Source organism: Mustelus asterias, chromosome 17 (genome assembly GCF_964213995.1).
Source record: "Mustelus asterias chromosome 17, sMusAst1.hap1.1, whole genome shotgun sequence".
In the NCBI taxonomy this organism is placed as follows: Eukaryota; Metazoa; Chordata; class Chondrichthyes; order Carcharhiniformes; family Triakidae; genus Mustelus; species Mustelus asterias.
In genome coordinates, this window is record NC_135817.1 from 44,153,764 (window position 1) to 44,225,852 (window position 72,089).

At 42.7% G+C, this 72,089-nt stretch overlaps 1 protein-coding gene across 1 annotated transcript; it reads left to right on the forward strand.

Moving 5' to 3' along the window:
- The first annotated feature begins 31,710 nt into the window (after positions 1 to 31,710).
- On the forward strand, positions 31,711 to 54,433 carry LOC144506059 (cell surface glycoprotein CD200 receptor 1-B-like). Its single transcript, XM_078231876.1, has 5 exons — positions 31,711 to 31,941; positions 37,717 to 38,046; positions 48,596 to 48,877; positions 51,289 to 51,421; positions 54,379 to 54,433. The coding sequence occupies exons 1-5, from the start codon at positions 31,827 to 31,829 to the stop codon at positions 54,431 to 54,433; spliced, it is 915 nt and encodes a 304-aa protein (XP_078088002.1). The 5' UTR covers positions 31,711 to 31,826.
- The last annotated feature ends 17,656 nt before the right edge of the window (positions 54,434 to 72,089 follow it).

The window sequence follows — 72,089 nt, forward strand, 5'->3', positions numbered from 1 at the left end:
GTTACACAAGCATATAAAATGGAAGAGGGTAGCTAAAGTCAACATTGGTGTCTTAGAGGACGAGTCTGGGGAGTTAATAATGGTAAACAGAGAAATGGCTGAGACACTAGAATCAATATTTTGCCTCGGTTTTCACAGTGGAGGACACTAGAACCATCCCAATAGTAACAGGTAATGCAGAGGTTGTTGAAAAGGAGGAATATAAAATAATTCCCATCACTGGGGAAAAAGTACTGAGAAAGCTACAACGATTGGGCGGCATGATGGCACAATGGTTAGCACTGCTGCCTCACAGCGCCAGGGACCTGGGTTCAATTCCGGCCTCAGGTGACTGTCTGTGTGGAGTTTGTACATCCTCCCCATGTCTGCGTGGGTTTCCTCTGGGTGCTCCAGTTTCCTCTCACAGCCCAAATATGTGTGGGTCAAGTTGATTGGCCATGATAAATTGCCCTTAAATGTCAGGGGGATTAGCATGGTAAATATGTGGGGTTATGGGGATAGGACAGGACCTGGGTGGGAATGTTGTCGGTGCAGTCTCGATGGGCCAAATGACCTCCTTCTGCACTGTAGATTCTATGATTAAAAGGCAGACATGTCCTCAGGGCCTGATGACATACATCTTAGGGTCTTAAATGAAATGCCTGTAGAGATAGTGGCTGGTATTTTACGATCACGCTCAGGCGAGGCTCGTAAAATCCTGCCTGAGGCCAACAGAGAATTCCGTTCTGCGAACCGAAATCAGGGTGGGTGTGCCGGTAAAATTCCGGCCAGTGGCTCTGTAAACACATATTAGTATCAGAGAATTTTACCAAAAATGGAACCGAAATCCGATAAGTTGCCAACAAAATTCACCCCCAAACTACATCCCCTCCCCACCCAGGTAAAATTCTGTCTCATGCATCTTAAAAAGCACCAGATGAACACAACTGAATAATACTGAACAAAAAGCTGAAGCAAAACCCACATGGTCTGAATTGCACAAAACACAGACAATTGTGAGTGAACTCTCAATGACCCAGTGTAAATCACTTTAGGTTATAAATTGTGTTTGACTCCAAATTCAACATGATGCCTTATGATACAAGCATACAAAAATTAAGCAACCTTCTTTTTACTGGCAATTGTGCCAACTGCATTGAGAGAGCTTTTACACTTAACTCAACTGCAGTATTTGCAAACAAAACAACATGTGCTATAATTAAAACAGGAAATGTTGGATTTGCAAATTAGTCTGGCAGCATCTGTGGAGAGAGAAATAGAGTTATGTTTCAGTCTGTGATCTTTCTGGTCAAAGTTAAGAAATGTAATAGCTTTTCAGCAAGCGTAAGGGAGGAGAGTGGGAAGAAGAACAAAAGGGACGGTCTCGGGTCGAGGACAGGAGAGATTAAATGGGAAAAGGTTACATGGTGCAAAGCAAAAGGGAGCGCGAATGGAACATGTGCAGAAACAATCTATGCATCTAGATGAGGTGTGAATGGCAGGATTGAAGCTGTCCATATGCATGAGTGCAGATGATGGTGACAAAACCTCCATCTGAAGGTAGATGAAGAGATATGAGCAGTTCAGAGGTCACAACAGGCATCGCAATTATATGTTGTTGAAAAAAAGGCCCATTCCATGTTCCATAGGGCACTTTGGCCATCCCAGAAGAAGTATAATTGGCTTCATGTATTGATCCAGTGTCAGCAAATATATTGGGCGAGATTCTCCAGCCTCCCAGCCGCATGTTTCCCGCTGACAGCATTGCTAGTGGTGGGATTCTCTGGTCCCACAGCTGTCAGTGGGAATTCCCATTGATGTCACCCCACATCGGCAGGAACTCCGCGAGCAGGGATGCGCTGCCAGTGGAACCGGATAATCCCACCTGCGAGACCAGAGAATCTTGCTGGCATGAGCGGCCAGAAAATTCCAGCCATAGTCTGGAGAGCAGCAACGCCAGTGATGAACTTGTGTTGCTCATGGTTGATCTCTGTCATATATACATTGTCTGTTGACAGCAAGTCCTCATGCTGCCAGGACACACAGTCCTGATGTTCCAGCTTCCAAGCCGATGAACCTTCACCTTCTGTTTCATGGGTACCTGGCTGCTTGTTAGGATAGGATGCCTCACACACTGATAGAGGAGGGCAGATGTTGGCTGGTAACCTTACTGGCTGGGGGCTGCATGGCTTAAGGTGGGAGGTGACTAACCATTAGAATGAGATGATCCTTCACCCATTGGAAGCAACCCATAGCATCCTACCCTTATATCAGCAGGTTTACAGCTGCTACTTCCTGTGCTGTTTCCTTCACTGGTAAGAGTAAAGATGAAATGTTCTCTTCATTTGTATTTTTGCTGCACAACCAGGACAGAATTTGGAGACAGACTTTCCCAACATTTACATCCCCTGCGGCCTTTTAAATAAATCCAGAAGAATGGCAGGAACCCTAGAACTGCATACCACTTTGTTGCAAGAGTTCCTGGAAGGTGCTTGCTTAAAGGACCACCAGTGGCCTATAGGACTCTGCTCCAGTCCTTTGACTTTCCTGAGTCAGACCCACACAGCTGGGACCTGGTTGATGGACATCAGGCCTTGTCCACACATATCAGTTGTCTTGCAAGTTATACTTCTGCGGGCCAAGGTTCCTCAGAGATCCTCTTGAACTTGGCCTAGGACCATTGGGTTTCAAATTGCTAAGGAGGCGCTACATGAGGTATTGGTGTTGCAGGGGTGGAATGAGCAAGAGAGACTTCACAGTCAGCTCCCTCTTTGTAGTAAAGCAAAATATTAAAGGAGTTCAGCATCTTTGAATAAATAGCTAGACCTGAATGAATTGCATTCCAGGCTGCTTAAAGAAGCAAGGGGGAAAAGGAGAGGAGACTCTTATCGTCATTTTCTAATCCTCTCTGGCTATAGGAATGGTGCCAGAGGACTGGAAGACCATTGTTTAAAACAGGAGGAAGGGTTAGACCAAATAATTGCAGGCCATTTAGTCTAACTTTGGTGGTGGGCAAATTATTGCAAAAAAGTTCTGAGGGACACCATAAATTATCATTTAGAAAGGCACAGATTAACCAAGGATAGTCAGAATGATTGCGTAAGGATGGTCACATCTAACTGATTTTTTGGAGGAGGTAACAAGGAGGGTTGATGAAACATGTTAGATGCGGTCTACATGGATTTTTAAAAGTTTTTTAAACAAGGTCCTACATGGCAAACTGGGCAGAAAATTAAGAGTTCATGGGGCTAACGAAAAGTGGCAAGTTGGATCAAAAACTGATTCAATAGCAGGAGGTTGTCAGTTGTTTCCAAAGGGGATCAACTGGGCTCAGTACTAGTCCCCTTGCTTTCCGTGGTATACATCAATGATTTAACCTTAAAAGTAGGGGAAATGATTAAGAATTTTGAAGATAACACAGATATTGTTCATGTGGCTGCAGGTGAGGAAGAAAGCTGTAGACTGCAGGAAGATATCAGTGAATCAGGTCAGCAGAAAAATAGCAAACAGAATTCAATCCAGAGTAGTGTGAGGCAATGCATTTGGAGAAAGCAAATAAGGCAAGGAAATTCACAATAAGTGGCAGGATTCTGAAAGGCATAGAATAACAGAAAAGCATAGAACGACAGTGCGGCCTTGGAGTGCTTGTCCATAGATCACTGAAGGGTAACAGGATAGGTAGATAATGTGATTAAGAAGGCAGACAAGAGACTTATTTACTACCCAAGGCATTGAATACAAGAGCAGGGAGGTTATGTTAGAATTGGATGAAACTTTACATTGGCCACAACGAGAGAAATGCATATAGTTCTGCAGTGATGGAGAACTTGAGCTGTGAGGAAAGTCTGGACACAGGTTGTTTTCTTTCAAACATAACAAAAATAGGAAAGATGTATGTCCCTCAGCAGAGTGGTCAATCATCAAGGAGCATAGATCTAAATTAATAGGCAAAAGGATTAATAGGAAGTTAAGGAGAATAGTTTTTGACCCCCCAGAAAGTGGCAAGATTTGGGAATTTACTGACTGAAAGGACGATGGAGGAAGAAATTCATATCAAATTTAAAAAATACTTGCATATGTACTTCAAGTAACATATGGGACATTGGACCAAGAGAACTGTAAAATGGGATTAGACTGGATAGCTCTTTTGTAGCCGACACATGAACAAGGGGTAGGAGTAGGCCATTCATCCCTCGAGCCTGTTCTGCCATTTAGTAAGATCATAGCTGATCTGATAGTAACTCATGCCACAAGATGTTGGTGTCCTTGAACAAATAATTATGGCCAGGCATGTTAATGAACTTCTGAACCCTTGTCCAACAGGTGAACTCTGCTTTTAATTTTTAATCTCTACTTCATACAGGAATCACTATTTTTAGTCGTATAACACCCCCTGTGTGGTTGGATTCCTTCACAAGCCACCTTGAGGCATGATACATTTTTGATTCAGAGGAAGAAATGCCTCTTTACGAAATCAATCCTACATTTCTCTGCAATTAGTGGCCTGCTATTAAACTGGGGAAGAGCACATTTTGGAATGAAAAGAAAAAATGCTGGAAAATCTCAGCAGGTCCGGCAGCATCTGTAAGGAGAGAAAAGAGCTGATGTTTCAAGTCCAGATGACCCTTTGTTGAAGCTAAAAGACATAGAAAGTGGGAGATATTTATACTGTAGGTTGAGGGGAAGAAAGATGAGTCATAGCCACAAAAAAAAAGGGAAAGGCTAAGAGCTACAAATGGCAGTAAGTGAGGCTTGGTAAATACTTCGTCCAACAGTAAGAGAGAAATGGAAAGCAGTGAAGGTGGACTGGGACGGGGAGAGAGACATATGGAAATCCCATCGGAGAGAAGAGCAGTACTTCTTCATGCTAGGCATTCCTGGAAGAGAAATGGCAGTGAGTTAAACACTGGATAAAAGCAAATTACTGCGGATGCTAGAATCGGAAAGCAAAAGAGAAAATGCTGGAAAATCTCAGCTTTTATGCACATTTACTTTTATCCAAATTTTGGAATGTATGGTTTCGGAGTGTGGCTGTCTGAATTTACCCCCTCCTGACTTTCTCCCTCAATTTTGAATGCTGCCAACAGTCAATCGTGATAATTGGGTCACGCTTAACAGCACAAACGGATCAGGCGGAGGTAGATCCAGAATTAAAATTTCTAATAGTTTTCAACACTTACCAACTGATGTATGATGTCAGCTGAGAGCATTAGCAGCAATTATTTTCTTACACATGACAGCTGTTCTAGACAAATCACATTAACATTTTATCCGATAGTTCATTTTCAAAGAGCGATTCACATAGCCAGGTTTTATTTCACGTAATTTTAAAAACTTCAATCATGCTCCATTTCAGCTTACATTTCTCCAGAGCAGATAACTCATTAGTAAATCTCTAAGATTTGACAAACAGATTTGAATGTCACAGCTTGGATCCGGCCAGTGTAGTGCCACCTCTGATGGGATTACAGAGCCTAGCATTGCTTTTATGCACAGTTGGTGTTGCCAGCTGGTTCTATGCAGCTTTGTAGGAGGAGAAGTTTGTTCCCTGTCTAGGCTGGGAGACCTTGAATTGACACTCGCCTCACATCACACTAAATGGCTGATCTGATGCCAAGATTCCAAATTTGCGTTACGCTAGTCCTGGAAATGAATTTGCATGTCACGCAGCAGGAGTCAGCAGGATGGGCCCTGCGCTAAGGCCATTTAAAGGGCCGCTCAACAATTTGCACTTGAGCTATTTTTGACTTACTAAGCTCAGGTAGACAAAAACAGAAAATGCTGGAAAAATCCCAGCAGATCTGACAGCATCCGTGGGGAGAGAATATAGCCAACATTTTAAGTCTAGATGACCCTTCATCAGAGTTGCTGACGGTCATCCAGACTCGAAATGTTGGCTCTATTCTCTCCCCGCAGATGCTGTCAGACCTGCTGAGTTTTCCAGCATTTTGTTTTTGTTTCAGATTCCAGCATCCGCAGTATTTTGCTTTTACCTAAGCTCAGATAGAGTTGGTGGAGGTATTGTGGTGAGATCCTGAAGCTGTTTTGTGGAAACATAGAAGATGTATAGTACTTAAGGTCAGTTCTACAGGGCACCAGTGACACCACATTTGGACAGCACTGATCTCCTTATTTAGGAAGAATGCTTTGGAAGCAGTTCAGGGAAGATTTACTAGAGTAATCCCTGGAATGGACTGGTTGTCCTATAAGGCAAGGTTGGACAGACTGGGTTTGTATTTGCTGGAGTTTAAAAAAACAAGAGGTGACTTGATTGAAACATATAAGAGGTTTTGATGGGATGGATGTGGAAAGGAAGTTTGCTTTTATGGGAGAATCTAGAACGAGGGCTCACTGTTTAAAAATAAGAGATTGTCCATTTAAAACCGAGATGAGGCAATTTTCCTCAGAGGGTCATATCCTCTAACACAGGCAGGAACCTGCCTCAACATCAACTCAGTAAGGCACTGATAAATTATAAGATACCGCAATCTAACAATGGATAACCTCAAGGATGCCCCAAATCACTTGTTAACTGAATCCTGGAAACTGAGTGCAGCAAGGAAGTGACCACAATTTGCATCTCTCAATATCCTCGTTGTTTGAAGAATGTTGACTAAAAAGAAGGATGCCAGTACATGTGCTCAACATGCTTCCTGCTGGTTCAGCTCTTTTACAGTATAAATATTGGAACTACTGTGGTGAACCATAGATGGTTACCACTATGGGTACTGAACAATAGATGGTTATCACTATGGGTACTTGTACATATGTTACTCTTGTTACTGTTGGGGTTAGGGTTGGGGTGTTCCACCTGTTGGCATTGTTCTGTGGTAGACTCCGGTTGGCTCCGCCTTCCTACAGGAGTATAAAGGTCACTGCACTTCCCAGTGACCCTTTAGTCTGGGATTGTATTGTTAAGCAGTATGCTCTATTCTTGTTGCTAATAAAAGCCTTTATTTCCCGGGTACAATCCAGCCTCCCGAGTGAATTAATCGCGCATCAATTTTATTAGCAACAATTTTTGTTTTGAAAAAAAAACAACATGGAGCAGATGTTAAAACCCATCGGCTAACCTTAGATCCGTGTGTCGCTGGAGCGTCGAACACTTTCGACCATTGGTTGAAGTGTTTCCAGGATTATATCGACACCTCAACAGCAATCCAAACCGACGCCGACAGATTGCGGGTCCTCCACGCAAGGGTAAGCGACACTGTGTATGCAACAATCCGTGATTCCCAAGACTACAAAGAGGCCATCGAGTTACTCAAGAATCTGTACCATAAACCGCCAAACGAGATTCATGCTCGTCACCTACTAGCCACACGACGGCGGCAGCCCAGCGAAACGACGGGACAGTACCTGCGTGAACTTCAGCAGCTAGCCAGAGCCTGCAATTGCAAGCCAGTGTCGGCTACTCAATACACTAACGATCTGATCCGAGATGCGTTCGTGGCGGGAATCGGCTCATCCTATATTCGCCTGCGGCTGCTAGAGCAAGGTAACTTGGACCTAGCACTAGCCCATGGAGAGTGCAAGTCATGGTGGTTAAGACTGGAGACAAGCCCCGGATGGTCATAGACTATAGTCAGACCATTAATAGGTACACGCAGCTGGACGCGTACCCTCTCCCGCGCATATCTGACATGGTCAATCAGATTGCGCAGTACCGGGTGTTCTCCATCATCGACTTGAAGTCAGCCTACCACCAGCTCCCCATTCGCCCAGAGGACCGAAAGTACACGGCCTTTGAAGCGGATGGCCGTCTCTACCACTTCTTAAGGGTCCCTTTTGGCATCACTAATGGGGTCTCGGTCTTCCAGCGTGAGATGGACCGAATGGTGGACCAAAACGGGCTACGGGCTACCTTCCCGTACCTGGACAACGTCACTATCTGCGGCCATGACCAGCAGGACCACGGTGCCAACCTCCTGAAGATTTTACGCACTGCGTCTCGCCTGAATCTGACCTACAACAGGGAGAAGCGTGTATTCAGCAAGCACCGCCTAGCAATCCTCGGATACGTGGTGGAAAACGGGGTCATCGGCCCCGATCCAGACCGTATGCGTCCCCTCCTTGAACTTCCCCTACCCACTAGCATCAAAGCACTGAGAAGATGCTTAGGCTTCTTCTCGTATTACGCACAGTGTGTTCCCAATTATGCGGACAAAGCCCGTCCGCTCATAAAATCTACCTCTTTTTCCCTGGCAGCAGAGGCTCGCTTAGCCTTTGAAGGGATAAAAGCTGACATCGCAAAAGCCACGATGCACGCTGTCGATGAGTCCATCCCCTTCCAGGTGGAGAGTGATGCATCTGATTTCGCCCTGGCCGCCACACTTAACCAGGCGGGCAGGCCCGTTGCCTTTTTCTCTCGCACCCTCCAAGGCCCTGAAATTCGGCACTCCTCTGTGGAAAAAGAGGCTCAGGCCATTGTGGAGGTCGTACGGCATTGGCGCCATTATTTGGCTGGAAAATGATTTACCCTGCTCACGGACCAGCGGTCCGTGGCCTTCATGTTCAACAACACGTTAAGGGGTAAAATTAAGAATGATAAAATCTTGAGGTAGAGAATCGAACTCTCCACCTACAACTATGATATCATGTACCGTCTGGGGAAGCTCAATGAGCCCTCAGATGCCCTGTCGCGTGGAACATGTGCCAGTGTGCAGGAGGACCGGCTACAGGCCCTCCACAATGATCTTTGCCATCCAGGGATCACTCGGCTCTTCCATTTTGTAAAGGCCCGGAATCTGCCCTACTCCATAGAGGATGTCAGGTCGATAACTCGAAGCTGCCAGGTATGTGCTGAATGCAAGCCGCACTTCTCCCGACCTGACAGGGCACACCTCATTAAGGCCACTCGCCCTTTTGAACGACTGAGTGTTGATTTCAAGGGCCCCCTTCCTTCGACAGATCAGAATGTGTACTTCCTCAACGTGGTTGACGAGTACTCCCGATTCCCTTTTGCCATTCCCTGTTCTGACATGTCCGCTGCCACGGTCATCAAAGCCCTGCGGAGTCTTTTTACCCTGTTCGGCTACCCCAGTTATATCCACAGTGATAGGGGTTTGTCGTTTATGAGCGACGACTTGAGGCAATACCTGCTCTCTAAAGGAATTGCCTCAGAGACGGTGTGGACCTCCGATATGACTGAACTTGTGAATACATGGACAGTTCGTACTGTTTTATTTTGCCCCACCTGCCTTTGTTTTTAAAGGAGGGGTGAATGTGGTGAACCATAGATAGTTACCACTATGGGTACTGAACCATAGATGGTTATCACTATGGGTACTTGTACATATGTTACTCTTGTTACTGTTGGGGTTAGGGTTGGGGTGTTCCACCTGTTGGCATTGTTCTGTGGTACACTCCGGTTGGCTCCGCCTTCCTATAAGAGTATAAAGGTCACTGCACTTCCTAGTGACCCTTTAGTCTGGGATTGTATTGTTAAGCAGTATGCTCTATTCTTGTTGCTAATAAAAGCCTTTATTTCTCGGGTACGATCCAGCCTCCCGAGTGAATTAATCGCGCATCAACTACACAGTACGATTTTTAGATTTGTTGGATTCACTCCAGCATCTCTCATGATAAAGGTGTGGCATCTGTAGTATAGCGATAATAGGCCTCCCCTTAATTAGGATATTGGTATCTTGCTAGACTCTTTCTACTCGGGGTTTAAGGTAAATACTACTTTAAATATTGATGGATATCTTATTTATCTTTCTGTAACATTATTTTAAATTAAGATTTTGATTCTGTAAAGAAACAAGATTATACCTTATTTTCCTAAAAATCTGAACATTGCAATTGATTTACTATCAAATGCATATTGCATGTACAGTTGCTTAATAAACTTTTATATAATTTATAAAATACATCGACTCATATGGTCTACTGTATCCAAACTCAAGTACCCAACTCCGTAAGTGGAGAGGTATATTAGCGAGGAGAGATGCCACGACTCTTATATTATCTGGTTTGTTATAATCTGGCTAAAACTTGGTATAAAGGCTATCTGAAGGATGTTAGTATTCCCTGGTGGTTCCTTTCTTTCAAGAAGAGTTAGATCAGTTCTTAAGACTGTGATATAAGTGCCTTTGCGGCTTCTTTGCTGCAGCCTTGAGTGAAAGTGATCATCCAAGGAGTACACCTGATCCAGAATAGTCCCAACAAGGGGCTGGGACTATTAAATGGGATTCACTTTAGACTGTGTAGATTTTCAATGGATGGAAATAAATAAAAGTTCCTGATGAATCAGCTGGTAAAGAATGAGCCATGCACATGAATACATGAAAAAAATGGAGAGTAAAGGTCATCCTTAGCAAACCCAACCCCCTCCAGTCAACTTTTCCCAACTCCCTAACCATTTATAGGTATTTACAATAGTTAGAAGAGGTTATCATTTTAACATTTTCTGCGTAACTATCGGTGTAACCCTGGTGCAACCATCCAAAGTTAGTAATTTAAATCACATTTTCAGAGGTTCACACTGCAGGACAATGGTCCAGAGGAAGTTAGCACTTCTACAAACCCTTTCCTGTAAAGTTCCAAGAGGGATTCTCCAGCACATCTTTGGGGTACTCACCAACACCCACCAATCTCCTCCCCCCGCACCCCACCCCCTCCCCCCCCCATCCCACCCATTCCGATGCTGGTGATCTTGGAAGCTACAGCCCAGTGTTAATTTTTATATGTATGATGATGATACCCAGCTATATCTCACCATCACCTGACTCAACATCTTCACCATTAATAAATGATTACTGCTTGCACAACATCCAACACTGGATGAGCAGAAATTTACTTTAATTAAAAATTCAGAAGACCCAAGTCATTGTTTTGAGTGTAATAAAACTCCAAACTCCATTCCCTAGCTTCCGACTCCATTCTTTCCCTTGGCAACTGCCTGAAGCCGAACTCGACTTTTCACAATCATATTTAACTCCAAGGCGAGTATCCATATACATATCTACCCCATCACAAAGACCACCTATTTTCACTTCTCCAGCAACCCACTGTGCCCCTGCCTAGCTCATCTGTAGCTGAAACCCTCACCCATGCCTTTGTTATGTCTAGACTTGACTATTCTGATGCAGCCCTGGCCTATCACTCACATTCTACCCTCCGTAAATTTGGCATTATTCAAATCTCTGCTACCCTTATCCTTACTTGCACCAAGTCCTATTCACCCACTATCCCTGTTCACTGACCTACTTTAACTCCCAGTCAAGCATAATTTTAAAACACTCATCTTCATTTACGTCCTACCTTGTTCTTGTCCCTACTTATCTCTGTAATCCCTACCGGCTCCACAACTCATGGAGTTATTTATGTTGATCAAATCCAGATCTCCTGGGCATTCCCAATTTTAATTGTTTCCCTATTGATGCCTTCAGCTGCCTGAATCTTTAGCTCTGGAATTTCCTCTCTAAGCCTCAACTTCTCTACCTCTCTTTCCTTCTTTACGATGCATCTTAAAACCAACCTCCTGGATCAAGCTTTTAACCATTTGCCCTAATATCACATTATGTATCCTGGTGTCAAAACTTGCTTTCTAATGTTCCTATGAATTGATTAGGATGTTTTATTACACTAAATGTGAGTTGCTGTTGTTTTAAAAAATCATCACTGATTCCTTATAAATCCAAAATATAAACCTATCTATATATCCCGGTGTGATGCTAGAAATGTGACACTAAAATTTAGCACAGGAAATGTGGTAGACAGATGATAGAATAGAATGTGCAAAGTCATGCTATTTTTATTATATTACTAGTAGATTGCCCAGAGTTGATGGCATGATCCATTAATAAAGTTTCTCTTAAAAACTTATATTTATAAAATACAGCTGAACCTGGCTCTGCTTAGGGAATAGGGAAGCAAAGTCATACCGACAATCTGAAGAAAATTGGTGTTGGCAATTGAATAGGTGCAGAACAAAATAGCTACAGAAATCATGGACCTGAACCTTTGTGGTTCAGGGATGGCAGAGTTGGATTGCCACTGATCCACTCCTAGTTACTTACCTTTAAATCCAGCATCTCCTTCCCTTCCAACCTTCTGACTCAAGACAGGCATGAACTAGAGAGGGCAGCGCACTTCTGAGGCCTTCAGTGGAGGTTTGGAGAGCCAGAGATAAGAAAGCCTCGCCCCATTTTTAAAGCACGAGCCATCAGAAAGCAGGGAAATTTAAAGGTCCAGCCACTGTAACAATCCAGAGAGAAAATAGGTTTGTAAGGTAAGTGGTTATGATTGGGCGATGGGTGGGGTGGAGCGTAAGTATCAGTTATTTCTTTTAATGTGTATATTACAGATATTAGATGCACTTAACTCACTTCTAAAATATAAACATAGTTAAGATTTAAAACTGGAAAACTGTATTCAATGGGGAAAATATGTTTGATTGTCTTTTTATACTTAATCTTGAAGTTAATGCTACTGTGTCACTTAAGGAAGTTCAGATAATTTTTCCATAAAGAAGATTTGAAAGTATGAGTTACTTTTAATGCAATTTTGAAGCCTACATTGGGATGGCATTGCACAGTCAGCAACTTACAATAAACCAATCAGGCCAGCCCACTGTTATGTCTCACTGATCTAGCTTCCCAGAGATAATTGTCTGTACCTCCAGGTAGTAAAGCAAATAAATTCATGAATATTGTCTTACAATCCTGCAAGTCTACGTGCATGCAAATATGCATCCCATTCAGCATGACTGGATGAAGATAAGAAGTCAACTTACCATACCAGCTATATTAACTGCCCAACTTAACTCTCATATTCACATTGTCTCCTGGTTTGTTCGCAGGACTATAAGAGATAAGTGGTGGGCAGTTCACGGTGGTACCTCCCATACACCACATTAGAACATGAATCTATGAGCTTCAAATCTCTGATTTATGCTTGGCTACTGCCTGGCGGCCTCACCCACAGTGTGATGAACAGGTAGCTTATGGAATCAGTCCACAGGATGGTGTCAACATTGGATTGTACACCGGGCTCTCCCCGCTCAGTAAATAATCAGCATGTGTATCTAGCTACTTCATAATATTGCACCAACATATGTCTTTGAGCTGGATAACTATTTATTTATCAGTTCTTTCCTGCATTTTTAAATTCATGGCTTTATGCTATTGGTGTTAAATCATAACTCTTGAAAATGGCATTCTATACAATTATATAATCCATAGTAACAACAGCATTGACAAAGAACACATCATGATGTGGTGAGTCAACTGAGCTATTGCCCCACTTGAGGTGAGAGTCCAACAATTCTTGTTAGACCAGGGAATCAAAGGTTGTTAGAGGTAGATGGGAATGTGGAATTCGAAACACAAGCAGATCATCCGTGATCTTATTGAATGGTGGAGCAGGCTTGAGGGACCAAATAGCCTCCTTCTCCTCCTAATGTGTATGCTTGTAATACAAATGTCTGAATAAATCTACTGAAGTAGGAACCTGACTCAGTTATGTGATTTTCTCTGTCGGGACAGAGCAAAGATAATGTGTGATAATTTCACTCCAGCGTTTACAGCTAATATCATTGGCCTTCCTCCTGTCTACACTTCTCTCCCTTTCTCCAGCCGAACCTGCCACTCCCAGCTGGACCTCTCCCTGCGTTAAATAAAGTCCTCTCATTTCTCTTTTCCTATTGCTAGTTTCATCATTTCAGTGCCTATCTTATCTAATTTAGACAATACCATGATGAATAATTTTCTCTGTTCAGTGTTATGTCCAGTACAGGCATGTAGAAATTATAAATTTAAAGTTGTATTGTTTAAAATAGAATCATAGAATCGCTACAGTACAGAAGGAAGCCATTGGACCCATTGAGTCTGTACTGACCACAATCCCACCCAGGCCCTATTCCCATAACCCTGCATATTTACCCTGATAATCCCCCTGACACTAGGGTCAATTTTAGCATGGCCAATCAACCTAACCCGCAATAACTGACAACGCATTGAGACTTTGACAATATCGGCTCCAGACAAGACCTGAAACTCAAGCATATACCGCATTAAAATATATGAACAAACCCAGCCACTTGTGAAACTCAAGTTCTATTGTTCTGTAAATAAGTCAGGATTATGAAACTGACTAATTTGTCTTCCTGTCTGATCATGGACAATAGAGACAGAGAATACGAACCTAATTGATCTCACATTATATTGAGATGGTCCCTCATCTCAAAACACTCAAAGGATTGAAAGGTCACAACACAGGTTGTGTATCGGTATATCTGACTACCTTACTTGGGAAAGGTCTTTGGACTTTTATAAGTCACATGGTTAAGGCAGCCATGCTTGGATCTGTTTTTAAAAGGTTACAGCAGAAATTTCTCAGGCTCGGAGAAATACCATGAGAGATTCCACCCGAAAATCCATCAAACCCACTGCAAGACAATGCAGCCACGGTAAAACAGCCATATCTCCCCCACAACCTCATCAACCTACAAATTCACCTGAGAGTTGATCTCCTGACAATTCAACAAACGTAGCTTACTGTGAATCCTCAGTTTTTACCTGAACTCTACTCTAGCTACAGCATCAGCTCAATGAAGAAACTATAGGCCGACTATGAAATCATCTCAACTTGTAATTGTACATTTTTCCTTATCTGTACCTATTCTTCATATGCACGATGGTATGTGTGATGGTATGTTTCATTGTGATGAAATCTCTGTGATAACAAATAATCTTCTTTATTTTTAAATTCACTAAAGCTTGTTATAGAGTCATAGAGGTTTACAGCATGGAAACAGGCCCTTCGGCCCAATTTGTCCGTGCCGCCCTTTCTTTTTTAAAACCCCTAAGCTAATCCCAATTGCCTGCGTTTGGCCCATATCCCTCTATGCCCATCGTACCCATGTAACTATCTAAATGCTTTTTAAAAGACAAAATTGTACCCACCTCTACTACCAGCTCTGGCAGCTTGTGTGAAAAAATTGCCCCTCTGGACACTTTTGTATCTCGCCCCTCTCACCTTAAACCTATGCCCTCTAGTTTTAGACTCCCCTACCTTTGGGAAAAGATATTGACTATCTAGCTGATCTATGCCCCTCATTATTTTATAGACTTCTATAAGATCACCCCTCAGCCTCCTACGCTTCAGAGAAAAAGTCCCAGTCAATCCATCAAGTTCCGGTAGCATCCTAGTAAATCTTTTCTGCACTCTTTCTAGTTTAATAATAACAATAGGGTGACCAGAATTGCATACAGTATTCCAAGTGTGGCCTTACCAATGTCTTGTACAACTTCAACAAGACGTCCCAACTCCCGTATTCAATGTTCTGACCGATGAAACCAAGCATGCTGAATGCCTTCTTCACCACTCTGTCCACCTGTGACTCCACTTTCAAGGAGCTATGAACATGTACCCCTAGATCTCTTTGTTCTGTAACTCTCCCCAATGCCTTATCATTAACTGAGTAAGTCCTGCCCTGGTTCAATCTGCCAAAATGCATCACCTCGCATTTGTCTAAATTAAACTCCATCTGCCATTCGTCAGCCCACTGGCCCAATTGATCAAGATCCCGTTGCAATTGGAGATAACTTTCTTCACTGTTCACTATGCCACCAATCTTAGTGTCATCTGCAAACTTACTAACCATGCCTCCTGTATTCTCATCCAAATCATTATTATAAATGACAAATAACAGTGGACCCAACACTGATCCCTGAGGCACACCGCTGGTCACAGGCTTCCAGTTTGAAAAACAACTCTCTACAACCACCCTCTGGCTTCTGTCAAGAAGCCAATTTTGTATCCATTTAGATACCTCACCCTGGATCCCGTGAGATTTAACCTTATGCAACAACCTACCATGCAGTACCTTGTCAAAGGCCTTGCTAAAGTCCATGTAGATAACATTAACTGCACTGCCCTCATCTACCTTCTTGGTTACCCCTTCAAAAAACTCAATCAAATTTGTGAGACATAATTTTCCACTCACAAAGCCATGCTGACTGTCCCTAATCAGTCCTTGCGTCTCTAAATGCCTGTAGATCCTGTCTCTCAAAATACCTTCCAATAATTTACCCATCACAGATGTGTGACTCACTGGTCTGTAGTTCCCAGGCTTTTCCCTGCAGCCCTTTTTAAACGAAGGCACAACATTTGTCACTCTCCAATCTTCAGGCACTTCACCCATGACTATCGATGATTCAAATATCTCGGCTAGGGGACCCGCAATTTCCTCCCTAGCTTCCCACAATGTCCTGGGATACACTTCAACAGGTCCCGGGGATTTATCTAACTTGATGCGCTTTAAGACTTCCAGTACCTCCTTCTCTGTAATATGTACACTCTTCAAGACATCATTATTTATTTCCCCAAGTTCCCTAACATCCATGCTTTTCTCAATAGTGAATACTAGTGAGAAATATTAATTTAGGATCTCACCCTATTTAACTAGGGCCTAAACACTCTAAGGATCAGAACACATACCAACCTCACGCTTCGATCATGAACAATAACAACCACAAATTCTGTCTGTGACATCAGTTAACTTTCAAATAGTTTTGATCAGCAATTTAAGTGTCCCAGAAAGTTACCACCAATTGTTACAAGTTGAGGTCTTCCTTCGATTTCAGCGGGTTAGCATTTTCAGTCACTTCTGAAACCAATCTGACTTCCTTTACAATCTGGATGCTGACATATTATCTATATTTACAAAACACAACAGCTTCACTATCATATTTGTCCTATCCTGGGTGCCAGTAGCAGCCCATGGGAAGTTGGTTGATTGTCTAGAATGAGGACATGTTTAACTTAAAGGAAACAATTGCTTACTTTAAGTTTCTTTTGGAGAGATACTTGTCAATCAATACTTTCAAAATGTTAAATCACTATAATATGGATGATGCAGACTTTTGTTTCATTTGGAGCATATTAATATTAATACTAATATCTGCCACAGGTACATAAATCACACATTAGTTTTTTATTAATGCTCGCAAGATTGCAATGGTATTTGGATAATATAAGAAAGCATTTTGTGATAGTGTTAATGAGAATTATTGTCTGGAAATGACTAAAAGCAACTTTCAGAGTTACAGAACGAAAAGGACATTGAACTTACCATGAAAAATATTGTAAAGCAACACAGTACTTGTTAAATTTTAAAGATGAGATTCTGACTGTAAATTTAAAAATTGAGCATGATTCATCATCATGACAATCTCAATTACAAACTCTGGCAATTTTGCTGAGTGGAGTGACAAGAATGCTCATTTAAAATCACAAATTAATTCTTAGCAGAACAAATTCTTCTATTTCAAATAAAAAGGTGCCCCACTCAGCCTTGAAGGTAATAAACAATTTCATAAGGTAATGATGAGGCATGTACCATTGAGAAAAATAAAATTTTTAAAGCTATAATTTACAAATTTAGTTCTTTATGACCTCTTTGGGGACCGATACTAAATAATTTCACACAAAAATGCAACTCTCAGAAACCATCAGATCATAGATACAGTCATAGAGTCATACAGGTTTATAACATAGAAACAGGCCCTTTGGCCCAACTTGTCCATGCCACCCCTTTTTTTTAACCATTAAGCTAATCCCAATTGCCTGCGTTTGGCCCATATCCCTTTATACCAACCGACCGTACCAACCGATTCAAGAACAGCTTCTTCCTTACTGCTGTCAGACTTTTGAATGAATCTACCTTGCATTAAGTTGAACTTTCTCTCCACCCTAGCTATGACTGTAACACTACATTCTGCACTTTCTCATTTCCTTCTCTATGAACGGTATGCTCTGTCTGTATATTGTGCAAGAAACAATAATTTTCACTGTATGTTAATACATGTGACAATAATAAATTAAATCTATAGCCATTTTACCCATGTAACTGTCTAAACACTTTTTAAAATGTTATTTTAAAAGTTATCTTTTTTAAATCCATGTATAATTAATAGCAAGTAAAATTAACATTTGATTGTCTCTGATTGCAATGCTGTACTGCAACATTGTGAGGAGTGCCAAATTGTCCTGCAACTTTATTGATTGATTAGAACTAATCACCCAGTTAAAAACCCAGGCCTGGAGTTTCCACTTTGGACACAATTGGCATTCTGGTGCAATTAAGCCCAAAACTGCACCCATTCTGAAAACTGATTTTCTCAACCAAGTTTAAAACCATTTAGAAAATGAAATATTAAGGCCGGAATTTTCTGAACTCACCTGCAGCTGTGATTCTCCGAACCCGCTGCTGTGAATGGAAATTTGGCTGAGCGCCAAGTTCGCCGTTCTTGCAGGCAGTGGTGGCGGGACAAAAGACACCAGAGAATTCCAGCCTAAATCTCTCATCAACCGGAGCAGTCAGGCAGCATTTTAAAACAGCTTTTTAAAAAAAATGCTTTAAAAATATTCCTCTGATATATTTAAGATGGTTAACTTGGTAAAGTTTAATTAATACAGCTGAAACAGACCTTCCACAAAATACATTTTCAGATAGATTGACACATTCGGGTAACTAATTTTAAGTAATTAAAAATGGTCTTTAAAAAATTCATAATTATTTTCTAATTAAATTGATGTGCTGGAGTCAGTTCCTTAAAATTCGTAACGAAAAGATCCAAAACTTTTCAAATTATAACTATAGCTGTTTTTGTACTCAAAAGATCCAATTTAATTTTTGGAACCTCCTGTAAAAACTAGCTCATTTACAATTAGTGGAAACTCACAATGGCAATTAACCCACCTGGGGTTGTGGTCATTTTTGCAAGTGGGGCTTACAATTCCACCACCCTAGTGAATTCCAGATCATAACAACCCAGTGTATGCAAAGCTTTCTCCTGTTACAATCCCTGTACAGACTGATAACTTCAAAAAAAAATCAAATTCCCAGTTGATGGCTGAAAGGATTACATGCCAAAATTTCATGTTTTAAAATTTTTACTGTAACAAACAAACTAAAGTAACTATTGACCAAAACTATTGTTATAGGAAACTTATACTTTAAACTACAGAATGGAGTTTCCCCTTTTACTTTTAACACAACCAAAAAAACCCACTTCACAGGTAGGCTTTACACTGCCCCTTAAGTAGTCATTCGATTTTCCCAGAAGCAGTCCAAAATGATTCTCAGCTCCTGAGGATTTACTTCAGTTCTTTATCTTTCCCAGTCTTATAGCTTTAATTGTGAGGGCTTTTCCTGGAGGTTCTTTCTCTGTTAAGTTAGGTGAATCTTTCAGCCTAGTATCAAATCTTCTTGAGTTTGATCTCTTCAACCTGACCACGAGATCTCAATGACATTGTTTTCCTGAGGTCTGCCACTACCCTGCTCATTCCTATCCCTGTACCCAAGTTCAGGTCATTTATATATAAAGAAAAGCAGTGGCCTGAATACTGACTCTTGGTGAATCCCATTATATACATCACTCCTGTCAGATAAACAAATATTCACCACTGCTCTTTGCCTCCTATGAGTTAGTCAAATACACACCAAGCTACCATCATCCTTTAAAACAATGTGCTTTTATTTTTCAAATAAGCTTTTATATGGTACTTCATCAAATATCTCTAAAACAATTTATATGTACAACATCTACTGCAGTACCATCGCCAGCCTTCTCTATTACATCAAAAAAACTCAGGCAGCTTAGTCAGACACGTCTTTGACAAATCTGTGTTGTCACTTATTAACCCATACTTCTCCAAATGAGGAATTAGTTTTATTCTGTACAGTAGTCTCTAGGAGCTTTCCCTCAACTGAAGTTAGACTGACTGGTCAGTAGTTGCCAGGTTTATCTCTCTCCTCTTTCTGAGCAGTGGTAAAATTTTCAAACTTCCAATCCTCTGGTACCACCCACATATGCAAAATGGGTTGAAATATTGTGATCAGAGCTTCTGTTATCATTATACAAGCTTCCCTCAGTAACCTAGGATGCATTTCCTATGAACCAGGTAGCTTGTTAACTTTAGTGCTTCTGATTTATTTTCTCCTAACCAATATTTCTACTCCCTCCTCCTCTATTGCAATGTTAATTTCATCCACTTCTCTTTTAAAGTTAAAGTTCAACTTGGTGGTATCCTCTGCTTCAAAAGATTTCCCCTTTTTGTCCCTAATCAAACCCCCAATCATTCATTTAGCTATACTTATACTTTTTACGTTTATGAAAGGTAGGGATATGATCAGCGCAACTTGTGGGCCGAAGGGCCTGTTTGTGCTGTGGCTTTCTATATTTGGACTCCATTCAATATTTTCCAGTACTGTCTCTTTACTAGTCTTATAAGCTTTCTGAATTTGTCTCTATACTTTGTATTCGAGTTGGTTTTCAATTGTATTCTGTATTATTCAGACACTGGTAATAAACCTCCTCTTTCTCTTTTATTTTAACCTATGTTTCCTTTGTCATGTAAGGAACTCTAGATTTCGATGCCCCATCGCTGCTCCTTATGGGATTACGTTTGGTTTAAAAAGATCATAAGATCAGTTTGTATTCAAAGTATCTCCGCCTTGAAGACCTCTACCATCTAGAAGGACAAGGGCAGCAGATGCATGGGATCACCACCACCTGCAAGTTCCAATCCAAGTCACACACCATCCTGACTTTTAGCTATTTCACCACTCCTTCACTGTCACTGTATCAAATCCTAGAATCTTCTTCCTAGCACCATTCTGGGTGTACCTACACCACACAAACTTTCGCAGTTCAAGGTGGCTCATTGTCACCTTCTTAAGGGCAATTGGTATGGTCAACAAATGGTGGGCTAGCCAGCGACACACACACATCCCATGAGCAGATACATTTAAAGAAAGACCTGCCATTTTTCATTGACTGTTTTCCTGGTCAGTCTTTCTAGTCCACCTGTGAGATCCCTTCTCAAATCATTGCAATTGTCTCTCTTCATGAGATTGCAGCAGATGCTTAATAAACAATTGGCTCAATTATATAATTGAAATAAATGTTTCTGTGGGTGTTCTGTTGCCGAAAGAACAGCATCAAGCTGATCAAAGTTTTAAGAAAACTGAATAAATTGTTGTAATTATAGCAAACGTATATCTTTTCTTCATTTAGTACACTGTAAAATGGGATTGCTGCTAACCAATCTGCACTAGTATGTGTGGGTCATCAAAATTGACATGGTTCTAGTGAGACAATCCTGCTTACTTTTAAAATTCACATTCTAGTGGTAATTATCATGAAAGTGAACTCGGGCAAACAGGATGAAAATGCAACCACAATCTGATCTTGTTTTTACAAACTCAAGGGAACCAGCAAAACAGTTTGATTGTATCAAAAGGCAAGATTTTGAGGTTTGAATATTTTGCAGACTGCAGTGGTGTTTGAACAATACCCACGAATAATACACAGGCAGGCTTCCGGTGAGATTTATATTGTAGCTTGCAAGGTCTAATTTCACATTTGCACAGAAGCTGCCTAGTGAAATCTAAAAATAAATTTCAGTTCTTATTCAATATAAATAAGAAGTGTGCATTTTTCCTGGAATATATCATACAACTAATGGGGGGAAAATTGAGTTCAATCAAATAAACCATTAAGTAATTGCAATGCATTAAGGAAACCTTCTTTGTTATTTACAAGTAAAGTGAAAAAGGGGAATGATATTTATCTTCAAATGTAAGACAATTCTAATTTGGCATCTAACCTAATTAATTACCTCAGGATGTTATATACATTCCCCCAGTCATACCATTTCTATCCCATAACATTTAAATAGACTATATCCAATCCAATCAAATCGTCATTTTAAAAACCTCACTCATTTTCCTCTCTCAGAGCATTTTGTTCTAAAATAAACCCCTTAACTCTTGAAATCTATTCTGCTTACTAAGAAGCCTAGAACTATTTAGTTTACATTTCACTGTACCTGGAATCTTAATAGTCTTCATTGTTTGCAGTGGCCAAAAATAATCCAAGCACAGACATAGCAAGAACTTTAAATAGTATAGTGCTCTTTATTTTACTTTTGACTGTACTAGCAAAGAAATAACATATTCTATTTGCTTCCCCCTGTAGTTAACTCATGTTGCTGATGTACCACTCATGAGCTATAAGGTCTGGCATAAGGGCTGTTTTTGAATTGGTTACTTTAATTTGATACTTGCCCTGCAGAGAATAAACAAGAGTTTTCCCACCCTAAATATATGACACTAATTCTTAACATCATATTTGCTCACTTATCTGCAACCTATTGATTTGGCCTAAATTACCAACTGCTGCACGCAAGTTTAAAGTTTATTTATTAGTGTCACAAGTAGGTTTACATTAACACTGCACTGAAGTTACTCTAGCACCTGTACAGGTACACTGAAGGAGAATTTAGCATGGCCAATGCACCTAACCAGCACATCTTTTGGACTGTGGGAGGAAACTAGGAGACCAAGAGGAAACCCATGCAGGCACGGGGAGAACGTGTAGACTTTACGCAGACAGTGACCCAAGCCGAGCATCAAACCCGGGTCCCTTGTGCTGTAAGGCAGCAGTGCTAACCACTGTGCCACCGTGCTGCCCTAATCTGTAGTTTTAGGAACTGTTCCTTTGACCTCATCTAGTTCATTAAGGACAATGATTAACAGCAGAGGTTCCAACAGAGTCTTTTGGAATGCTAGTTGTCACCAGGCCCCATTCAAAGCTATTTCTATTAATGAAAATTATCTGCTTATGAAATTTCAGCCAATTACCTATCCAGCAAAATAGCTGTCTCTATAACACATAAAATTCAGTTTCTACCAATAACCTTTAAAGCAGCATTTTTACAAATTCTACATGGAAATCGGCATGTTCAATATCAACAAATGTCATGTTTCATCATTCAAAAAATATTTACAGAATTTAATCAGGTTTGAGCTAAAGGACATGTATTTTTTATATATATATCTCTTCAAGCCATGTTTGAACCAATATTAACTACCAATTTGTCAAAGTGATCATAAATCACATCTCCTGTTATGCTTCTCAGCAGATTCCTAACAAGTTCTTTCAATGGGATAGGTCTATTGTTTACATTATTCAATTTATTTCCCTTCTTAAATAGTGAGACCACATGTGCTTTCCTCTAATTGATGAAGCTAGCATAGTCCTGAATGAGTTATCAAACATGCGAGGCGAGGTCTTGAGCCGCACTCTCTGTCCACAAGATTGCCGGCGAGGGCTCAATATCCAGTAAAACTCGTAATCACGAATCTCGCGGGCGAGATCATGATTTCCAATTTTCACCGCCGCTCACCGGCAGCATAATCAAATTCACGCCCATATTGGGTGAGAATCTGATTACTATTTATTTAAATAAATGTAAATGTAATTAAAGATCATCAGATTTTTCTCCCTCACTGGGCAGCATGGTGGCACTGTTGCCTCACCGCGCCTGTGACCTGGGTTCGATTCCCGGCTTGTGTGGAGTTTGCACATTCTCCCTGTGTCTGCGTGCGTTTCTTCCTGGTGCTCAGGTTTCCTCCCACAGTCCAAAGATGTACGAATTGCCATGCTAAATTGCCCCTTGGTATCAGGGAGACCAGCTAGGGTAAATGCGTGGGGTTATGGGGATAGGGCCTGGGTGGGATTGTTTTTGGTGCAGACATAATGGGCCGAATGGTCTCCTTCGGCACTGGAGGATTCTATGATTCATTAGATTTTCGTACCTTGTGAATGTGATGTCATTGGAGGAGAGGAACATGGCCAGGCAGTGCCCTGGCAACACCGCTGGCACTTCCCCCAGCACAACCCCCAGCACAGGTTGGCACTGCCAGGTTCTGGCAGTACCAGCCTGTGTAGGGGGCAGTGCCAGGGGCGGGCCCTAGAGGAGGGAGGGCTCATATATGGGGAGTCATCTATGTGTAGTCGAGGCAGGGGGGAAGTGGACATTGCAAATGATGAGGGTGCCAGCGATGATGGGGGTGGTGCAGGTGGAGGGAGGCGGTCGATGTCAGCGCTGATCGCCGGGGGTGGGGGAGTGTGGGGAAGGGGGCTGATGCCGGCGATGATGTGGATGGGGGAGATGGGTTGCTGGGGATAATCATGGAGGGAAGGCCCAGATAACTGGGCATATCCTGCCCAGTCTTTCTTTTTGGCAGCTGAAGTGACAAGATCTGGAGAGAAAACTGGCCAGCTCCACGCCAGTTTTCTCACCAGAATTGCCAGTCTGCCAAATTCTCGTAAGATTCTGCCCGTGAGCCAATCACTCATATTCCACTTCACACAATAGCTTAAGATCTCAGTGACAAATAGAATCAAATAGACAAACAAAGAAGAACAATACAGCACAGGAACAGGCCCTTCGGCCCTCCAAGCCTGCGCCACTCATGTACCCACTGGACCATTCTTTTGTATCCCTCTATTCCCAGTCTGTTCATGTGGCTATCTAGATAAGTCTTAAACGATCCCAGCGTGTCCGCCTCAATCACCTTGCTTGGCAGTGCATTCCAGGCCCCCACCACCCTCTGTGTAAAATACGTCCCCCTGATATCTGTGTTGAACCTTGCCCATCTCACCTTGAACCCGTGACCCCTTGTGTTCGTCACCTCCAACCTGGGAAAAAGCTTCCCACTGTTCACTCTATCTATGCCCTTCATAATTTTATACACCTCTATTAGGTCACCTCTCATCCTCCGTCTTTCCAGGAAGAACAACCCCAGTTTACCTAATCTCTCCTCATAGCTAAGACTCTCCATACCAGGCAACATCCTGGTAAACCTTCCCTGTACTCTCTCCAAAGCCTCCACGTCCTTCTGGTAGTGTGGCGACCAGAACTGGATGCAGTATTCCAAATGTGGCCTAACCATCGTTCTATACAGCTGCAACATCATATGCCAACTTTTATATTCTATGCCCCGTCCAATAAAGGCAAGCATGCCATATGCCTTCTTCACCACCCTCTCCACCTGTGCTGCCACTTTTAAGGATCTGTGGACTTGTACACCCAGGTCCCTCTGTGTGTCAATACTCCTGATGGTTCTGCCATTTATTGTATCGCTCCCCCTTACATTAGATCTACTGAAATGCATCACTTCGCATTTATCTGGATTAAATTCCATCTGCCATTTCTCCGCCCAATGTTCCAGCCTATCTATATCCTGCTGTATTCTCTGACAATGTCCATCACTATCCGCAACTCCAGCAATCTTCGTGTCGTCCGCAAACTTATTGATCAAACCAGCTACATCTTCCTCCAAATCATTTATATATATCACAAACAGCAGAGGTCCCAGTACAGAGCCCTGCGGAACACCACTAGTCACAGACCTCCAACCGGAAAAAGACCCCTCCACTGCTACCCTCTGTCTTCTATGGCTAAGCCAGTTCTCCACCCATCTAGCTAGCTCACCTTTTATACCGTGAGATTTAACCTTTTGCACCAGCCTGCCATGAGGGACCTTGTCAAACGCTTTACTAAAATCCATATAGACTACATCCACGGCCCTTCCTTCGTCAAATAGAATCAGCTCTAGTTACTTCAGATGTTCCCTTGATAGTCTGCTGACTTGGGTAAAATTGTGGGTCATGGTCATCTATGGATATTCCCACAAAGAATAGAGGGCTATAAGTGGTATAAGTCACTGAACTGGTAAACCACAAACCTAGGGCAATGCTCTGGTTCCAGGTTCGAATCTCACCATGGTTGATTTTACACAAAAACAATCTGGCATTTTATTTACCATGATATTAAGCATAGTAATCTGCAGATATAAAATACCGTATGAGCATAGTGTTGACAATGGCCTTGAAACTACACCGTGCACAACTTAATGGATAGATGAATAGACTAATAAAAATTAATATATTGGCATGTTATTGACATAAACTGGTTGGAGCAAATAGCCTGAATCTGTGCTGTTATCTTATATCATATCTGGTTGTTAATCATTCCTTTATCTGAAGGCAATGATAATAATGAGAATAGATAGTATAAATTATTTATTAATGGGTGAAGTTCATCAAATATTCTCTCACACTGGTCCTGCAAATTCTCAAGACATGCAGTGAAATCCCTATTTACTGCAACAACTTGCATTGATGTAGCACCTTTAACATAATAAAAGCAGCCCAAGGCATCTTATATAAACATTATAAATCAAAATGTGACATTTATCCTCATAACGAAGTATTAAGACAGATGATCTATTAAAAAAGAGGACAAGTTTTCTGCTCTGCACTATATGTAGTGAAATTTTAAACCCATTATTAATTAAATGGTGTATGTTCTATATAGTTACCAGAAGAAATTGTTCCCCATGGAATCCTGGAAAAGTTTAATAAAATTTAATTCATAAATCCAATTAATGATAGTTCACTAATTGTTACAATAACTATTGTTGTCATTTAGGAGTTAAAACTAATACATTTGTACAAATTAGAGGAATTTGGTATTTAATTAGTCTTTGCTATTCAACAAAGCAGTTACTATGTTTAGGGCAGAGGAGGTTCAGAGGCGACTTAATAGAGGTTTGTAAGATGATGAGGGGGATAGATAGAGTGGACGTTCAGAGGCTATTTCTTTGGGTGAATGTAGCTGTTACTAGGGGGCATAACTAAAAGGTTCATGGTGGAAGATATAGGAGGGATGTCCGAGGTAGGTTCTTTACTCAGAGAGTGGTTGGGTTGTGGAATGGACTGCCTGCTGTGATAGTGGAGTTGGACACTTTAGGAACTTTCAAGCGGTTATTGGATAGGCACATGGAGCACACCAAAATGATAGGGAGTGGGATAGCTTGATCTTGGTTTCGGACAAAGCTCGGCACAACATCGAGGGCCGAAGGGCCGATACTGTGCTGTACTGTTCTATGTTCTATGTTCTATATGTGTCATGGAAAGTGCATATTTAATTGAATGGCCTGGACTTCGCAAATGTGAAGGGATGGCTTACACTATTTACCTTGTATACAACTACTGAAAAAGGTTTTGCGGGTTTGTGAGTTGAGCTTTGCAATAATCAGGTATCTGGGTGGCACGGTGGTACAGTGGTTAGCACTGCTGCGTCACAGCACCAGGGACCCGGGTTCAATTCCAGCCTCGGGTCACTACCACTATCCGTGTGGAGTTTGCACGTTCTCCCCATATCTGTGTGGGTTCCTCCAGGTGCTCCGGTTTCCTCCCACACTCCAAAGATGTGCGGGTTAGGTTGATTGGCCATGCTAAATTGATCCTGGTGTCAGGGGGATTAGCAGGGTAAATATGTGGGGTTATGGGAATAGGGCCTGGGTGGGACTGTGGTCGGTGCAGACTCGATGGGCCAAATGGCCTCCTTCTGCACTGTAGGGATTCTATGATCCAGCACAGCATCCCCTCTGGGGGATCTGTGATAACTGCAAGTAGGGCAAGTAGAAGGAAGGTTCATTAGCCAATAAGATTAAAGAATCCTCACTTGACATGCAGAATAGAACTAAGGGAGAGAGTTTAAAAAAACAAATGTAAAATACTTTTTAATCTGAGAGACTGAAACTCAACATTTGAATTCTGGTCAGGGAGATTTTTCAGCAGTAATTATCAGTGATTACATTGTTTACTCCTGAGGCAGTACCCCTCGAGTTTCCAGCCATTTTTGTACGAAAGAGACTGATTATGTGTCCTAAGTTCACACCATTTCAGTGCCTAGCTTATTCGCGAGAGCCACAACAACACTCTTCTCAAAAGAGTAACATATCTCTGATGGAAAATTCTACAGCTTAACTGCACATATGTGGACATCAGAAGTTGCTATCAGATTTAACCTGTAATAATGGCAAATGATGTAACCTTCCTGTTATCATTGCAGCAAAAACCAGGCCAATAAGACTATCTTATTTGAGTCTTGCATTCAAGGGGAGACACGATTCAGACTATTTCATACTGTTGGGGCAACCTTTCATTTGTTGAGAGTTGCTTTGTGAATTATGGAAGTAGTCTTTTGTACAGCCCTAATGTGCTTACAAGTTGAGGATCATTCTCAAGAAATGCAGGTAGTAACCTTGCTGGTAGACATGGGTAGGCTGTCACCATCCCAGTGATAAGAATAACGCAAACTTAACACATTACAAGTAGAGTTGACAACATTTAGAAAATGTCTTCATTTTTACAATTGTTTTGCTGTTTTTAAAGAAAATATTTCAGTTGGTGGTAAGAAGCTTAAGGTTTCATAGGTTAAGCTAGCTGATCTTAAATGCCCATTCTGAAGCTTCAGCCAACACATTGCATTGTTCTTGCAAATGCACCTTTGATTTACTAATCAAATTGTGCATTTAACCTCATAAAACAAAAAAAATTACAATCCTTCACCGGCAGTGCTAAAGGTCAAATGTGTCTAGTACAACTATCAGAGTAATAAGTGTTTCTTCAGTACCGTTTAATGTGGTTTCTGACAAGATACTGAAAATTGAAACTCTAAAATTATATTTCTCTCAGCCAGTTATTTTGATAAAAATATTTAAAAATACATCTTGTATAGTCAAATTGAATGCTATTTCAAATAGAAGTTTGCTTCTTATATTGCACAGGAGGAAACATCAGTACTAAAATGCATTGATATATCTGTTTTGTTTGCGCAGTATGATCCTCAGATCATCATCGGTAACATGTAACAATCCTGGGTATAATGTTATCTGACGATCTTTCAGCTCCTGATCTTACTATAGCCTTGGTCCAAACCTGGACAAAAGAGGTGAGGTGAGATTGACAGTCTTTGACATCAAAGCAGTGTTTGACCAAGTGTGGCATTAAGGAGCCCAAGTAAAACTGGAATCAATGGCAATCAGGCAGAAAACCACTCCACTGGTTGGAGTAATACCTAGAACAATGGAAGATGATTGTGCTAGTTGGAGGTCGATCGCCACAGTCCCAAGACACCTCTACAGGAATTCCTTAGTCTAATGTCCTAGACCCTACTATCTTCAGCTGCTTTCCTCCATCAAATGGTCACAAGTGATGTTTGCTGGTGACTGCACAAAGTTCAGCACCATTTGTGACTCCTCAGATACTGAAGCAGTATATGTGCATATGCAGCAAAACCTGAACAACATTTAGACTTGGGCTGAAAAGTGGCAAGTAGTATTCACGTCAAACAATTACCAGGCAATGACCATCTCCAATAAGAGAGAATCCAATCATCTCCCCTTGACATTCAAAGGCATTACCATCACTGAATCCCCCACTATAAACATCCTGGAGATTACCACTGACCAGAAATTAAACTGTACCAGCCATATAAATACAGTGGGTACAAGAGCAGGTCAGAGGCTGGGTATTCTGAGGAAAGTAGCTCAACTCCTGACTTTCCAAAGCCTGTGCACCTTTTACAAGGCGCAAGTGATGGGATTTTTCCACTTGACTGGATGAGTGCAGCTCCAACAATACTCAAGAAGCTTGACACCATTTAGGGCAAAACATTCCGCTTGATTGGCACCCATGCACCACCTTTTAATATTCATTTCCTCCACCACTGGTTTAGTGTGTATCATCTATATGATGACCTGTAGCAAATCACCAAGGCTCCTTTGACAACACGACCTCAACCACCTAGAGGGACAAGGATAGCAGATGCATGGGAACATTACCAGCTGCAAATTCCCCTCCAAACCACCAACATCCTGACTTGGAACTATATCACCATTCCTTCACTATCACTGGGTCAAAATGCTGGAACTCCCTCCCTAACAGCAATATGGGTGCACCGACACTGCATGGACTGCAGCAGTTCAAGAAGGCAGCTCACCATCACCTTCTCAAGGGCAGTTAGTGACGGGCAATAAAAAATGCCAACCTAACCAGTGACACCCATATCCCCTGAAAGAATAATTAAAAAAAACAAATTGATAAAAGGCAGCAACAATAAAGAAGGCAGGATCATTTGAAAATGAAGTAGTCTGACCCATTATTTTTAAAGGAAATCCTAGGAGTTTTCATTGTAGGAAAAATATTGGGCTTTTCTTTATTCAAATTCAATGAGAAAAAGTTCAACAGAAAAGTTTGTAGTTATAATTTTACCATTTAGTCATCACTTAAGAAATGTTTCTTCAATTCTTTATTTTCAAATTTAGATCCTCCATTTTTTTTCAGTTGTCAATAAGCACAAGCTACCCTTAGATCTTGCCTTCTGTTAAAAGCATTGGCAAAACCATTGTTGCATTTTAGGATTATCAGTCAGGTAGTTTAAGAACTATTCAGCTTGAAGCTTGGTTTAAAGAACGATTGTCTATCAAGTTAATGCTTTAAAAACAAAAATAGTTGTGGTATGAAAGTCTGCAGCTCTTGTGAGATAAAAATAACTTGGAATTGTGGTGAGTACGGTAGTTAAGGCTGGAACAGATTTGAGTAGAACCACATTTGGTTCTCCACAACCATGATCGACTCAAGGGTGGAGAATGGTGTGAAACCAGGCTGTGTCCTAGCCTGACTCTGTTTGAAATCTTCTTCTCTGTGCCCCTGATCTTTGTCTTGCCTGCAGATATGGAAGGAATCTGCTTGTGTACTAGGCCAGGTGGTAAGCTCTACAATCTATCAAGACTGAAAGTGAAGATAAAAACACACTGCATCCTGATCAGAGAATTTGTCTACAGTGACAGTGCTGTGATAGTCATCCACATGGAAGATCAACTATAAATACTCATGGACTGTTTCTTCCATGCTTATGATTTGCTCTCCCTAGCTTTAAATGTCAAGAACTCCATGGTCATGGGACAAGGTGTAGCAGATCCATCCCCCGGTCAGACTAAACAGCACCCCACTGAAAAGTTCTGCTTTAAGAATTTGAAATTTCAAGGCATTGATTATCGTACTTGGGAGTTATTAGTTGGCTAAAGAGTGAAATAGCAACAAATTCTGTGGTCTGGCATGCACCACTGTGAGGAACAGTGGCTACAGCAGTTTGGTAACAGACAGCGAAAACACCAACCATGACACTATTCAGCTTGAAGCTTGGTTTCAAGAACGATTGTCTATCAAGTAGTTAATGCTTTAAGAACAAAAATAGTTGTTGTGGTATTGGCCACATTGGTCACCTGCCGCAAAACCTGCCTGTTAAAGATTGGCCTCTTCATCAATCAGAAAAAGTATGCCATACGTAGGCACCCATCTGAAATGGATTGTTTGCTGCATGTCCATCACCTTTCAGAGATGGAAGGATGCTGGAAATAAAAAGAATATGGACAGCCTGGAGCCAATTCTTGGCCTCACTCAACGCCCACACTTAATTATTATACAATGAGAGAGTTGTGAAGTTTAAGGCAGAAAGCTGAGCTGGTTTGCCCCATCCCCAGCTAGAGGATACAGAGACCAACTGAGTTGAAATTGAAATCAGCTGCCTTCATACAGATTAAACATTCAACCTGGGATCTTGTAAAGTGTGGTTCACTATTGTGCTATTATGCTGCACAATGCATTTACCAACTTGTATCAGGGGGGCCATAATAAAAAAGCTCAGATGAAGGGTCATCCAAAGCTGAAATGTTAGCTCTGTTCTCTCTCGACAGATGCTATCAGACCTGCTGAGATTCCCCAGCGTTTTATGTTTTTGTGTGATAATAAAATTTACCTTTGTTCCCCCATTTTATATTATTTATATAGGCACAATGTGTAATATCTCTCCACATACTTAAAGTCCAAATCAGTTAGCATCAGGAAAAGCCTCCATTGATTGTCTCGTTTTGAAAGCTCCTAGCTCTGACACATCTAACCACGAACATCTTGTGACATTGTTAATAGTGTAGTTACGTAGTCATGTTCACTGGCGCTCTTATCCAATCCAAAAGAACTAGAACACTTCATAAATGATGCTTAGAACAGGAAATGTATGGCAGATTTAAATATCATTTTCCTGATGTGAACATTTCTTGTCTGTAAACAATCACACTTGTGTTCTGCTCTGTCGGAATCTACTGATCAGTGGCTGCTGGACTTTGAGACTTGATGAATTTCTTTGAAACAAGATTTCATTGGAGAAAAGCAGTGTTGGTTGAAATGAAATCACGAAGGAAAAGATTGCAGGTTGCTTTTCTGTTTCTTATTGCTCTCGCAGAACCAGGTATGGCATGTTTTCTTTTTTTTTAATGTGTCTGATACTAATGGTCCCTTTACTACATCCCAGATTTTCTTCACACTCTTCACACAACACTTAGTGCTTGTGCCTTCAGCTGTTTAGGTCCTAAGCTCTGGAATTCCCTCCATTAACCCCTCCACCTCTTTCTTTCACACTTGGCTCTCCTTCTTTAAGACACTCCTTCATATCTACATATTTGACCAAGCTTTTGACCATCTGTACTAAAATCTCTTCGTGTGGTCCACGTGCTAAATTCTGCCTGGTAACACTTATGTGAATGGCTTTGGGATGTTTTACTACATTCAATATTCTCTACAAATGTAATTTATTATAGTATCAAGGATTTTAGTTATCTCCCTTATTCCACTGCCTTGTGCATGCTGTATAAAATATTAAAAGTGTGCTTGGTCATATGTCATCCATTTGAAATTGATCTCCAGTCTCATACTAATAGATGGAAACTTCCACAAACATTCATTTAAAGCAACAACCCTACTAGAATTTATTGATATTTGCATTTCCTCTTAAGTAACTAGCACTGCCAGGTTTCAGCTCAGTTTCAGATTTTCAAAAGTTGTGGGTGGCATTGGTTATAGTTCCTTAAAGGAAAGTGTTACTCAGTCACAGAAAATGTTATCAATCTGTGGAACCCAGCAAGTGTTGCTGAACATAAAGATAACAATATTAACTGTTTGTGTTCATATAGCATCTTTCATGCGATAAAGCTTCCCAGGTTGCATTACAGCTTCATTATTAAACAAAACATGATACCATGCCATGTAAGGAAAAATCGAGGAAGGTGACCAAATGTTTGGTCAAATAAGTAGATTTTAAGGAGCATCGTAAAAGAGGAATGTGGTGAGGTAGAGAGGACAAGAATTTTAGTGAAGAATTCCTGAGCCTAGCACAGTGGCACAGTGGTTAGCACTGCTGTCTCACAGCGCCAGGGATATGGGTTCAATTCTGGCCACGGGTCACAGTCTGTGTGGAGTTTGCACGTTCTCCCTGTGTCTGTGGGGGTTTCCTTCAGGTGCTCCAGTTTCCTCCCACTGTCCAAAGATGTGCAAGTTATGTGGATTGGTCATGCTAAATTGCCCCTTAGTGTCAGGGGGACTAGCTTGGATAAACGCATGGGGTTGTGGGAACAGGGCTTGGATGGAATTGTGGTCGGTACAGACTCGATGGGCTGAATGACCTCCTACTGCACTGTTGGGATTCTATGACAAGAAAGCTAAAGTAACTTTTGAAACAAATGTGATATACTAAGCAACAAATTCAGTGCTGGCCATAACTAAGTCTTAACTTAACGAACCGGAAATTAATCCATCATTCATTTTCATATATAATAATTTAAGGATACAATTAAAAAAGTGTTTGCCAGTGTTTTGCTTCACTTCACTATTTAATGTAATGATTGGCAATAGGAAATGGTCGTGTTGAACAAAATTTGAATTCTAGAACTTTCAATTTTATCTTGCATTCGAAATGAACGTTTTACGATAATTGCAATGATAATATGTGCTTTAGTTTGGAGGTCAAAATAGATGGAATTTCAGGATCATAAATCATACACCTCACATAAAAAAAACACAAAGGAGGTTCGAAAAATAATTGAAATTGAAAACTATTAAAGTTGCTCTGTGGCTGAAGCAGTAAGTAATTCCAGGAACAGTACTTGACACTTATATTTAATGATTTCAGGTCTCAACTTTAGTGGACTATTGTGCAAGGCTTTCATCCCTGTATTTAGTTGAAAATCCAACGAGCCGAAAGCATTATGTTGAATGTGTAAGTTTAGTTTTTCAGGCTAACCAACTTCCCGATGTCATAAAATAGTTCTGCAGTTTGTTAAATTCATAAATTAATATATTCCTAAAGTAAATTTTGAGAAAAAGTATGGCATGATTAATCCTATCCATTAAATTAAACAAGAAGCCAGCTAAAGAAATCATAGAATCTCTACAGTGCAAAAGAAGGCCATTTGGCCCATTGAGTCTGCATCGACAACAATCTCACGTCAGGCCCTATCTCCACAACCCTACCCATTTACCCCATGAATCCCTCCAACCCACACATCCAGGGACACTGAGGGACAATTTAGCATGGCCAATCAACCTAGCCCGCACATCTTTGGACTGTAAGAGGAAACCTGAGCACCCGGAGGAAACCCTCGCAGACACGGGGAGAATGTGCAAACTCCACACAGACAGGGACCCAAGCCGGGAATCAAACCTAGGTCTCTGGAGCTGTGAGGCAGCATTGCTAACCACTGTGCTGCTCCCGTAAGGCATTTATTTAAATTGATATCTCATTTCGATTTAGTAAAACAATTCTAATATTTAATTTCATTTACATGTTGCAATGAATGATAGCTAGTATTTCAAAAATATTTATCATAGATCATTGCAGTCCATGCAAGTAAAACATTTGTTCACCACTAGCTAGTAAAAGCATTTACAGCTACAGAATGCAAACAGTGGGTTACTTTAGAAGTAGGATATCTGTTGTCCTCTAGGCATTTAAAAAAATTTCTTTGTGTTCTGTACCTTCTTGAACTGCAGCTGTCCATGTTCTATTGGCACACCCACAGTGCTGTTAGGAAGGGAGTTCCAGAATTTTGATCCAGTAACATTGCAGGAGCAAGTTAGGATGGTGTGTGACGTGCAGGAGAATTTGCAAAAGATGGTGCTGGCCTTGTCCTCCTAGATGGTAAAATCACAGGTTTGAGAGGTGCTTTTGAAGAGGCTTAGCAAGTTTTTGCAGTGCATCGTGTAGACTTCAATTTAACTCGGATTCCTAGCTGCCAGACTTTGTCAAATGTTGCCTTGATGTCAAGGGCAGTCACTCTCACCTCACTTATGGAATTCAGCTCTTTTCTCTATGTTTGAACCAAGGCTGTAATGAGGTCTAGAACCAGGTGCTCCTGGCAGAACGCACATAGAGCTTTGGTGTGCAAGGTATTGCTGTGTAAGTGCTGTTTGATAGCACTTTATTGATGACGCAAAGTAGAATTTATCCTGCCTTTTATGGACAGGGTATAAGTCGCAATTTTTCACATTTTTCAGTAGATGCCAGGGTTGTCACTATACTAGAGCATTTTGACTTGGGGCACAGCTAGTTTTTAGGGTACAAATCTTCAGTATTCCAGTCAGGATGTAGCGAAGACCCATACGCCGGAATTCTACTGTCCTGCCCGCCACAGAATCGGAGAGGGCGGGGGGCGGACAACGGATATGTCCGTTGATCTCGGGCAGGAATTTCCAGTCTCGCTCAAGCGAGGCTGCAAAATCCTGCCCATAGCCTTTGTTTCGACTAGTGTCTTCAGCCATTTTTTCTTATTTTGAGGAGTGATCGAATTAGTTAAAGACCTGCATATTTAATGCTGGGTAGCTCAGGAGGAGACCGAGATGAGTCACCTACACAGCACTTCTAGGTAAAGATGATTACAAATGCTTCAATTTAATCTTTTGCATTGATGTGCTGGGTGGTCCCATTGTTGAGGAAGGGGATATTGTTGACCAGATTAATTGATAATGAATCTGAAACCATTGTGTATAATGCCACAACCTAAAATGTCAATCCTTCACGCAACAACTCTTCAGTCTGCTAGGCATTGCTCCCAGTACTTTTCTTTACCGTGTGCAGTGATCACCATGCCAGACAATAGCTTCTGCACTAGGTGGATTTCCCTGAGCCCTCTGCTGAACTTTCTCAGAGGGCAGTTTTCAATGATATGAATCGGAGTGGGGTATACCACAACTGCAGTCTGGGTTTTCTGCAAGGCCCTGCTACCAATGGATCTTAAACATTCCCCAGCTAAAGGTTGTCTTTTGCCAACTCCAGGAGAAAGTGCGTTGTTCCCTCTGAGCATTTAAACATAAATAGGAGGATAACTAGACAATCGTTTCAAACAATTCATGTTATTCAGGTCTTTTATCAGATTGGAATTGTTTACTTCAATACATTGCCTATGCTTCAGTAGAACTGTAAATAATCCAAGCCTATTTCTTGTGTATATGAGTCGCCCATGAGATTGATATTGTAAACAATTGTGTTACATGTTTGACACTGTCAAGAGGAAGGCACAGATTAGCCAACAAATATTATAAAAAGATGCTTGTTCATTTAAGATTTTACAACAATTAGGTAAGCAGCTGCTATTTGTTTTGTAACATCAATTCTAAGGAACTTTAGAAATCCCTTCAAAATTGTAACATTGTTCAAAGGCAGAAGACATATTTCAGAGTGTAAATTCTGTGAATTTGATGCAGTGCCTTTAGTTGTTTTTAGAAAGATACACCTCCACCAGTTGTGTTTCAGTCAGCAGCACGGACCTGTAACGTGGACTATAAGACACCATCATTAACAAAGAGATGATGTATCATCTAAGAAAAGTATATGTAGTCAGAAATTTAATAGTTAACATTTTTACCAGTTGTTTACACGGCAGAAGAGGGAAACTGGTCATGATTAGAATGAACAGAGAGAAGAGAGATCACATACAGAGGAAGGAAAGAAAAATATTTTGGGGATGGTTGTGGTGGAGCGAGAGGACCAGCTAGGTGGCACATCAGGAGGTCGAAGTGAGAGACTGACTTTGGTCATTGTTTGCAAATAACGAAAGAGACTGGGCTGTAGGAAAAACAAACCATAGTGCACGATTGAAGATGGAGGAAATCGAGATCAACTAACGGACACTGAAAGGAGAATAAGAGGAAGAGAAAGGTAGAAATCAGTAAAGACTTAGTGAGACAACAGACACATTTAATTCTTTTTGGAGCATGTTTAGAAAGAATGGTGCAAAAAAATGCACAAACACAAAATAAATATTTCAAAACTGCTCAGAAAATGTTAGCAAATATCTGACAAAGGTCCAACACAAACTAGAATGCAACAAAGCTATTAAAAACAATCCCTTGCTTAACAATTTATTTTGCACTTATATTTCAGAATTTCCAAATACAATTATATTACTAAAGTTCCATTCCCAACGTTCAAAATGGTTACATTTTACAGTAATTAAAATATTTCAATTGTAAGTGAAATAACTCCCATAAGGCTGTTGTCCCTTCATCAAATTCAACTTTATTTATAAGTGTTAGTAATACTCAGGCAGGTACTTCCCAGTACAGAGTATACACCCTGAGTGCCGATAACCCAGACACGCCACATTATATACCTCTTCAGGGCTCCCGGATTGGAAAGTTATAACTGCCTCAATCAGGGAGCTCATATTCCAACAGGTGCACCTCATGGACCTTGTTAAAGTCATTATAGTAAGCACAAATAACTATCAAACCTTTCATTTTCTGATTCTGGATTTCTGACCAATGGAACTTATTAACTTAATGAACTTGAAAGTTTGATTTGATTTGATTTGATTTATTATTAATGTCACATGTATTATTATACAGTGAGAAGTACTGTTTCTTGCGCGTTACACAGACAAAGCATACCTTACGTAGAGAAGGGAAAGAGAGAGAGTGCTGAATGTAGTGTTACAGTCATAGCAAAGGTGTAGCGAAAGATCAACTTAGTGCAAGGTCATTGCAATGACTAAATAAAATGTCTGTCTGATTTATACATAAATTGCACTTGATTCAATGTCTATAAAACACTAAATTCAGCAAAAAAAATTCAATGAAGAAAATCACAAATTTATCATCAGCCCGGACAATGCTTCTAACTGCGCAATCTAAATGAATTTACTGCTGCTCTTATTCATGACTCATAACTTTCTTTTCCATATTCCTTTCTTAGGTTTCCCTGTTGCAGAAAAAGTAAGCACGTTGCTGGGTAACAAGGTGCTCTTGACTTGCCCATTTAATGAAAATGTGACTATTATAACATGGTCATTCAATCCAATGCTCCAAGATGAACGTCTCGCAGCTCTGCGATGTGATTCGAATGAATTGGCTAGATTTTCCAACAATACCAGGATAATAATTCAAAGTGCAGCATGTAATATATCTAATAATGAAATGAATCTCCAGATAGAGCCTGTGCATCTCGCTGATGATGGGAAGTATACCTGTGAAATTGCAGATCACAAAGGAGTTCATAAAGTAACTTTTGCATTATCCGTGACAGGTAAGGCAACTAATAAATTTCAAATACAAACACAGAAAATGCTGGTTTAACGCAGCAGATCTGCCATCATCCCCGGAGAGAAACAGAAGGGAGAATTTTGACTTCACACTCTCTGTGCATCTGTTTCATAGGGCGGCATGGTGGCAAAGTGGTTAACACTGCTACCTCACAGCGCCAAGAACCCAGGTTCGATTCCCAGCTTGGGTCACTGTCTGTGTGGAGTCTGCACGTTCTTCCCACAGTCCGAAAGATGTGCTGGTTAGGTGCATTGGCCATGCTAAATTCTCCCTCAGTGTACCCGAACAGGTGCCGGAGTGTGGTGACTAGGGGATTTTCAAAGTAACTTCATTGCAGTGTTAATGTAAGCCTACTTGTGGCATTAATAAATAAACTTTAAACTTCCAGAGTTGTGAGATTTGAAAAGTGTGATTCACGTCAGTGTATTTGAGGGGTGCGATTTTCAAAGCCCTTCTCTGGCAGAATAGTACAGCAGTGAGAAAGGTCAGAATTCTCCGACCTCGCCCGTGGCTGGGATTCTCCAGTCCCTCTGCAGTGAATAGGGTTTTGGCTGAGTGCCAAATTTCCCATTCTCACTGGCAACGATGGCGGGATGAGCTTATTGGAAAATGCCAGCCAATGGGTGAGAAGCTAATTTTAATACATTTGCATCTCATTATCAGACACTCTCATGGGATTTTCACCCCTTACGGAATATTTACAGGGCACTGGAGTGACGTCACACTGGCATGATTTACAACAGCTCTGTAATAATGTGAACTTGGTGCCCTTACCTCTGAGGAGGATTTCAGGAGAACATCATTCTACAGGGTGCTCAAGATTCTGGAGGTATCGGAAAGGATGCGGGGGATGCAGATAAGTGTAACTCGGGGTCAGGGTTCACTGCGGTGACCCCGGAGGAGGGGTCACATGCAGGCCTTACTTTCCCTTAAGGTCAGAGCACCCCTTGCTTCGAGAGGGTCTGGTGCTGGCATGCACGTGTCCTCCTTACTGGACCTGTGTCCTGCCCTTCCTTGGTGGGAGTTTGATAGTGGGTGGGAGGTAGTTAATACAGAGGGTCAGTACTGGGAGTAACTCTGAGGTCCCTGGCTGCATTTCTGTGAGAGGCCAAGCTGCATGGGCAGAGTATGGGTTTCATGAATGGGGTACTTCCCTCCTGAGGCATGAAGACCCTCTGAGATGGGGGAGGGTTACTGCAGTGTGTTTGGAAATCTACACTCTGACAACAGTGTGAGGCCAAAGGGGTGGACTGCATGGAAGTTCAAATCCACTTGAGTTTGAGTGTTAGGAATTAGTGTTGGGGTGGATGGTTGTGGACCAATGGAAGGCTGCTCAATCTACAACCCGAGTGACTGGGAAAATGAGGGTGCCCTCGAGGGAAGTGCTTGACATGCTAATTGCAATCTTACCAAGGAATCAGCCATGCCTCATTAACCATAAGAGGAAGCCAATTGCCAGAAAAAAAACAACAACTTCACCCTTTCCTAACAACTCATTCTCCCAATCAAATTCCCAGAGTTATGAATCAGTGCCACTGATTGGAGCCCAGTTCCTAAACCTTTTGAATTCTTGGCCCCAAGCATTGAGATGCAAAGCTGATATAAGCTTCAACATTACACGGAGGACATTTGTGTGTACCTTCATGCAAGGTGTAATGTTGATGTCTACCATCAACCAACACATTCAATGTCATGATGACAGGAGCCTACTTTGAGGTGCTCCATCAAGATGCAAGTGCCAGTCTCAAGCGTCCACTGAACTGCCCTTTCACATTTTTCCAGGTTTTGGTGTGGGGGAAATGTGGGGGTTAAATGCCACTGAGTCCCTGGAGGATCCACATGCTTCCTCCTGGTGGAGAGACTAATGTGGGAATTTGACTCTAGTGTGAGAGGGGATGGAGTGAGGGATGGCAGTGAGGCACCTACTGAGTAGGATGTGCTTGAGCGGAATGAGAGTCAGGGTTCTGTCAGGATCCCTTACAATTCACTGGTGTTCGCTTTTTTTCATTGCATGATTCTAGAGAATCATGGAGCCTTTTGAGTTGGCTTTTCCACTCATTGCCATAGAGCAGCAGCAGAGACACCAACATGCCACTCTCCGTGGCCAGGACCAGTGCCCTGCAGATGAGGGGGAAACTGGTCCCCTAGCTGTTGCTGGAGCACCATGGATGCTGGAGACTCAGAGGAGACATTACCGGCAAAGAGTCTTTCGACATCAGACAACATACCTGCAGGTGTCGGAGCCTCAGTACTGGAGAAGACTGAGTCTGTCCAGGGGAATGGCGGACCACCTCTGCCAGATGCTGCTCAAGCTGGCACCACATGGGATGGGAGTACACCCAATGCCTGTGGCCCTTAAAGTTACCACTGCTCTGTTTCAGGGCAGCTTGTGTGTTGCTATGCTACCCATCTTGGTGTGCTGAGCAGGAGGTATGTCGTTCGATGGACGGAGGGTGTCGGATGGGCTGGACACCAGTGAGATCCCCTGGTTGGAGGGCCCCGGGCAGTGCACATTCCTCTTCCTCTTGCATGCCCAGGGGCCCTGTGCTCCTCCAAGGGATGGAGGGGCAGCTGGAGTGAGATCCAAACGCCCCGCTATCCTCTGACACCAGAAACTCGTGGATTCCTACTAGTGCCTGCACCATGCAGTTGAAGACTTGCATGATGGAACTCATGCCCTCAGCCATGGAGGTCATGAGCTGAGCCACGGAGCAGTGTATGTCCTGCACCAAGGTGTCCACTGCGGATGCCACCCTCACAGTGTTGCATTGGAGTGATGGCACCATCTCCTCAGACAGAAGGCATTTGGGCTTCTCCAGTCAGTCTTGCAGTAAGAGGAGAGGTGCTCGTGACATGCTTTTGCAGTTCCAACAGCTTTGGGACGACTGGACCTAGGGACACATCATCGGCTTGGGGCACAGCAGAGTCCTGGGCCCTGGCATCCCTCTGAGTGCCGGTTGCCTAGCATCTTCCTTCCTTTGCCTGGTCGCCTGGTCCCGGTCAAAGTTGATCAACATTTCAGCCTCTGCATAGCAGTCACCTGTCACCTCTCTAACACATTGAAGAGTGGCAGACTGGGAGATGCCGCAGTTGCAACAGAGCTCCATGCATCTGTGACTTGCACTCCAGTTCTTCCCACTACCTGTGTAAATTTCTGCTCTACCTCACACCACCCCCTCCGACACTACAGCCACATCCCCACATAGCTTATCCTGTATTCCAGCAGGATGAATAGCATTGAGCCTCTATTGTATCATGGCATCTGACCCACACATCCCTACATCAACCCTGTTATACCCCCCCCCCCCCCCCTACCCCGAGCCAAAGAACACAAGTCCCAAACTTGCATAGAACTAAAGTGCATTTAGAGAGAATGCATGACAACAAGCTCTGCATCCCTGACAGGGCACCTCAGAAATGGTGCCAGATATGATATTGAACAGGGGGAGTAGTGTCAGCTATCACCATCCTAACTTGCCAGGGGGTTCTCCACAGTGCGAGCTGTGTACAGCTAAGGCTTGAATTGAAAGACATTTCTACATTCTTGAGGTTTGGTGTTCCAAAAGATTAATTTTTGGCCCCAAACTGGGCAACTGGGTCTATCTCTGGATAAGTTAACTGGCATGCTGGACTCCTCTATGATTTATCAGTTAGTTGCTCTGTAAACAACATTCATCTTGACAAGACGCATCTGAATCCTAAGAGGTGTGTAATTAGCTTTTGAAGCAACTCCCTAGAGGGCAGCCTCATTCTTCGGGGTCTTCGATGCTGTAGAGTTTAGCCATCTTGCATGAGAATAATAAATGCCCTCTCACTGCTGAACCTGAGTATCAGAGTTCGCAGTGAAGTGGATTTGAACTTCCTGTTCAGTAATCCCTTCCAGCCTCACACCATTGACAGTGTGATGGGGGTTGTAGGTTTCACTGCTTTCACCCTCCCCCAAGTGAGAGGGTCTTTATGCCTCATGAAACAGGGTAGCTCCCCATCACTGATACCTTCACACTGCCCTTGCAGCCTGGCCTCTCCCAAAGTAGGACTCCAGGATTTCATAGTTGCACCCAGTACTGCCCATCTGTTGTGGCCGCCTCCCCCACAGTTTGCAGCTATAACAAGGAAGGGCACCCACTCAGCTGCTGTTTGAACAGCAACCTAGCATAGAGGAAGCGGGAAGCAATGCTTGCTTGGCAGCCAGCACATTTCGTCAGGGCAAGGAGCGACCCGATATAAAAGAAAGATGACTTCTCTAAGCTACACCAGCCTCTCCCCCTCCCAACACCCCCCTACCCCCCGAAGGTGACAATGACCCTCACCTCCAACCTCGAGCTGCACTTCTGTGCATCCCCAGAATTCTCCCTGTTGCTTCTGAGTCTTGGAATGCCCAAGAAGTAATGGCCACCTGAGCACTCACCTCCGATATCCCCTTGGAGACGAAGATACCAGGTTCACCCTCATGTAGACCTGTCGCAAGTGACTATTTAGTGAATATTTGGTGAGGGCGCAATATCCCGCATGAGTATCCGCAAATGTTATGCTAATGCATTCAAATTAGGTTCATGTTCCACATCACTCTGCCAGCGAAGTTCATTCAAAAGCCGAAAATGTGACCACGCTGGCAAGAATCACATTTTTTCAAACTCTGCATTTTGAGCCCAAGCCACCATTCCCAAAGACAGAGTGGGCTCAAGATCCCGCCCAGAGTGTTAAAAACTGACCTTCTCCAGCAAGAGAGGATCCAACCATTGCCCCTTGACATCCAGTGGCATTACCATCACAAAATCCCCACTATCAACATCCTGGAGATTACCATTGACCAGAAGCTGAGCTGGACTAGCCATATAAACACTGTGGCTACCAGAGCATGTCAAAGGCTAGGAATTCTACTACGAATAATACCACCTGACTCCCACAAAGCCTGTCCACTATCTACAAGGCACAAATCAGGAGTGTAATGGAATACTCTCCACTTGCCTGGATGGGTGCAGCTCCAACAACACTCAAGACGCTTGACACCATCTAGGACAAAGCAGCTCGCTTGAATGCAACCCCTTCCAGAGAAATTCACTCCCTCCACCATCAACATACAGTGGCAGCTGTGTGTATCATCTACAAGATGTACTGCAGGAACTCACCAAGGCTACTTTGGCAGCACCTTCCAAACCTACGACTACTACCATCTAGAAGGATACGAGCAGCAGATACCTGAGAGCATCACCACTTGGAGGTTGCCTTCCAAGTCAGTCACTATTCTGACTTGGAAATATATCACCATTCCTTCACTGATTATAATCATTGTTCCACTGGAGCAAGCAGATAGGGAGTGATTTGTGGCAGGAGTGCTGGTGAGAGATTTATTTATTTAGTGTGTTTTTTGCCTTTATTTTTCGAGTAGTTCTTTCTTTTCTTAATTTTAAACTGAAAACTGGAAGTGGGCCGCTAAGGAGTCTGGGAAGGGTTTTTTTTAAGCGCGCGAAGTATAAAAGGTAGGCTGCAGTATACAGCCTGCAGCGTCGGGAGCGGGCAGTGGAGTGAGTAAGAAGCAGAGTGAGAGCTATAAGGGCTTTGGCTCACAGGGCTTCGGCGAAAACAGGCGGAGGCAAGGAAGGTTGTTGGTTTTTTTTTCCAAAACTATCAAGGAAATGGCAGGTATGAGTGAGAGGCCAGTTTGCTGCATTCGGTGTGGGATGTGGGAATTCCTGGAGACGACTTGCCTCCCGGAGGTCCATATCTGTGCCAGATGCATGGAACTGCAACTCCTGAGGGACCGTGTAAGGGAGCTGGAGCTGCGGCTCGATGACGTCAGTTTAGTCAGGGAAAATGAGAAAATAATAGATAGAAGTTATAAGCAGGTAGTCACACCGGGGCCTCAGAAGGAAGACAAGTGGGTCACAGTTAGGAAGGGTAAAAGTCAGAAGGGTGATGCACCAGAAAGTACCCCAGTGGCAGTCTCCCATAATAGTAAGGGCTGGGCAACAGATGGGAGAGAGGAAGGGAGTGAGCAGTCAGTGGAGGGATCCCCTGTGGTTGCCCTCCAAAATAGGTATATTGTTTTGGATTCTGTGGAGGGGGATGACCCTCCAGGGGTAAGCCACAAGGACCAGATCGCCTGCACAGAGACAGGCTCAGAGGCCCAGAAGGGAAAGAAGGGTATTAGGAGAGAAATAGTGGAAGGGGATGCGATAGTTAGAGGCACGGACAGGCGGTTCTGCGGGTGTGAACGAGACTCCAAGATAGTAGTCTGCCTCCCTGGTGCCGGGGTACTGGATGTCTCCGAGAGGGTAGGAAGCATATTAAAAAGGGAAGGTAATCAAACAGATGTAATTGTGCACATTGGTGAAAATGACGTAGGTAGAAAGAGCAGGGGGGTCATACGAGAGCAATTCAGGGAGATGGGTGCTAGGCTAAAAAATAAGGCCTCTAGGGTAGCAATCTCTGGACTGCTCCCGGTGCCGAGTGCTAGTGAGGCCAGAAACAGGGAGATTCTACAATTGAACACGTGGCTAAAGGACTGGTGCAAGAGGGAGGGTTTCAAATTCATAGATCATTGGGAAGTCTTCAAGAGAGGATGGCACCTGTACGGAAAGGATGGGTTACACCTTAACTGGAAGGGCACAAATATCCTGGCTGGGAGTTTTGCTAGAGTATTTCGGCAGGGTTTAAACTAGTGTGGCAGGGGGGGTGGGGATCAAAACAGTAGGTCAGTAAGTACTGAGGCTGGGGTCGAGCTGGGGGCCAGGGCAAAGCTCGATAAGAAGAAGAGCATTCTGGAGCAGGATGACCTGAGTGGGCCTGGAGGTCTGGAGTGCATCTGCTTCAATGCGAGGAGCGTAACGGGTAAGACAGACGAACTTAGGGCCTTAATGCTTACGCGGAATTTGGATGTGGTTGCGGTGACGGAGACATGGTTAAAAGAAGGACAGGACTGGCAGCTGAATATTCCGGGGTATAAGTGTTTTAGGCGAGACAGAGGAGGGGCTAAAAAAGGTGGGGGAGTAGCGATATTAGTTAGGGAGCAATTACAGTGGTGCAGAGGGTGGACAATTTAGAGGGGTCATGTAATGAGTCACTGTGGGTGGAGCTCAGAAACAGGAAAGGTGCAATCACTATGCTGGGGGTATACTACAGGCCACCCAACAGCCCACGGGAAGTGGAGGAACGGATATGTCAGGAGATTCTGGATATGTGCAGAAAAAATAGGGTTGTTGTAGTGGGAGGCTTCAATTTCCGTGGTATAGACTGGAAAGTGCTAGGGCTGGGGGTCTGGACGGGGAAGAATTTGTAAAATGCATACTGGAAGGTTCTTTGGAACAGTATGTAGATAGCCCAACTAGAGAGGGGGCTATACTGGGTCTAGTTCTGGGAAATGAGCCCGGTCAGGTCGTCAAAGTCTCGGTAGGGGAACATGTGGCAAATAGTGACCACAACTCTGTTAACTTTAGGATAGTAATGGACAAGGACCAGTGTTGTCCTAAGGGTAGGGTGCTAAATTGGGGGAAGGCTAACTATAGCCGGATTAGGCAGGAATTGGTGGCCGTTGATTGGGAGAGGCTGTTCGGGGGTAAGTCCACGTCTGGCATGTGGGAGTCTTTTAAGGAACAGTTGATAAGGCTGCAGGACAGGCATGTGCCTGTAAAAAGGAAGGATAGGAAAGGTAGGATTCGAGAGCCGTGGATAACCAGGGAAATTGAGGATCTGATCACAAAGAAAAGAGAGGCGTACGTTAGGTCCAGGCAACTGAAAACAGATGGAGCTCTGGAGGAATACAAAGAGAGTAGGAAAGAACTCAAACGGGGAGTTAGAAAGGCAAAAAGAGGTCACGAAATGTTCTTGGCAGACAGGATTAAGGAGAATCCTAAGGCATTTTATTCATATGTCAGGAACAGAAGAGTTGTCAGGGAAAAAGTCGGACCTCTCAGGGACAAAGGAGGGGAATTATGCTTAGAACCCAAGGGAATAGGGGAGATCCTAAATGAATATTTTGCATTGGTATTCACAAAGGAGAGGGACTTGTTGACTGGGAGTGTCTCAGGGGGAGGTGTTGACCCGTTAGAGAGAATCTCCATTACAAGGGAGGAAGTGTTAGGTTATTTGGGTAACGTTAAAACTGACAAATCCCCAGGGGCTGATGGCAGCTATCCTAGACTGCTCAGGGAGACAAGAGATGTAAATGCTGGGCCTCTGACGGAAATCTTTGTCTCTTCATTGGACACAGGTGAGGTCCCTGAGGATTGGAGGATAGCGAATGTGGTACCGTTACTTAAGAAGGGTAGCAGGGATAACCCGGGTAATTATAGGCCAGTGAACTTGACGTCCGTGTTAGGGAAGTTGTTGGAGAGGATTCTTAGAGACAGGATGTATGCGCATTTAGAACAGAACAATCTCATTAGTGACAGACAGCATGGTTTTGTAAGAGGGAGGTCGTGCCTTACAAATTTGGTGGAGTTTTTTGAGGAAGTGACAAAAACGGTTGACAAAGGAACCGTGAATGTCGTCTATATGGATTTCAGTAAGGCATTTGTCAAAGTCCCCCATGGCAGGTTGGTTAAGAAGGTTAAGGCTCATGGGCTACAAGGAGAGGTGGCTAGATGGGTACAGAACTGGCTTGGCCACAGGAGACAGAGGGTAGCAGTCGAAGGGTCTTTTTCCGGCTGGAGGTCTGTGACCAGTGGTGTTCCGCAGATCTCTGTACTGGGACCTCTGCTATTTGTGATATATATAAATGATTTGGAAGAAGTTGTAACTGGTGTTATCAGCAAGTTTGCGGATGACACGAAGATGGCTGGACTTGCGGATAGCAATGAACATTGTCGGACAATACAGCAGGATATAGATAGGCTGGAAAATTGGGCGGAGAAATGGCAGATGGAATTTAATCCAGATAAATGTGAAGTGATGCATTTTGGAAGAACTAATGTAGAGGGGAGTTATACAATAAATGGCAGAGCCATCAAGAGTATAGAAACACAGAGGGACCTAGGTGTGCAAGTCCACAAATCCTTGAAGGTGGCAGCAGAGGTGGAGAAGGTGGTGAAGAAGGCATATGGTATGCTTGCCTTTATATGATGGGGTATAGAGTATAAAAGCTGGAGTCTGATGTTGCAGCTGTATAGAACGCTGGTTAGGCCACATTTGGAGTACTGCGTCCAGTTCTGGTCGCCATACTACCAGAAGGATGTGGAGGCTTTAGAGAGAGTGCAGAGAAGGTTTACCAGGATGTTGCCTGGTATGGAGGGTCTTAGCTAAGAGGAGAGATAGGGTAAACTGGGCTTGTTCTCCCTGGAAAGACAGAGAATGAGGGGAGACCTAATAGAGGTGTATAAAATTATGAAGGGTATAGATAGGGTGAAGAGTGGGAAGCTTTTTCCCAGGTTGTAGGTGACAATCACGAGGGGTCACGGGCTCAAGGTGAGAGGGGCGAGGTGTAACTCAGATATCAGAGAGACGTTTTTTACACGGAGAGTGGTGGGGACCTGGAATGCGTTGCCAAGTAGGCTGGTGGAGGCAGACACACTGGCATCGTTTAAGACTTACCTGGATAGTCACATGAGCAGTCTGGGAATGGAGGGATACAAACGAATGGTCTAGTTGGACCAATGAGCGGCACAGGCTTGGAGGGCCGAAGGGCCTGTTTCCTGTGCTGTACTGTTCTTTGTTCTTTGTTCTTTGTTCACTGTCGTTGGGTGAAAATTCCCTCTCTAATAGCAACATGGATGTACCTACACTTCAGAGACTGCAGCAGTTCAAGACGACATCTCACCATCACCTTCTCAAGGGTAGCTTGGTATGGGAAATAAATGGTGGCCAAGCCAGTGATGCTCATATCCCATAAAATGAATTTTTAAAAATGACTTGGTTTAATATAGAAACATTATGGGTGGTACAGTGGCATAGTGGTTAGCACTACTGCCTCACAGCGCCAAGGACCCAGGTTTGATTCCAGCCTTGAGTGGTTGTCTGTGTGGAGTTTGCACGTTCTCCCTGTGCCTGCATGGGTTTCCTCCGGTTTCCTCCCATAATCCTAAAATGTGCAGGTTAGGTGGATTGTCCATACTAAATTGCCTCTTAGTGACCCAAGATGTGTAGGTTAGGGGGATTAATGGGGTAAATAGGGTCTGGGCAAGATGCTCCCTCTCAGAAAGTCAGTGCAGACTCGATGGGCCAAACGGCCTCCTTCTGCACTGTGTGGGTTCTATGATTACTGTAGGAAAGATGAGCTCTGGTCGGTGTAGGAGGGTGTTTACCAAGATTTGAATTAAGCCCTAAATTGGCAAGACTTTGCATTCCACAAGCCAACGGCTATCAGTGCTAGCTCAGTTTCAACATTTTTGTTTGAGTTTGTGCAGCACTATCTTATTGTAAGATAAACCATTTTCTGCTTCAGTATTTGGTTTATTATTAAGAAAGTTACAAATAAACAAAGATACAATTCTGGAAAATAACTGTTAACTGGAAAATAACAGATGATTCAATAAAACTAAATCCAGAACATGTCCACAATGCAAGTTTCAATTCAAGTATTGTTCTGTCTTTTCCAGTCCCACCCGCAATATCTTTCAGTATTGAAAACAGATTAAGTGACACAATGATGGCCATATGCACCGCTTCGAATGGGAAACCAGCTGCAGAAATTACTTGGCACCCAAATAATTTAGGAAACTTCTCAATCAATATAACTCATCACAATAACAGAACTGTGACTGTACGAAGCCAGTATAACATTCGCATCCATCTCTTCAGCGAGGAGGTAATCTGCATTGTAAGTCATCCAGCATTTGATGGGACTCAAAACTACACCATTTCAATGCAAGGTCCTCATGGTAAGCATATTTAAAATGTATGTCTTGCATGTTTGTGAATGAAGAGGCTTCACATGCTGATGTTTACAGTAAAGCACAATCAAATAAATCTAAATATAAAAATAGCATTCAGCAAATACAAGTAAGGTTTCTGAATTTGAAGCAATGGTTTTAGTCTGTAAAATGTGGATTCTAGGGGAGGGTTAGCCGAAATGTTTAGGAATAAAGGATTCATGGAGGTGAAATTGCTAATGTCTAAACAATGTATTCTTTAACAATAAATTATTTGCCCTTCTTCGTATCCTGTGAGAAATGCACAACCTTGTGCTGTTTCTGAAAGTTTGGGCATGTTCCTGTGCACCAAATTTAAAGTTAAAGTTTATTTATTAGTCACAAGTAGGCTGCAATGAAGTTACTGTGAAAACTACCTAGTTGTCACACTCCAGTGCCTGTTTGAGTACACTGAGGGAGAATTTAGTATGGTCAATGCACCTAACTAGCACGTCTTTCGGACTGGGGGAGGAAACCGGAGTACCCGGAGGAAACCCATGCAGACATGGGGGGAACATGCAGACTCCGCACAAACAGCGACCCCAACCAGTGAATCAAACCCGGGTCCCTGATGCTGTGAGACAGCAGTGCTAACCACTGTGCCACTGTGCCACCCATAACTGAGTAGCCAATTTGAAAGCAACTAAAATGCTCTTACTTAAGTACTTAAACAGCAACTTAAGCAGTAAAATAGAAATTTGGAGCAATTTATCCATGAAATATGCCTCTTCTAGGCCAAGTAGAATCCCTATACAGATGGCTGTTACAAAGCATTTCCTACAATGCAAGAGGGTAATTCAGAGTTAATGAGAGAGCACAACAAGATTGACAAACCTTAAATGTGAAGTCATGTTGGAATTGGAGGGATAGACACAAAGATGTCCGACCTGAAGCAAAAACGCTTTTGTTCACCATTTCAAATCATAAATGCCCAGATTTCATTGACAAATTGTATCAGGGGGAGGCAGTGGTGTAGTGGTATTGTCACTGGACCAGTAATCCAGAGACCCAGTGTAATGCTCTGGGTGCCAAGGTTCAAATCCCACCATGGTGGAAAAAATCTGAATTAAAAGTCTAATGGTGACCATGAAACCATTGTCGATTTTTGTAAAAAACTGTTTAGAGGAGGAAATCTGCCATCTTTAACTAGTCTAGCCTACATGTGACTTCAGATCCACAGCAAAGTGGTTGACTCTTAAATGCCCCCTCAAGGGCAATTAAGGATGGGCAGTAAGTGCAGACCCAGCCAGTGTTGCCCACATCGCGTGACAGAATAAAAAATAAATCAGGCTGCCCAATTCTAAGTGGAGGCTGACTCTGTGAAATGGACTGTGCCTCTTGTTAGCCTAAATTGCACTCTTCAGTATCTGTTCCTGCACACTGATCCAGAATTTGGGGAGGCACTGAGAATTATCCCTCAGCTTTTGATAATGAATCAAAACAACTGACATATTAGCCAAACTAAACTTAATTAAAATCACAAGTCAATATGCACACGTTAGCAAACTTCATGCTCATGGAATAAAAAGCAGAAAAAAAACAGCATGGATACTAAACTGATGAGGGAATAGAAAGTAAAGTTGAATGTTTTTCAAACTGGAGGAAGTGTACAGCAGAGTTCACTAAGGTTCAGTACCAGGGACTGCTGCTGATTTTGATATATATTAATTATTTGGACTTTGTGGTACAGGGCACAATGTTAAAAAGTATATAGTGAAAATTTAAATGTTAACATTTCCACCAATTGTATATGTATGATTGCTAACTGTATTCAAAGTGGTATTTCAGTCTGTAAAAGAATGTTGCTTATTTGGAACTGAAAAAGTGATAAGTTAGAAATTAAAGTTGTTTCATTTTCATTTTAAAATGTGGCTCAACTGTTCAGTTGCTTCACTTTTTAGGGTTATATTTAAACGGTGTTATTTCGTAAAGTTTGTTTCACTATAAAAGATAGTAGAATCATTCCTGGAAGGAAGTATCCTTTCTTCACATTTATGCCAAATTTAAAATAGTTGTGGTCTAGTCTGGCATCATAGACAGAACATCATAGAACATTGGGTCCTGGTCTGAGAAAAGGGACTTCAAACTTAAAAGTGCAATTCTGCAAATAAATTTCTGCCACATGTAATTTTCCAATGAATCCACAAAGATTTTATAAATGTTTAAGAAAGGACATACATCATTTTAACATTTTATTTTGTACTTCAGTTAAACAAACTTTGGTGTGAGTGAACAAAGTAATAAATGCTGTGCTCAAAATTATTCTGTGGTATTTCCTTTCCTGTTGGAAGATTCTGGTTTCAAACCCAAATATTTTAAAGAAACATTCCCAACAGATAACTCTGAGAAAAAGAATTAATTAGTGCTTTGTTTTTTTGCAGATTCACAATTGACTCCAGATAATTTATTCTATTTATACCTCATTGCTGGTGTCCTAGCTGCTTGCCTATGTCTTCTTGCAGTAACACTTGTTATACTTAGATACTTCATTCTCCGAAACAACGCTGCATTCGGGTGAGTTTGCTAATCGTATGAAGTATCTTCATGATCATGTAAAGAGGAAATGGAAATAATTATGAAATTCTAACTTTAGTCTTCTAACAGACATTTAGAATGTTGTCCCATTGCTGATGGTTCTTGCCCAGTCTGCCAGTACTTTTAAGTTTGTCTGCCAATAAGTCTCAGCTGTATGCCATTATCACATTCTATAGTCATCATTCATTCTATTATATATAAAATATTTCCATTTAATTTGAGTCAAAGATATCAAGAAGTCAAATGGAAATAAAGACCGAGAGAGATAAAGGTGGCTACTGTTTCGCTGTCACCCATTTTACATTGTTGCACAAAATGTGCAACTCATTTCTGAACTGAGTTTATCTATTTTTTGTTTTTACTCCTGTCACCATCTCCACCAGCCACCTTTGTGTTTCTCCATTGGTTCTGCTATTCTCTTTCCCCAAGCCCATTCTAAAGACGCAACTCTTTCAAGAGACTGGAGTCATACGGACTCAAAATATTGACTCTGTTTCTCTCTCCACAGATGCAGACAGACCTGCTGAGTTTTTCCTGCATTTTCTGTTTTTATTAAAGAGAGAACTGTACATATCCCATTAAGAAGGTCCTGGTATTTTGCTTTTGGAGAAAAAAGAGTAACCATGTGGGAAATAGTCTGGCTAGTAACAGAGCGGGCACATTGTACCCACCAGAGAAAATACAAACCAATGCTTCCAGCTCCAGTTGATTCAGGAGCAGTGCTCAACAGAAGTGGTCAACATGTTATTCCACATGCCAACCAAATTGTACTGGGCTGCACAGTGGCACACTGGATAGCGCTGCTGCCTCACTGTGCCAGGGACCCAGGTTTGATTCTGGCCTTGAGTGACTGTGTGGAGTTTACACATTCTCCTGGTGTCTGCGTGGGTTTTCTCTGCGTTCTCCGATTTCATCCCACAGTCCAACGATGTGCAGGTTAGGTGGATTGGCCATGATAAATTGTCCCTTAATGTCCCAAAATGTATAGATTAGGAGGATTAGTGGGCTAAATGCATGGGGTTATGGGTTAATGTTGGGGGGTGGGCCTGGGGAAGTTGCTGTTCAAGAATTGGTGCAGACTTGATGGGCCAAAAGGCTTTCATCTGCACAGTAGGGATTCTATGATTCATAGGAACCACAGTGGTTGTAACGGTCACTGCTTTCCTGAACTTTTCTGTTTTGGGGTCAATCCATGCTCCCACTAGCCATTGCAATAACACCAATTAACCAATGGCAATGGATCAAACACGCCTGGTGAAAACAAATTCATCCACTTGTGTCTAGACAATCAGCAGCAGCAGCATGTAAGGGCGCAGCAATTTTTAAAAATAGCTAGATTTCCCCCAAGGTTAAAGGAGGCAAAAAGCATGAACAGCCTCTTGATCAAACCCATCTATCTAGAGTGCTCTAAGATTTGGTCTGGCTAGGGTCTTTGGTTGTATACCTACTACAAACTGTTTCCTTCTAATGAGACCTTTTCCTGAAGGTTCAGAGGAAGAAGGTGCCCAAGAACAGCCAGGTGAATGCCAATCTAAAGAGATTGTGGTTGAACATTTGTTACTGGTGTTGAGTGGTGCAAATAGCTTCTCCAAAATACCGCATCTAAACCATTGAATTAACTTTTTTCTACATCTCTCCAATCTACACAATGATACCAATACCTTTTTTTCTGTGCATTGATTCACACAGTGTCCATCCATTAAAGCTATCTTCAATTCTTAACAAAAACAAGTTCACACAGGTATAGAGTAGAACTGAATGCACACTGTGGTGGGCCTGTCCACCAGCTGGCCAACCAGTGGCAAACCCACCGCCATCACTTCCATAAGTCCTATCAAGGTCAAATCCCCATCAGGTAGTCTGCTGGCATTACTTTGTTGGAAGTGCAGTGAAAACCTTGTTTATACATGTAACCAGAATTCCTGTCACACCTCTGATGAAGTAATGCCTGAAGATAAGCAGCGGCTCCAAAGAATTTCCCTGCTCTAATCTTGTGCTGATTCCAAATCTTTTCTACTCGGTTGTTGGAATTGAGAATAATTTGCTTCCACTCTGATTCAGTGGACTCTGAAATAGCTGATAAGTCCACCACATGATCTGCAGACTGCCACACGTGCGGTGGGTGATGCATAAAGGGTTAGTAGATGGATTGCTTGGGGATGTGTGTGCTCCCTCCAACATCTTGACTTCACCTCTGCATGTTCCTGATAAGAGATTCTCAATCTGTTTGTTGCCTTCCTGAATGACCCTTCTCCATTATAATCGGTCACAAGTCAAGGTCTCCCATGAGCCAGTATGTATGTTTGATATCATCAGAGAAGTTTTGAAGACCTCCTTAAAGTGTTTCCGCTGTCTTCCTGAGAGTCTTCTGCTGTGACTGAGTTCCAAGTAGAGATGTTTCTTCAGGGATCTGGTGTCAGGCATATAAATGACATGTTTCACCCAGCGGAGCTGGTTTTGAGTGATTTTGTGCCTCGATGCTGGGCATGTTGACTTGGGAGAGGATGTTGCCATTAGACTGCCTTTCTTGCCACGGGTTGCCTGCTGTAGATTGTCCAAGTCTCTGAAAGATATATGAGTGCAGGGCTCACTATTGCCAAGTAAACAATGTCTTTAGTCTTGGGTTTGAGATCCTGGTCCTCAAAAGGTCCTTTCATCAGGTGTCCAAAGGCTGAGCTGGTGTTTTAAAGACTATGATGGATTTCCTCATCTATGTCTGCCTTTATCAAGAGGAGCAATCCCAGATATGGAAAATGGTCCACATTTTCTAAGATCTCGCCAGGTATTATCCTTTAAGTATTACCTGAACGGCAGAATAGCAGCAGTTGCATTCCAATAAAAGTCTTTGCAACGGAGGAGATCCACGTTTCGTAACATTTAGTTATTTGCCAGACATGCTGCAATTTTCAGCCTAGTTTTTGTACTTATATCTCTAGAGTGGCACTTGAACCTACAACGTTTACACTCATAAATGAGAATGCTGCTAACTGAACTACAGCTGACATTCTGAGATATCAGGGCGAGATCTTAGAAAATGTGGACCATTTTCCATATCTGGGATTGCTCCTCTTGATAAAGGCAGACATAGATGAGGAAATCCATCATAGTCTTTAAAACACCAGCTCAGCCTTTGGACACCTGATGAAAGGACCTTTTGAGGACCAGGATCTCAAACCCAAGACTAAAGACATTGTTTACTTGGCAATAGTGAGCCCTGCACTCATATATCTTTCAGAGACTTGGACCTGCTGCAGACTAAATCTCTGTGCTTCTGTATAGGTTACCTGTCCCTGTCTTCTTTAAGCTACACATGATTCTGAGTGGCTGGCAACATGAGGTCCTGTGTGTGCTGCAACCCTGCATGCCAAAGCCACTACAGTATTTCGTTTCTGTTATCGTTTGCCATTTCTCACAACCAAAATGGACTCATTGACAACGTTAGGAGCTTTTGCTGAATGTTTATATGTAACTCACTATTCAGCATAGAGGCAATTTGATGACCAGATGTCTTGCACTTCCATACTCCTGATAGTGACTATGTCAAAGCAAAAATCCAGGCTCAAGTCTGAAATGCTGGGTGGAATTTTCTGGCCGTTCTCGCCGGCGGGATTTTCTGGTCCCGCTGCAGTGAACGGAGATTTGGCTGAGCGCCAAATCCTCCGTCCTCGCTTGCACTGGCGGCAGGGCATGAACGGCCGGAGAATCCTGGCCACTGTCTCCATAAAAAGTGGTTGGCAAATGTGAGGCTGCTTATTGACCTATGGTACCCACTAGTCAGAGATTGTGTACACACCCTCCAGTTCTGTGATATAAGAATGAAACAAGTTAACAGTGCTTGAAGAATAAGATAGTGGTGATGGGCATGATTGCAAGTAAGCCATTGTGTTTCTTACGATATGCAAGTTGCGTTTTAGCGCAGTAATTTATTTTGTAATTTCCAACTTTCTTGTAAAAGTGAAGTACAAAATTGAAGAAGATTGATGCTGATGAAAGACTGTGTAATATGTCATGCCAAGAAGACATGAAAAGTTATATGACATATATACATCATCCTGGCTACTTCATAAAATTATTTTTAATAAATATAATGGCCAAAGGCTTTACACTGACTGAAGCCATTACTGGCTATGACTCTCAAAAAAGGAATTTCTAGCCTTTAGAAAACCACAGGAACCTCATTATCTTTAAAGATGTGTTAATGACTGCAGAAATCAAGTTCTAAGGGGATGCATAAAGGCCACTTTATATTTGAGACAAAACCCTGGCCAATGGAGACAAGCCATCTGTGAGGACAAAGGACCCTGATATCTCTGGTAAATTTAGTAATGGATGAAATATTAACCATCTCAAGAATCCAGACCTAGAATATACATCCTTTGTCCAAACTGAGGGTCATGATGTGGAGTTGCTGGCATTGGACTGGGGTAAGCACAATAAGTAGTCTCACAACACCAGGTTAAAGTCCAACAGGTTTATTTGGTAGCACGAGCTTTCAGAGCGCCATTCCTTCATCAGGAGAGTGCAGTGCACTCACCTGATGAAGGAGCGGCACTCCGAAAACTGCGGGGGGGAGAAGACGCAAGTATGTCGCATGACACCACCCCAAGTGGTTAAAACCTGTAATACTGCCTTGTGAAGCTAAAGGAGGCAGTGTGCCATCTTCCATAAATAAAACAGCATCAGAACCAGAGTTTTGTCCAGGCCCTCATCTATACTGTTTCTACTGAACATCTGCACCAGTGTCTACTACAAGACACATTCATCTCTATGGGCTTCTCCCATCCTGGAAGTCAACACAACTGGAAAAGTAGATTGCAACACATCGCTTTCAGCCTGCTAACCTCTCTGAAGGAATACACCATTGAACTTTTATTTCTGAACTCTGGACTCAAATCAAACAATAATTCTTATTTTGTCTGTGGTCTTTGCCCTGTATCTCGTTCTTTCCATTAGAATCATAGAATTATAGAATCGCTACAGTGCAAAAGGAGGCCATTCAGCCCATCATGTCTGCACTGACTCTCCAAAAGAGCATCTTACCCAGGCCCTATCCCCACGTATTTACCCCACTAAAATCCCTAACCTACACAACTTGAGACACTAGGGGACAATTTAGTATTGCCAATGCACCTAACCTGCACATCTTTGGACTTATCCCTCATCCCTTATCCCTCATCTATGGTATAAATGCAAGAAGGTGTGTATGGTTGTGAGTGTGGGTGTGTGTATGTGGGGTGGGGTAGCATTGCAAATCCTCTTCTCTTGTTTTGAATGCGTGTAAAATAAACTGACCCTCTGATTTTACCCTATCTCAAGCTTGCAAGTGGGGTTATTCATAGAGGATTGGATCATTCCAAAACTGAAGGATTGGGAAAAATATGTCACCACTTATAAAGTGGGAAATCAAAATTTAAAAACGTTCTGTTTGCTGAGGGGTGGTGAGGGGAGAAATCAGGATTGTCTTAAATTAAACCCCTCCTGTCCGTAACAAATAACTGAAGCAATGGAACTTCACAAATACCTGTAGCATCCAGGGGGAAAAGTGCTGAAAGCGTGAAACCAAACCAGAAATGTTAAAGAATGAAAATTAATCCTATATAAACCCGGCATTGCCCTGACTGCTATTAGCTCCTTTCTTACTCACACATGTGATATGTGACTGGACAATTCTGGGTTTTATGCCATGGCTTATCAAGCCCACTCACCCACCCTGTTTCCTTTCTCAATGCCAGTCTTTAGATTTGTCTAAATTTTCCCCTTTATTTTTCTTTTTGATGTACTGCTGGTCTCGAGCTTATCACTTTGGCCCATACGCCATGCCAACATGTGAATTATGATCATACAACCATTGGAACCCCATGATACCCCTGGTGTAAACTAGCTTCCCTCTGCTACAAACCTTGACCCCCTATGACTCCTGTGCCCTATTCCCTACCATCCAATACCCCTTTATTTTCTTTCTCCATGGGAACTTCTGTTTGTGACTGAATTTTGAAACAATAGGAATCCTTTCTCTTAAATAATGTAATGTAATGATAATGAATTTAATGCATCAGCAAACTAAAAATATTTTTTCGTACAAATATTAGAAGCGTTTTTTTTTACATTTTATAGCCAGGATATATACTATAATGAGCATAAACACCGTGAAAAGGAAAGAGCACACAAAGCCTAAAATATTAAAAAGTGTATTTTCCACTTTAATTTACAGTTATGTGTTTTGCTGCAGAAATTACTGTATCTCCAGTTCGAGTCAGGTAAGAGTCACTTATCACTATTTAGCAGTTTAAAATATTTCTCAATATGGTCATTTTCTTCCACTTTATCTCCAAATCTCATATTCTGGTAGCAGCTTGTGAATGGCTTTGTAAGACATAAGGGATCCTTATTTTCAATGGTTATCACCAATTCATTTCAAATTAAACATTTAAGGAAGTCAAGGAAGGTGTCAAAGTTAAATGAGCATCCACAGCCCAAGGAAGATAGGGGGCAATTAGGAATCCGATCATCTTCTTGTTGAGGTAGAGAACATGGACTATGTATGAAATGAGTGCCTTGCTTCGGTCTTGACTGAAGGAAAGGGTGATAATGTCACTGTAAAAAAAGAGGCAGCAGATAAATTAGACAGAATAAAAATAAAGAGGAGGTAATGAAAGGATCAGCAGCACTCAAAGTAAAGGTTACAGAGGCTCTGATCAAAGTCTTCCAGTCCTCCTTAGATATGGGAGTAGTAATGAAAGACTGGAGTATTGTAAATGTAACATAATGATTCAAAAAGGGAAGAAGGATACCACCTGTAACTACAAGCTATTAGGCCTATCATTAGTGGTGGGGAAATGTTTGCAATAATCTGGGACAAAAGTAATTATATAGTTTAATAAATGAATGTTAGTATAGATTGGTTAAAGGCAAATTGTGTTTGATAAATTTGATTGAGTTGTTTGATGAAATATGGGTCCAATGTCCACAATCTGATATCCCCAGTACCAAAACCATGCTGGATTTCAATTTTTTGTGAATTTTGGTTTACCTACAAATAAAACAGGCAGCTTTATGTCTGGAGGACAGAGGGGAGACAGATCTTAAAGCACTGCAATGGATTCAGGTCCTGTGTGTACACAACTCTTGCTGACTCTGTCCTCTGGGATCAGCCAGAAAATGGCCTCTTCATTCCCATATTTTTCTATTCTGGGAATGGCACCTAGATCCCCCAAAAGAAAAACGTAGTTTCCAGACAACTCCAGTTTTCAGTTAGGCGGATTTTGGATAATGTACTTCTGATGGAGAAAACTGATGAAGTGGCTTGGAGGGGAACTTGCAAGTAGGTGGTATTCGCACATATCCACTGTCTTTGTCCTTCTAGATGGTAGAGGTCACATATATCGCTGTTCCTTCAGTGTCACTTGGTCAAAACCCTGTAACACCCTCCCTAACAGCACTGTGACTATATCTACACCACATGGATGGCAGCAGTTCAAGAAGGCAGTTCACCGTCACCTTCTCAAGGGCAATTAGAGATGGGCAATAAATGTTGACCCAGCCAGTGAAGTCTACATCCCATGAATGAGTAAAAATAAAAGTTTAAACTGCTGACCTCAAACATTTTGTTATTCCTTTAAAGCGACAAAGAAGTCTTCAATTAGTGTAACTAAAATGCAGTGCCTTGAAGCTAGACCTTTCAATACGTCCAAAGATGTGCGGGTTAGGTTGCACAAAGCAGTCCAAAGATGTGCGGGTTAGGTTGATTGGCCATGCTAAAAAATTGCCCCTTAGTGTCCTGAGATGCATAGGTTAGAGGGATTAGTGGGTAAAATATGTAGGGATATGGGGGTAGGTCCTGGGTGGGATTGTGGTCGGTGCAGGCTCGATGGGCCGAATGGCCTCTTTCTGCACTGTAGGGTTTCTATTCTATACGTTTGAAGTAATTAATTCAAGAATACCAGTTCCTCAAAAACAGCTGACATTCTATTTCTAAGCTTAACTGTTAATTGCCCAACTAGCAGAAATTCCAAAGTGAACTGTTCAAAAGATCATAGATATTACTTCAAACCAACACAGAAACCTAAGATTTAGTAATATTATCAAAAATATTTCACGGTGAAATTGATCTTCCGGCTGTTCATGCAAGTGGGATCTTCTGGTTCAACTTTTGGCTCATCCCCGCTGCATTTTCCCTGGCGGCATGAGATGGGATCAATGGGAAATTCCATTGACAGTGGTCGGACCAGAAAATCTCGCTGCCAGTCCATGACATTGGGGCCTCCCGCTGCCGAGGCACACACCACAGGGAGGCCAGAGAATTGGGACAATTGACTTCAATTTTACTGCTGCTCCATGGTGCCACACTTGGCAGAATGGCGCCTTGATGTCAAGGACAGTCAATCTTATTTCACCTTTGCAGCTCAGCTGTTTTGTCCATGTTTGGACCAAGGAAGCAATGAAGTCAGGAGCTGAGTGGTCTTGGCAAAATTCAAACTGACCATCAGTGAGCAGATCCTTGTTGATTAAATGCCACTGGATAGCAATATCAACTGCACCTTCCATCACTTTTCTAATTGTAAGTATAGGTTGACAGAACAGCCATTGGCCAGGTTAGGTTAGTTCTGCCTTTACTGGGCAGGATATACCTGCGGAATTTCCATATTGTTGGTCAGGTGCGTTGTTAGCTCTGGAGAAGTATTCAGCACTACAGATGGCAGGTTGTTTGGATCCTTACGCTTTGCCATATCCAGTGCATTCAGCCATCGTTGGATATCAAGTGGAATGAATCAAATTGGCTGAAGACTGATTTCTATGATGGTACTACCTCAGGTGGAAGCTAAGATAGAACATCCATTTAGCACATCTGATTGTGATGTTTACGTATCCTTCCACCTTGTCTTTTTCAGTCACATGCTGAGCTCTGCCGCCATTAAGGGCGGGGACATCTGTGGAATAGCCTCCTCCTATTAGTTGTTTAATTGGCCATCATCATTCTTGATTGAATGTGACAGGACTGCAGAGATTTAAACTCATCTGTCTGTCTTGCGTCCATGACCGCTTTGTCAATCTTTCCTGAGCCCCCACAATCCCTGACCTTCAATTCTTCTCCACCTTTTGCCACCCCTCTCCAACTATATAACCATCACATTTCTAACCCCCTTCAGCTCTGAAGAAGAGTCATAGGGACTCTGTTTCTCTCACCACAGATATTACCAGACCTGCTTAGTCCTTCCAGCACTTTCTGTTTTTATTTAGCCTGATCTGTTGGTTTTGAAATTGCTTAGCTCTGTCTGTTGCATACTGCTTTCACTATTTAGCATGCATGTAGCCCTCTGTTGTAGGTTCATTAGGTAGGAACCGCATCTGTAGGTTCGCCTGGTGTTATTTCTGGCATGGTTGTAGGGTTTTATTTTTGTTAGTCTTCCTCAGCTATTTCAGAGGCCAGTTAAGCATCATTGCTGTATGTCTGCAGTCACACATTGACTCAGGCAGATAAGAACGGCAGCTTTCCTTCTCTAAGGAACGTTATTGAATCAATTGGGTTTTACAGCAATCCAGTAGTTTCCTGATAACCATTACCCATGCTCGAACTTTTCCCCCAGATATATTGAGTTAACTGAATTTAAATTTCCCAGCTGCCTCAGCGCAAACTTAACTCACATTTCTGTATTATCAGTCCAGGCCTCTGATTTACTATTCCAATAACACAATCACTTTGCTATCCATTGGATCAACCCTTGGAATTCTGTACTCCAGAGGAGTGACAAAGCACAGGAGTTGAGGATATTCAAAAAAATGAATAAAAATAAAATTTGCATTTATATAACACAACCTCAGAACGACCCAGAGGGTTTTACAATAGGAAATACAGCAGCCAATTTACATTCTGCAAGTGTTGACAAGCAGCAAGGTGATAATGACTAAATAATCTGTGATCTTGATTGAGGGATAAATTTTGGCCAGAATATTGGGCTAACTCCCATGCTCTTCTTCAAAATAGTCACAGGAGATCTTTTCTGTCCACCTCAGATGGCAGAAGGGGCTTTGGTTTCACATCTCAGTGTCTTTAGCTGCACCTCCAACTGTGGAGCACTCCTTTGCTATTGCACTGGAATGTCAGCCTAGCTTTTTGTGTTCAATTCCTGGTGTAGGAATTGAACCCATGATGTTCTGACTCAGCGGTGGGACTCCTTCCAACAGAGTCTCAGGAGACTGAGATGAATAGATTTTTGGACACTCAGTGAATCAAGGACTATGGAGAAAGGGCCAAAAAGTGGAATTGTGGAAGAAGGTGAGCCACCCAGAGGAAAAAACAGTATAACGGGGGAAATAAGAATACTCATCTGGTCTTGTAGACTTTCAAATGGAACACCAGTAAAACGGGGAAATAAGAACATTGGTCTCAGCTGTTTTCTCCTTCTGTGCATGATATTATTTATGGTGCATCGGGCTCGAGGGGTTGTGTGGCCTACTCCTGCGCTGATTTTTTAATATTCTAATGGTCTTATGTTCAAACTTGACAGAGATAGAGGATTCAGAGGAAGTCATTTAGAAATTACAGAGTTTGTTGATTAGAATAGTATCAGGCAGGTCAATGGCAAGTGGAAATCATTGTAAAAAAGGAAGGAAAGATAAACAACAGAATTGGACAGTATCAAAAGACCTAAGGATGAATTTGAAGGAGATCTAGGAGTCTAAGCAGACTAAAGCTACAACTCTTCAACTAAGACCACACAACAATGAATGGTGGAACGGTGGCAAGTGGTTAGCACTGCTGTCTCACAATGCCAGGGACCCGTGTTCAATTCCAGCCTCTGGTGACTGTCTGTGTGGAACTTGCATGTTGCCCCCGTGTATACGTGAGTTTTCTTCGGGTGCTCTGATTTCCTCCCACAGTCCAAAGATATACAGGTTAGGTGGATTGGCCATGCTAAATTGTCCCTTAGTGTCCCAAGATGGAGGAATTAGCGGGGTAAATATGTGGGGTTACGGGGATAGGCCTGGGCAAGATGCTCTGTTGGAGACTTTGTGCAGACTCGATGGGCCGAATCGCCTCCTTCTGCACTGTAGTGATTCTGGTCTATGATGAAAATATTGATTACACATTTACATTTGAACATAAGCTAGAGGAGTTCTATGCTAGAGGGCTACAGTAAAAAAAATATATATATTGCTCTGTTTGCTTACAGGATTTATCTCAATCAAATGGACCTTTCATACAGATGGAGAATGTCATTTATGATTCATTTCAACCACAAGATATGAGGCAGTCATGAAAACGTTCTGCTCAAACATGTTACAATGTTGATGGTATTAGATTACATTAAAATGATTATATTTTCTCATATTATTATAGTTAATATGATTTGAAAGCTCTTAAAGATAAAGGTGTTAAGAAAGATTTCAGAAGTAATCAAAAATGTGAACAAATGGCAACCCCGAATTCTTCTGCTGCGATGTGTTATATCCAACAGGGTACTTTATCTTTTTTTTCATTCATGGGGTATGGGCATCGCTAACTAGTCCAACATTTATTACCCATCCCTAATTGCCCTTGAGAAGGTGGTGCTGCCTTCTTGAATCGCTGCCATCCACTATAAGCCAGCCATCGCCAATGGCAACCACCTACCCATAATCAGTTATCATCTGACTAACAGCACCCTCACATAAGGAGAGAGATTGCAACAAGAAAGCTCCTGGATAAGGTTTACAATAACCCAAGCCTACTGCTACACAAGGACCTTACTAATTCACCTGCTGCTCACCTCCCATCATGCGAGTTTGTCTGTGCCAAGGAATAATAGCAGAGGCCTTGTGGCAGCAGGAATGGAACCAAAATACCACCATTAAAAACCACTTCCTTATCACAGATCCCATGGCCCACCAAGCCCACTTCAACTTGCCATGCCAACATTGGGCACTCCTCAACTGTTTCCGCACTGGCCAAGGCCTTTGTGCAGCAAAGTGGGGCATTGCAGGGAACCTGGACTGCAACTGTGATATAATCCCAATCAATAACATGCATCACTGAAGACTGTCTCCTGACAAAACTCAACGGAAGGCTCGGGGCGTTCCATTTAGCCACTGCGAAGCTATTGCCTGGCTTGGTGATTACTGCACATGCTAATGATAATACTACCAGCCAAAAACCAAATTGGCCACCAGCAGTGGGTCAACCTGCAGCAAGTAGCTAACAAATACTCGACAACAAATCCTATGCCATCAGAAATCTGTTATCAGTAGCAGCTTGCAATTACCAGCATCCAATCAGCTAATGAACACAAGCAAACATCAGTGAGGCTTCCAGTTGAGCAGGTTACAACACCGGGCCAATGGGTTCATAGAGACATTCAACAAAGGCAAATTGACAGCATGTTGTGCAGCTCTCCAATTCCCAACCTTTGCTTCTTCCTCAGTCCTAGCGCATCTCTCGATATAAAGTGTGCTGCCTCTCTCGATATAAATTTGTTCCGTGTAGGTGAGTAAAGAAGTCAAACGATTCAATTCTGGCATTCCGAAAAGCTTAAAATTAACCTAGCCATACCTCCAAAATATATGTTTAACTACTATTTCACATGATCTCTAAAATATGTAAGCTGAATGTGACAATTATAAAAATATCAGTAGATAACTAATAAGCCCTCTGTCTCTTTCAACTAGCAGAGTTTTTTGTGACATTTCCCGTATTGAGTTGAGAGCATGCAAAGTAGGCAGGAAAGATAGTGGGACTGTGACAGGTGACATAACTGCAATATTGGCTTGGGAGAATGTGGGAGTGCTAGTTTCTTCAGGTAAGAATCACATGGGGACATGGGGGATGGGGCTAGTTGGGGTAAGAATTATATGTGTTGACCGTATACTTTCCAGCTCCTAAAACATGAACTCTTGTCAACAATAATTAAAACAGGGTACACTCCATAAACATGCACATAATTTCTGTTACATATCTATCTGAATACTGTTAGTACCACTCTGATTGTAAAACTGCACTTGGACCAGTCAATCAGCAAGATCACCGACTAGTGTTTAGTACAGTCACTCTTGCCCATTGACTTTCTATGGGCTTTTGCACTGGAACCATCAGTGATAAGAAATCCACTTCAGTCAGCACCCTCTAAAGAGGATTTGGGACCTGTGTGAACAGGACAAACAAATGTGTATCACCATTGAAAAATCCTTACTGAGGCACACAGAGTCACAAGGTGTAAGTTAGAATATTTCAAATCATATATAGAAAGCAAAATAAAAGAGGAAAAGAAAGATGAAATTCAGAGAGAAATAAAGGAGGCAGAGAGATAGAAGTCTTTAAAATATTTTTTAATTTTGCTGTATCTCCAATAACTTAAAACTGAAAGAATAAGATTCCACTCTTGTCAAAGTTATTTTTCAGTGCCAGAACTTTTTCTTTTAATTGTAATTAAGACTTACCACCTCAAGAAAATCTAATTACACTATAACGGACAAGTAGAAACTTTATCCAATAAGTTTAGAGGGTGTTTAGTGGATAAGCACCCTAACTTCACATGTTTCAACCATTTCCATGGTGAGAGATTGTTGTAGCAAAGCTTCTGGAAGGGCAGAGAAACTTAAAACGGCAACTTCCCAATTTCTGTGTTTAATTACACTAATACGTTTTGATTTACTCTTTAATAAAGGAAGCCTTACTGTTATTTTTACTGCAAATTCCAGGCCATTGTGAAGAGCAGGTAGGTACATGACATGGGGCACTGGTTTATCAAGAAATCTGGCTATGCTTTTAGGCAACAGGACTCTAGCAATATGTACCAGTTCATTGTACTGCCCTCTGCTGTATCTTGCGTATTCTGCAGGGGAGGTTGATCTTATCCTTCGTCATTTTATTGCAGTCAAAAAGAAAGGATAAAAACAAGGGGACGATCTTTGAACCAAAGAGTTGTTTTAAACAACTAAATTACAGTTATTGCAACTCATCTTAAATTCAGTTTGAAACAAAATTCATGATGCCATTAAATGACAAATCAGGATTTCTACCGGATACAAAGAAATTAACTGTCCTTTCCCATACAAACCAAATGTGATCTGACTCAGTATCTGCTGGATGTTGTTCAGCCTTCCTTTCTGATACATTCTTCAAAAAGGCCACTGGGCCTTTCGAGCCTGCTCCGCCATTCATTTTGATCATGGCTGATCATCGAATTCAATAAATAAAAGCAAATTACTGCGGATGCTAGAATCTGAAACCAAAAGAGAAAATGCTAGAAAATCTCAGCAGGCATGGCAGCATATGTAAGGAGAGAAAGGAGCTGACGTTTCGAGTCCAGACGACTCTTGTCAAAGCTTTGCCAAAGGGTCATCTGGACTCGAAACGTCAGCTCTTTTCTCTCCTTGCAGATGCTGCCAGATCTGCTGAGATTTTCCAGCATTGAATTCAATATCCTGATTCCCCCGATTCCCCCTTCCCCCATATCCCTTGATCCCTTTAGCCCCAAGAGCTGTATCTAATTTAGACAGAAGGTCAAAGATGTCACAGAATTACTCAGGGGAGTAATTACTCCAGTCTCAGGGGAGGCAGTGGCGTAGTGGTATTGTCGCTGGACTAGTAATCCAGAAACCCAGGGTAATGCTCTGGGGACCCAGGTTCGAATCTCACCATGGTGAAATTTGAGGGGCGGCACGGTAGCACAGTGGTTAGCACTGCTGCTTCACAGCTCCAGGGTCCCGGGTTCGATTCCCGGCTCGGGTCACTGTCTGTATGGAGTTTGCACATTCTCCTCGTGTCTGCGTGGGTTTCCTCCGGGTGCTCCGGTTTCAAAGAACAAAGAACAATACAGCACAGGAACAGGCCCTTCGGCCCTCCAAGCCCGCGCCGCTCCCCGGTCCAGGATTGAATCCTGAATCCTGAATCCAGGATCCCCGCCCAATTTTCCAGCCTATCTACATACCAATATCCTATCCACTGAGCTGTCCCTCACAGCTACGATGCTTTGTTCATTACAACCTATTAACTCACCCCCACCCCCCCATTCCAGACCATGTGATCTCCAGGGAGAGGCGAAAACCCAGAGTGAAAAACCCCAGGGCCAATATGGGGAAAAAAAAATCTGGGAAATTCCTCTCCGACCCCCTGAGGCGATCAAAACGAGTCCAGGAGATCACAATGGCCCTGATCGGAAAATGCTTCCCAACCCTAGTCATTTCCACTTCCACGAACACCATATGAATTCCCTGCCCCCGAGACAGGTTCCCAACTATCCGCAGTCTCGCTCTGTACTGGCACCAGCAAGATGATCATAGAATGAAGCCTTGAAACGAGAAACCAGGAACAATTAGCGCGCGCCGCTCCCTGGTCCAAACTAGACCACTCTTTTGTATCCCTCCATTCCCACTCCGTTCATATAGCTGTCTAGATAAGTCTTAAACGTTCCCAGTGTGTCCGCCTCCACCACCTTGCCCGGCAACACATTCCAGGCCCCCACGACCCTCTGTGTGAAATATGTCCTTCTGATATCTGTGTTAAACCTCCCCCCCTTCACCTTGAACCTATGACCCCTCGTGAACGTCACCACCGACCCGGGGAAAAGCTTCCCACCGTTCACCCTATCTATGCCTTTCATAATTTTATACACCTCTATTAAGTCTCCCCTCATCCTCCGTCTTTCCAAGGAGAACAACCCCAGTTTCCCCAATCTCTCCTCATAACCAAGCCCCTCCATACCAGGCAACATCCTGGTAAACCTCCTCTGTACTCTCTCCAAAGCCTCCACGTCCTTCTGGTAGTGTGGCGACCAGAACTGGACGCAGTATTCCAAATGCGGCCGAACCAACGTTCTATACATCTGCAACATCAGACCCCAACTTTTATACTCTATGCCCCGTCCTATAAAGGCAAGCATGCCATATGCCTTCTTCACCACCTTCTCCACCTGTGACGTCACCTTCAAAGATCTGTGGACTTGCACACCCAGGTCCCTCTGCGTCTCTACACCCTTTATGGTTCTTCCATTTATCGTGTAGCTCCTCCCTACATTATTCCCACCAAAATGCATCACTTCGCATTTATCAGGATTGAACTCCATCTGCCATTTCCTTGCCCAAATTTCCAGCCTATCTATATCCTTCTGTAGCCTCTGACAATGTTCCTCACTATCTGCAAGTCCTGCCAGTTTTGTGTCGTCCGCAAACTTACTGATCACCCCAGTTACTCCTTCTTCCAGATCATTTATATAAATCACAAACAGCAGAGGTCCCAATACAGAGCCCTGCGGAACACCACTAGTCACAGGCCTCCAGCCGGAAAAAGACCCTTCCACTACCACCCTCTGTCTTCTATGACCAAGCCAGTTCTCCACCCATCTAGCCACCTCCCCCTTTATCCCATGGGCTCCAACCTTTTTCACTAGCCTACCATGAGGGACTTTGTCAAACGCTTTACTAAAGTCCATATAGATAACATCCACGGCCCTTCCTTCGTCAACCATTTTGGTCACTTCTTCAAAAAACACCACCAGGTTAGTGAGGCATGACCTCCCTCTCACAAAACCATGTTGACTATCGTTAATGAGTATATTCCTTTCTAAATGCGCATACATCCTATCTTTAAGAATCTTCTCCAACAACTTCCCCACCACGGACGTCAAGCTCACCGGCCTATAATTACCCGGGTTATCCTTCCTACCCTTCTTAAATAACGGGACCACATTGGCTATCCTCCAATCCTCTGGGACCTCACCTGTGTCCAGTGACGAGACAAAGATTTGCGTCAGAGGCCCAACGATTTCACCTCTCGTCTCCCTGAGCAGCCTTGGATAGATTCCATCAGGCCCTGGGGATTTGTCAGTCTTTATATTCTCTAACAAACCTAACACTTCCTCCTTTGTAATGGATATTTTCTCCAACGGTTCAACACTCCCCTCCGAGACATTCCCAGTCAACACATCCCTCTCCTTTGTGAATACCGACGCAAAGTATTCATTTAGGATCTCCCCTACCTCTTTGGGCTCCAAGCATAAGTCCCCACTTTTGTCCCTGAGAGGTCCGATTATTCCCTAACAACCCTTTTGTTCCTAACGTATGAATAAAATGCCTTGGGATTCTCCTTAATCCTGTCTGCCAAGAACATTTCGTGACCCCTTTTTGCTCTTCTAATTCCCCGTTTGAGTATTTTCCTACTTTCATTGTACTCCTCCAGAGCTCCCTCCGTTTTTAGCTGCTTGGACCTAACATACGCCTCTCTTTTCCTTTTGACCAGTCCCTCAATTTCCCTGGTTATCCACGGTTCTCTAATCCTACCCTTCCTATCCTTCTTTTTTACAGGCACATGCTTGTCCTGTAGCCCTAACAACCGTTCCTTAAAAGACTGCCACATACCAGATGTGGATTTACCCTCAAACAGCCTCTCCCAATCAAGAGCTGCCAATTTCTGCCTGATCCCAATAAAGTTAGCCTTCCCCCAATCCAACACCTTACCCTTGGGACACCACTCATCCTTTTCCATCACTATCCTAAAGCTAACAGAATTGTGGTCACTATTTGCCACATGTTCCCCAACCAAAACTTTGAAGACCTGACCGGGCTCATTCCCCAGTACCAGGTCCAGTATAGCCCCCTCTCTAGTCGGGCTGTCCACATATTGTTCCAACGAACCCTCCTGTACACATTTTACAAATTCCTCCCCATCCAGAGTCCCTGCCCTCAGCGATTTCCAGTCTATACCAGGGAAATTGAAGTCTCCCACTACAACAACCCTATATTTCCTGCACCTATCCAGTATCTCCTGACATATCCATTCTTCCACTTCCCTTGGGCTGTTGGGGGGCCTGTAGTACACCCCCAACATAGTGACTGCGCCTTTCCTGTTTCTAAGCTCCACCCAGAGTGACTCGCTACACGACTCCTCCGAATTGTCCTCCCTCTGCACCGCTGTAATATGCTCTCCAACCAATACCGCTACTCCCCCACCTCTTTTGGCCCCTCCTCTGTCTCGCCTAAAACACTTGTACCCTGGAATATTCAGCTGCCAGTCCTGTCCCTCTTTCAACCAAGTCTCTGTCACCGCAACCACATCCAAATTCCTCGTGCGCATTAAGGCCCCAAGTTCGTCTGTTTTACCTGCTACGCTCCTTGCATTGAAGTATAAGCACTCCAGACCCCCAGGCTCAGTGAGGTCATCCTCCCCCAGAGTGCTCTTCTTCTTTGCCAGCATTGTCCCAGCCCCAAGCTCGTCCCCAGCCACCACACTTATAGACCTAATAGTTTGATCCCCACCCCCCTGCCATACTAGTTTAAATCCCCCCGAAGTGCATTAGCAAAGCTCCCAGCCAGGATATTTGTGCCCTTCCAACTTAGTTGTGACCCCTCCCTCTTGTACAGGTGCCATCCTCTCCTGAAAACCTCCCATTGGTCTATGAAAATAAAGCCCTCCCTCCTGGACCAGTCCTTTAGCCAGGCATTCATTTGAACCAACTCCCTATTCTTAGCCTCACTGGCACGAGGCATTGGGAGCAGCCCAGAGATGGCCACCCTAGTGACCCTACTTTTTAACCTATTTCCCAACTCCCTGAATTGCTCTCTTAGGACCCCCCTACTCTTCCTATCTACGTCATTTCCACCAATGTGTATAATGACATCTGTTTCTTTATCTTTCCCTTTTAATATGCCTCCTATCCGCTCGGAGACATCCGTGACCCCAGCACCAGGTAGGCAGACTACCATCCTGGAGTCCCGTTCGCCCCCACAGAATCGCCTGTCTGTGCCTCTAACTGACGCATCCCCCACCACTATCGCTCTCCTAACCCCTCTCTTCCCTTTCCGGGCCACAGAGCCTGACTGTGTGCCAGTGACCTGGTCACTGTGTCTTACCCCTGGAGAGGCACACTCCTCCACACTATCTAAAACAATATACCTGTTTTGGAGTGGGACAACCACAGGTGACCCTTCTTCTAACTGTCCACTCCCCTCCCCTCTCACACCTGTCACCAAGCCCTTCCTATTTTGAGGCACCTCTGGAGTCCTCCCTTGTACTTTACCCTTCTGCCCTTTACTCCTCCTAACTGTGACCCACGTGTCATTCTCCCGATGCCCCGGTGTAACTAGTTGCCTATAACTGTTGTCAATTTTTCTCCCATTTTCCCTGACTAGGCTAAGGTCAGCGATCTGCAGCTCCAGTTCCCTAACACGGTCCCTCAAGAGCTGCAGTTCCACGCACCTGGTACATATGTGAACCTCTGGGAAGCTAGGTGTTTGCAGGAACTCCCACATCCCACATCGGAAGCACTGAACTGGCCGATCACTCATACCTGCCCTTATCCTTTATAGGGTTGGGTAAAATATAACTAGCCTCCCACAGTCCAAAGATGTGCGGGTTAGGTTGATTGGCCAGGTTAAAAATTGCCCCTTAGAGTCCTGAGATGCGTAGGTTAGAGAGATTAGCGGGTAAAATATGTGGGGGTAGGGCCTGGGTGGGATTGTGGTCGGTGCAGACTCGATGGGCCGAATGGCCTCCTTCTGCACTGTAGCGATTCTATGATCTATGATGAGAATTGCTGCAGGACAATCTTGAGGGGGAGGGTAAACAACTGAAGGTTGTTCCACATTGATACCAATGACATAGATAGAAAGAGGGATGAGGAACTGAAAGATGATTTTAGGGAGTTAGGTAAGATATTAAAAAGTGGCACCTCAGAGGCAGTGATCTCCAGATTACTATCAATGCCATTGGCTAGTTAGCAGTCAAACTGGAGTATAAGCTATTGAATGCATGGCTGGAGAAATGGTGTAGGAGGGAGGGATTCACATTCCTGGAGCATTGGGATGGGTTCTGGGGGAGGTGGGACCTGTACAGGTTGGACAGTTTGCACCTCACCAGGCACCCTTGCTGTTGGAGAAGGTTTAAACTAGTTTGACAGGGAGGTGTGAAGATGAGGGTGGACTCAGATGGGGCACAATTAGAAATGGTAATGGAAGGCAAAAATTCAGAGAGTGAGTCAGGAAGACAGAGGAAACAAAAGGTCGAAAATATAAAAAGAGAGTTTGGCAGTTCTTGAGGGAATGTATTTCAATGCAAGGAGTATAACAAATAAAGCAGATGAACTGAGAACATAGATAGAAATGTGGCTGTATGACATCATAGCTTTACAGAAACATGGCTTAAAGAGGGGCAGGAATGGCAGCTCAACATTCCTGATTACAGGGTTTTCGGACAAGATGGGGGAATAAAAAGGACAAAGGATAAAAATAATTTTGCTTCGAGAAAAATTACAGCTGTGAGGAGGGATGATATATTAGACAGGTCATCAATTGAGGCCATATGAATTGAGTTTAGGAATAAAAAAGGGGCTGTCACACCACTGGGAATGTATTATAGATACCTCCCCGAAACAGTCAGATGGAGATAGAAGAGCAAGTGTGCAGGCAAATCTCTAGGAAGTGGAAAAACAGTGGCGGTAACAGTAGAGGGTTTTAACTGCCCCAATATTAACTGGAATAGTTTTTGTGTGAAAGGCATGAAAGGAACAAAATTCCTAAGGTGTATTTTGGAGAATGTTTTTGGTCAGTATGTAGCAAGTCCAACAAGAGTGGGCGTGAATCTGGGCTTTCTTTTAGGGAATGAAGCTGAGCAGGTAATATAAATGATGGTGAGATAGCATTTCAGTGGCAATGATCATAATTCAGTTTGTCTTTTTCCATA

Bases quoted from the DNA above. Each gene is read 5' to 3' on its own strand.
- LOC144506059 (XM_078231876.1), top strand. From the start codon at position 31,827: ATGAATTTCTTTGAAACAAGATTTCATTGGAGAAAAGCAGTGTTGGTT. The intron at 38,047-48,595 runs GTAAGGCAACTA...TGTCTTTTCCAG, and splicing joins TTTTGCATTATCCGTGACAG to TCCCACCCGCAATATCTTTC. The intron at 51,422-54,378 runs GTGAGTTTGCTA...TTATATCTCTAG, and splicing joins CGAAACAACGCTGCATTCGG to AGTGGCACTTGAACCTACAA.